The sequence below is a fragment of the Acomys russatus genome, chromosome 8 (genome assembly GCF_903995435.1).
Source record: "Acomys russatus chromosome 8, mAcoRus1.1, whole genome shotgun sequence".
In the NCBI taxonomy this organism is placed as follows: domain Eukaryota; kingdom Metazoa; phylum Chordata; class Mammalia; order Rodentia; family Muridae; genus Acomys; species Acomys russatus.
This window is the reverse complement of record NC_067144.1, coordinates 5,683,799-5,738,641: the sequence shown is the minus strand read 5'-3', so window position 1 is coordinate 5,738,641 and position 54,843 is coordinate 5,683,799. Positions and strand designations below refer to the sequence as shown.

Genomic DNA, 54,843 nt, shown 5'->3' with positions numbered 1-54,843 from the left:
AATTTGAAAGCAAGATTTAGATGGATTAGTTCAACCCTGGACACAGCACATCCTCCTGAAAGGAAGACCCAACCTGACTGGGCAAAAGCGCTCATCTCCAGCCACCAGACCTATTCCCAAGAGGCACAGGAGTAGGAAGGGCAGGAATTCCTAAGCCTGGGGGGGCGGGTGGGGGCAGGAGTCATTCCAAGGGCCTCAGCCTAACTGCTAGGCCAGTGTCCAGTGGGAACCAGGCTATATTGCATGCTAAGGCTGAGGCAAAAAAGGAGGTTGGGGCACAGCATGCTCAGCCGAGGAACTTACCCGATGTCATCTCTGTAGACCCTGGAGATGAGCACTTCCCCCTTGTGATTATAGATGAACAAGCCCCCGATCATGGTGGCAGCTCAGTCACTGCGACCCATCGCTCTGAGAACAGACCTAGGTGGGAAAGGTGGGGAGGGGGACAATCTTCAGAAGCCTTGGCCAAGTCCCCAGTGGGGGCTGTAGGCGCTTAGGTTTCTTCCTGACCCAGTCCTCTAGCAAGTGCCCCTGCGACTCTCCCAAGGAAGCCCCTCCCCCCCCCCCCAGCTAGGCTCCAGTTCCTGTTTATTCCACTCTGGATAGGAGAAAGCAAGTTAAGTGGGGCCCAGGATTAAGGCCATTTCCACCCAACCTCTTCTGAGGGCCGGACAGGAGAGGAACCCCCACCCCTTCCTCACAGTGCTGATCTCAGCAGAGGCTTCTTTCCAACCCCCTGCTGTGCAGACTCTCACTCAGGCTCCTTCCAGTGAGTCACTCAGAGAGAGTCAAGCAGAGATGGCGGTAGGAATTAACTGCAGTTGGCTTGGGCCTGGGACCGCCACCAGGCACAACCTTTAGAGCGAGCACTACCCTTCTGAGAAGGCACCAGAAGAGGAACCTCGACAAGTCGACGCATTCCAGGAAAGGGTGTGCAGGCTGAGGTGGGGGTAGGAGGGGAGGGCCTTAGGAATGTGGCTGAAGCAGGCACGTCTTTCTCCGGCAGTGAGCTAAACAGGCGAAGGAGCCCCAGGCGGGCAACAAAACTCACTCCAATGAGTTGTTGTAATTCTTTTTTGAAAAAAAGATTTTTACCTTCACATATGCACATAGGTGTGTATACTGTGTGTGGGGAAGCTAGAAGGTGTCAGATTACACACACACACACACACACACACACACACACACACACACAGCCGGAATTACAGAGAGTTGTGAGCCAAATGACATGGGTGCTGGGGTCTGAACTCAGCTATTCTGGAAGAGCAGTATGTACTCTTAAACGCTGAGCCCCCTTTACAATTATTTCTGGCCACTGTCCTTTCAAAATGTCAAAGTGCCATAACACTTAAGTAGCATTAATCCTGCCATCTAAATTGTGACTCCGTATCTGCCAAGTAAGTCACTTCTGGCCTGATGTCTATAAGCAATGGGCAGGGATAACAGAATGCCTCAACTGCCCAAATTATTTGGGTCAAAACCAATTTAGATTATTTGAGAAAAGGAGTTAATCCGGTTCTAGGTTTTTCTGGATTAGCCCAGGTATTAATTTCACAGATGTTAGTTTAAAGGACTTTCTGAAACGGGAAAATAAACTCAAGACCAGTGACAAATCTCTTAAGGTAGTGGACATACTCTGCTCTCCCAGTCCCAAAAGAAGCAGAGAGAGAGAAAGTGCAAAATGGACGTTGAGGCCCGAGCAAAGGACCAAGTCCACAGGTATCAAGTGGTAGGTAGTTCAGGGCACTAGAAACGCGGGTGGGGGATGGTATGTGATGTGTCCGTGTCCTGGACAGGAATGGCACATTTAGTTAAGGGAACGGTGAGCTGTAATTGCTAGCAGTATACTAGGGTGACCCCACAGCAGCAAACACAGGCTGTGGGAGTCCCTAAAGTTCTCCTATGGCAAAGGTCATAGGAGCTTTGGGGGGGGGGGGCGGGGAAAGGTGGAAATAGACTGACATAGACTGACAGTAGAAAAAGGGGCCTACTCTGCGGTTCGTGAGGCATGAGGGGCTGGCTGGGGTTTTTCTAAGCGGAGGAAGGAGGCATCCAAAGCCGGGGAGATGGCACCACGGGATGCGGGGGCTGTGACAGGTCTCAGGGAGAAAAGCCGAGGAGGTAAACCAGGAGGAAGGGCTATTGCAAGGTTCGAGACTTGTCTCTGTCCAAGGGAGTGGCACCAAGGGATGTCACTGTCCTAGGGCGGGGGGGATGGGGGAAACGGGAAACCTCAGGGTTGAGCGGCTGTCAGGATTCTAGGGATGGGGCGCCGCGCGGCGTCCCGGCTCTAGGATTCCGGCCGGTGTCTCTCTCCAGAGACGCCCGGCGGGTCACCGGAGGGCGGAGGGCGTCGCTCCCCGCCCTTGCTGCAATCGCGCCCGAGGCACCCCAGGCGGGCCGTCTGCTCCCTCCCGGGTCTGAAAGCCGAGGCCACTCCCAGGTGTGGGCAGTTTTCCACCCAGCTCAGGGCAAGGCAGGGCAGGCGACCACGGCACCCTTGATGCCCGGTAAAGACGCATAATTTCAGCTCCCCAGCTCACCTGGAGTCAGCAGCCCCCACAAGGCCGGCCGGCCGCTCTCGGATCCCAAGATGTCCGCCCGCCCCCTGCTCGCCTGTCCGCTGCCTCGGCTTTCACTGCAGTGCTCCCGCCCCGCCCCGATCTCAGCTGCGCCTGCGCGCTTGCCTCCAGCGGCGACTACAAGTCCCGTCAGTCCCCGCAGCTCTCAAGCTGATAACTCTGAGCGCCCTAGGTTCAGCAAAACTACAACTACCGACATCCTTTGAGAGAGAGCCGACGCCGGCCTTAATGCGTTGCGTGTTACTTGTAATACGTGTCGTGGTTCACTCTATCCATTAATATGCTTCACTGAGTATCACGGGAAGTGTAGTCTTGGCGATCCTCCCTGGTCCTAGTTAGATATATTAAGAGACCAAAGCTGTTTGTCGAAACCAATTGCAAATTTTGAATTACTGAAGTCATTTATTGTCTCCAGATTCCGAAAGCTGTCTATACTCACTTTACAAATACAACTTGGCATAAACCTGTTAGTGCTGAATTTACTGCTTTTTAACACGTTTTGATTCTCCCAAGGTTTTATATATTCATATTCCAGACAGGACTGAGCCCTTTCCCAGGGATAATTAGCCAGAGGAAGGCTGGGGAGGGAGACACTAATTCTTGGCAAAAACAATTAGTGTTTTTCTCAGCTAAACCTGTGACTGCAGCACGCAGATGAAGCAGGCCATTAATTCCAGAGCTTGGGAGACAGAGGCAGGCCCATTTCTATGAATTCGAAGCCAGCCTGGTCTAAATAGGGAAGTTTCAAGACAGCCGGGGAACATAAGAGACCCTGTTTCTCCTCAAGCCCCGTTTAGTTGAGGAATTTTAAAAATCCCATTTCTCCGCTGGGCGGAAGTGACTCAAATCTTTAATCGCGGCACTTAGATGGCAAAGGCAGGCAGATTTCGGGAGTTTGAGGCCAGCCTGGCCTACAGAGTGAGCTCCAAGACAACCAGGGCTATAGGGAGAAACCCTATCTGGAAAAATCAAAATGCAGCGGGGCGGGGGGGGGGGGGAACCCCATTTCTCATGATAACCTAGCTGAGTGAGACAGGGCGAACCCTGGACACAAACAGCCTGCCTGATCCTTGCTAAATCAACGAAATTTAGTTCTTCTCTCTCAGTAGGCAGACACCATGTTGCCTGAGAGGGTCAGAGACTGCTATGGCAGAAACGGGTAGGGATGGGGGCAAATCTGGACACTAACCCTACACTTTCTAGCAACCTCCCTCTGGAAGCCAGGACATAGCAGAATGCAGGCCTGACATTTTCTCAAAAGATCGTCACTTTGTGACATTATTCAGTGACCAAAATCAGAAACTTCTAGCCCTCGACCCACCACCATTCAAGGCATCATGTGTCTCTTTGCAAAAGCTTTCTCTTCCCCACACACCCTAAAAGTTTGGCAGTTTAGAGTAAATTAGTAGTAGTAGTAATAACAATAGCTACCATTTATTGAGCACCTATTCTATTGTGTGCCAGGCACTGTGCTAGGCACTGTTCGTACAATATCTAATTTAAGTCCTCACAACAACCCTGTGAGGTAGGTATTATTATCATTTTACATATGGGAGAACTGAGGCTCCAGAGAGGTTAAATAACTCTATTACACAACCAAACATGAGAGAGCTGGAACTCAAGCCCAAAGTAGCCTGACTCCAAGTCCCGTGCTCTGGAGGTCAGAAGGGAAGAGGGCAGCATGGAAGGGTGCAATGTGGCCAACTGGTACCATGTAGGAAGAAGGCATGTAAACCCACCCATGTTTCTGGCTGGTGGGCCTATGTAGATTGTAATGAAGGTCACCAGGACAGGAAGTCAGGAGGAATAATACTTGGCTAGGGACACATGGACATGCCTGTGGAGATGTCCAGTGGGAAGGAAAAACAGATCTGAGGAGAGGGCGGAGCTGGGGCTGGACATGCAGCTTAGAAGAGGTGGCCAGCATATCAACAGCAACTCGGAAGAGAACGGATGGCACTTTTGTGGGACTGGGGGAGAGAGAGGAGTGAGGCAAAGAGGGGATCACGGAAACACCGGCATCCCCTGCACGAACACCGTGGGGGGTTCTCAAGAGCCTAGGGCAAAGCAGAGTCACCTGAAGACAGGTAAGGGCAACTCACGCTTCTAACATAGCCCTTTGGAAATATTCGTTTAATGAATGAAAGACAAAGTACTCCACTTCAGTTTGCCCCCAAACCAAAGGACATCTGGGCTCAGGGAGGCATTTGCAGGGGACTGAACCCGGGGCTCCCCAGCTGAGACCTTGCCTTGAAACTATGAGTGTGGGTAAGTCAGTAGAGTTTATAGTAGAATTTTAAAGAGAAAGTTGTGATGTAAGGTGGACAACAATTTTAAATAACTGCAACTGTTTGGAGGTCCCTCAGCAGTCCTCTTGTGTAAGTCACGTGGTCTGCCCTGCCTGACTTATTCCCAGGCATCACAGTGACGACGGGACAGAGCAGTGGAGAAGGAGAAGTGGGGGCCAGGGGGAAAGAAAATGACCTCAGTTACCTGGAGAGCCTTCTGCTGAGCCCCAGCTCTTGGGCCTTATCCAAGTACAAAGGTATTGGGAACACGCTAGCGTGAGGGCTAGCAGGACGGGGAGAGCGCAGCCTGGGACCAGCCCCACTGCCTAGGAGATGATGTGGAGAAAGGGTCCAGCCCTCTGGACAGGGACCAGCCCTGAGGCTTATATAAACTTGCATAGGCACACGTGTGTGTGTGTGTGTGTGTGTGTGTGTGTGTGTGTGTGTGTGTCATGCACACACATGCATATGTATCTATGTATGTGTATGTGGGGTGTGAGGTGTGGGGTGTGGGAAGCAAACTTCTCTACTTTTCTCTGGAAAGAACAGAGTCTGTCATGCATGGGAGAGGCTGAGGTCCTTCCCAGAAGCCTAGTGACCTGGCAGTGTGGGTGTGGGGCCTGGACATCCTTGGGAAGCCCCAAGGGGCTGCTGAAGCAGAGTTCCTGGTCTCCTTGGAGGCTGGGCCTCCCTTTCCTGGGGGTTCACAGAAAGTCAAAGAGCCCGAAATTCTTGGCTGCTCCAGGCCCAGGGAAATTGGAAGGAAGAAAAAAAAAAAAAAAGAAAGAAAGAAAGAAAACTGTTTCAGGCCCCGAAGTCAGATGAGCCTGTTGGTTAGTAGCCAGTTAGATATGAGGGAACCAGCACACGGGTCAGGCACGGATGGGGGTCCAGGCCCAGCAGAGATGTCCCCTGGAAGCTACTGGCCCTGGCACCTGAGGCTGGGCTCTCTGGCCTTCTGATTGGGCCTGGGTCCAAGCAGGGACAGACAGCATGGATGCCTACTAGAGGCGGCTGCAGCTGTGGGGGAAGGGCTGAAGCAGCAGGCAGGACAGTGAGGAAGGACAGTCCACTCTTGGTGTCAGTATAGTGGGTACAACGGAGGGCTCTGCATACATGCTTGAGGAGGTGGGCAAAGGGTGCTGAGGGGGAAAAGGTGGGCATAAGATGTGGCATCGCTGGTCAACTCCTAATGTGAGAGTGGCGCCTCAGGAAGACCAGCAGTACAGAGCCAGGGACGTGAACTCTGCTGGGAAGCCCGGATCCGCGTGCAGTGGGGGCTGGTTAGTGAGCAGAGGCAGCAGCTGGGCCAGAGGCAGGTTAAGGGCTGTAGGATGCATGAGTAAAGACCCCTCACCCTTGCTGCTACCAGCAAGCAGTAACAGTTAGTTCCATTTATTTCCCTTTCAGGTACCAAAGGTAAAAAAGAAAAGAAAAAAGGGCAACTGATGGAGAAAGGGATGCAGCCGGCTGGGGGTGGGAGTGGGAGAGGGCCCTGATCACATCACATCCACAAAGAACTCACTGGGGTTTCCCATTGCCATGCGGAAGGACTGTCTGCTGGCCGTCAGTTCCGGGGGCACCGAGGCCAGATCCCGGCCTGGAGGGGCTCCTGGGGGCCCCATGGCTGCAGGTGGCGGGGTCATCATCAACATCGGGGGACCGTAGAGAGGGGGTACTCCGGGAGGGCCATAGCTCGGGTGCGTGTGGTGGCTTCGCAGGCTGCTGGTCAGTGAATGGTGGCTGCGGTGGCTGTGCTCACTGGCCGCCGGACCTGACCGCTCGCTGGGCGCCCGCTCCCGTGGGCCCCGCAGACTGCTGCGTGTAGTGTGGTCTGACTCGCTGCCGCTACCACCTGACTTGGAGTCCCCAGCTTTCGGGTCCTTCTCCTTGCGCCGGTCGCTGCCACTTCGGTTGGAGCCACTGCTCCGACTGCCTGCAGGGAAAAAGCCGGCCCAGGATGGAGGTGCAAAGGTGGCCTGGGCTGCGTGCGGATCCCTTGGCAGGGTCTCTGACTTACCTTCACTGTGCTGACTGCTGGCGCTGCCCCCGCCGTAGCTGTAGCCCAGTTCTGGGAAGCCTGGGTGTGGATTGTAGGGATGTGGAGGAGGTGGGTACTGGTAAGGGAAAGCCATAGGCCAAGGGGCAGCCCCTGGGTGAGGCAAAGGAGCCAGTGTGTCCTGGTCAGAGGCGCCGCTGGAGCCATCATGGTCGTGAAGCGACAGGTTGGCCATGTCTGTGGAAAGAGGCCTCTGGTAAACTGCTCTGTTTTGTGCCCCACACCCACAATCAGGTCTCCAGCTAAAGGTGGACTGCAGGCAACAGCACTAAAGTTTATGCCCTGCAGATCTCCTTGGCCAGTGTCCACATCTGACTCCCAATGCCTTCAAGGTCTCTCCTTGAAGAGAGACCTTGTATTGGGAAGGCAGAAGCGAGACCCCTCTCAAGGGCTGGGATAAAAGGCTTGTGTCACCATGCCCGCCCACCGCCCACCTCTTACTTTGCCATTTTCTCTTTGGTTGAGAGGGTATTGAAGTCGGGGAATGAGAAAGGCTGAAGTACCAGAAGTCTCCAGGCACTGTACTATGATTCATTAAGCAGAACACAACAACCCCCACAAGAGGGAACCATTGCTTCTCTAGGCAAGGAAGCCAAAGTCCAGAGTGAGCAGCCGAGCTAAGCCGAGCTGTAGCCAGAGCAAAAGCTGAGAGCTGCTCGTACTCCTGCCTTTCAGATTAATTAGGAGGGGAATTGTTTGGGAAAACTGAGGTGAACGTTACTCCCCTCCCCTAAACTACTACTACTAACAACAACAATAAAAAGATGATGATGACGACGACGACAACAACAACTTATCTAAAGCCCAGAATGAGGCTAGAGATAGCTCAGCAGTTAAAAGCCCTTGCTGCTCTGGCAGATCTGGGTTTGAGTCCCAGCCCCCATACAGTGCCTCACAACCATCTGTAATTCCAGGTCCAGGGATCCAGTGACAACTTCTGGCTTTTCCAGGCACTGCATGCACATGGTGCACAGACATATATGCAGGCAAAAGACTCATATGCAAAAAAATGTAAATAAATAAACCTTGAAAATAAAAGTTCAGAGCGGGGCGTGGTGGCGCACACCTTTAATCCCAGCACTTGGGAGGCAGAGGCAGGTGGATCACTGTGAGTTCAAGGCCAGCCGGGTCTACAAAGTGAACCCAGGACAGCCAAGGCTACACAGAGAAACCCTGTCTCGAAAACCCGAAAAACCAAAAAAATAAAAAAATAAAAAAGTTCAGAATTAGCTGGTTGTGGTAGCCCATGCCTTTAATCCCAACATTCAGGAGGCAGATCTCTGAGAATTCAAGACTAGCTTGGTCTATGTGGTGAATTCCAGGAAGCCAGAGGTATACAGTGAGACCCTGTTTCAAGAGTTGGAATAGGTCTAGAATGGAGTGGGTATGGAGGTGTGCACCTGTCATTCCAACAGAATTGCGGGGTGGGGTGGGAGGTGTCAACTAACGCAGACTGCACAGCCGTAAGGGAGGGGTACTTCAAAGAGAAGAATGAGGAGGCAAACCCTAAGCGACCCTCCTTATAGAGGCCCTTGCCCTGACCACATATCCCTGTGCTGTTGTGGAAGAGTGGGGATGGGGTAGAAGGGCCAGAAAGGGCAACTCAGACGCATCCTCTATGCCAGGGACCCTGCTCGCAGCCAGACCCGGCGCCAACTCACTATAACAGTAGAGTAGTACATGACTTCCATCTTTGAAGTTGTGCACTTGTTAGAGGTCTGCTGTCCTCACAAGAGCTTGAGTGTCCTTGACAGGAGGAGACAGGGCTCCTGGGGCTGATGGCCTGCTTAGCACTGGCACCCTCTGCTCATGTGCACCTGAATTCTAAGAGAGCGGCCATCTGCACCACTGGATCTTCCTCCAAGCCCCAACGTGATCCAGCCAGCTCCCCAGGAAGAAGCCGGGGTGTGGGACTCTAAAACTGGTCCTAGAGCCGGCAGCCAAGCCGCTAGTGTGGCAGTGTGCAAGTGATAAAGGGAAGCAGTGCCCTGTATTGGCTCCCACTCAAAGAGCTGCTGGTGGCTTTAGCCTGACAGGTGCCATCCTGGGGACCAACAAGATGCTCCAGAGTGAGCACATAGCTCTTCAGAGCTTGCCACCCTCCCAACTCAGCAGACTGTGGCCTCTGGCAGCACACCCTGGCTGAGCCTTGGGTGGCCTACATGGAGGACCTGTCGGGCCCAGGAAATAAACATCTTTTGAGCAGAAATGTCATAGCTGTCTTGGAAGCTTTATATATGCTAAGAGGTCTGGGGTCCTGGGTTGATGTCTACTCACAATAATAACCAATTTCTATGAGTCTACTAAACTATTGATAGACGATATACCCAACTGCAGATAATGAAATGTGAAAATTAAAAACGCATCTTATAATCAATTAAACATATGAAATGGGTGCTGGAGAGATGGCTCAGCAGTTAGGAACACCAACTGTTCTTCCAGAGGATCCATGCTCAACTCCCAGCACCCACGTGGCAGCTCACAACTGTCTATAACTCCAAGATCTGATGCCCTCACACAAACATACATGCAGGCAAAACACCAAGGCAAATAAAATAAAAATAAATAATTTAAATATATAAATATGTATACACATACACACACACACACATATATATAAAATGTACGTATGTATATGAACCATAGGTATTGGAGAGATGACTCAGAGGTTAAGAGCATTGAATGATTTTGTTTTTCAAGACAGGGTTACTCTATGTAGCCTTTGGCTGTCCTGGACTTGCTCTGTAGACCAGGGTGGCCTCAAACTCACAGCGGTCCTCCTGCCTCTGCCTCCTGAGTGCTGAATTGGATTACAAGCATTTGCCACCATGACCAACATGACCACTCTTCCAGAGGACCCAGGTTCAAATACCAGCACCCACATGGCAACTCATAACCACCTGTGTGACTCCAGTTCTACGGAATGACATCCTCACAGACATACATTCAGGCAAAACACTAACGTACACAAAAAGCTTTTAAAAAGCAGTATGAAGCCAGGCATTGTGGGGCATGCCTTTAATCCCAGCGCTCGGGAGGCAGAGGCAGGTGGATCGCTGTGAGTTCGAGGCCAGCCTGGTCTACAAATCGAGTCTAGGACAGCCAAGGCTATACGGAGAAACCCTGTCTCAAAAACCAAAACCAAACAAAAACAAAAACCAGTATCAACCGTAGGCAACTTTTGTGGAGCACTTCTTGTGGGTCACATGCTGTTCTAAGTGGTTTAAATACATTATGCTATGCTCAAGACAGTGCTATGGGATAGGTTCTAGACTTACTTCCACCTTTGACTTAGAAGTTCAGGGCCGGGAATGGTGGCACAGGCCTTTAATCCCAGCACTCTGGAGGCAGAGGCAGATGGATCACTGTGAGTTTGAGTCCAGCCTGGTCTACAAAGCGAGTCCAGGAGAGCTAGGGCTCCACAGAGAAACCTTGTCTCAAACAAACAAACAAACAAACAAACAAAAAAAAAAGAAAAAAAAAGAAGTTGAAGAACTACTAATGGTCACAATATAGGTAGAGCTGAAATTTGAACTCAGAACTGTCAGAATCCAAAATCTTGTCATAACTCTATGAGAGCTGCTGAGGGCCAGGGATCCCTACCCTGCCCTCTACCAAGGTATGGTGTTCTGTAGTACCGGCCACTCTGGTCCCAGAAGCATGCTGAGTTGGCCTCTGGATGTCAGGCAGCCGCCAGCACAGATGTGAAAGAAGCTGGCAGCTGGGGCTAGGGCTTAGCTGCTGGCATGAAGAGCAATGCCTGTGTGAGGTCCTCTGTGGGCTACAGAGAAGGAAGGCTCTCCACAGGGCGTTCTGCTTAATTATGCTCAACAGCTTTGCACCGTCTCAGGATCAGACCTAACCTCCTCTGCGCAGCTCACAAGGGCCTCTGCAACCTGACTGACAGTCTCTCTAGCTCCATTCCACGGTACAGATCACCCCAGGGCTCTTAGAAAGACCAGGACTCCCTGGCCAAGCCATATCCTGACCCAGTAGTACCTGTAGGCTCACTGACTAAGGGCAGGCACTGTTTGGTCTTGCTGAGACGATGTTTTTAGAACATCATGTACCTTGAGCAGCTCAGAGTAGGGGGAAGTAGACTCAGAAAACCTGGAGTCAAAGCCTTTGTTTCTAACTTAGACCCAGGGTAGACTGTTTTACATCAATAAATCCATTTCTTCATTTGATAGTATGGATAGTGCCCAACCCCATCCCTGCCAAGGAAGAAGACGGAGTAGGGTGGTAGGTCGACACTGCAGAGACCACCGGCACCTTGTCAAGCACAGAACAGACACTTAGAGAGCACCAGGCTCAATGGGAAGATGCAGGACTAGTGAACAGACTAAGACTAGAATGCACTACAGGGCCTTCAAGCTCTGAGCCCGACCCCAGCTCAGTTGAGCCCACCTAAGTTTCTTGGCGTCAGCTGTCACTCATGGACCACCTCCGTCCTCCCATCCAGGAGACAAGAAAGCGGGGGATTCTGGGTGTGGTGGTGGCATGCACTTACAATCCCAACACCCAAGAGGCTGAGGCAGGAGGATTGCTCCAAGTTCAAAGTCAAGCTGGCTATACAGTGGGTATGAGGTCAGCATGATCTACATAGCAAGGACCCGTCTCAAAAAAAAAAGGGGGGGGGGGGGTGGGGAGGCACATACTGCCACAGAGGTCACCAAAGATGTAGTAGCATTGCTCAGAGAACGTGATCTTGTTGACGGTATGGCGGATGAAACCGGCTTTCAGCAGGTTGCTGGCGTACTTGCGGGCCTCTCGCCGGTCCGTGAATCCTTCCACGTTGTGGTACAGCCAGTCCACCACATCCGAGCCTGGGGATAAGGCTGCCAGTTGATTTGGGTTCCTCTGGCCTCACAGAAGCTATGAGGCTGGGGCAAGTAAGAACTCAAAGGAGGAGCTAGAGAGATGGCTCAGAGGTTAAGAGGATAGACTGCTCTTCCAGAGGACCAGGGTTCAATTCCCAGCACCCACATGGCAGCTCACAATTGTCTGTAACTCCAGTTCCAGGGGATCTGAAGCCCTCACACAGACACACATGCAGGGAAAACACCAACACATAAAGAACTCAAAGGAATAGCCCAAGTAAGATCTTGAGCACCCCCGCCCCCACCCTGCAGTAAGGGCCTCTCACCGATGAAAGCATTGGGAATGGTAATCTTGAGCCACATGCGGTCTCGAACCTCCAGCCCTGACTCAGGGGAGGCCATGGCTTTTACGATGGCTGCCATGTCGCTGTGGATGGAGAGGTGGAAGTCATCTAGCCCTGGGAGGAGGGGCAGAGTAGTGAGACAAGGAGGCCCTATGGAGTTGGAAAGACAAGAGTGGCACCCTAGTTCTCCCACGCACCAATGACTAGCCCAGTGCTGGCTCCTCGGACAGTTTCCCCTTCTGTAAAAACGAGGGTTTGAATGTCTTCGCAAGGCTATGTGAAAGAGTGAGTCAGTGCCTTCCTGAAGGCAGGCAGCATAGTGAAGATGCACGTGTTATGGCAATAACAGCAAGTGCTTACTTCCCGCCCCACAGGGATAACGTTCTTGCTAAAGCCCACAGGACCCTGATGACATCTGTGCTAGTTGTCCAAGTGCGGGAAAGGAAGCCAAAGCTCTGTGGGCACACACCGTCCATCTGGTAAGAGGCAGACAGGGTCAGCGAGGCTCTGAGTGCCCGCTGGGGCAGGGCTGCAGTGTGAGCAGCTCCCTGGCAAAGGCCCTCCCTGATGTCTCACTGGCCTTGTCTGCTGGCCTCAGACAGGCTGGAGTACTCACGTTCCGTGTCAGGGATGGAGCTGGTGATAGAGGAGCTGGTGGAGGTGATGGTGCTCAAGGAGGGGCTCATGCCGTAGGCGGGGAAGGTGCCCGTCATGGCTGCCGTGTGAGAGACCCAGGCTGCAGGGTCAATGGGCCGGATGGGCTCACCTGCAGGGAGGAGGAGTCACAGGCTGCCCGCTCTGCATGCTATGGCACTTAACAGGTAAGGAAGAGGGAGGAGGAGGAGGAGAGCTATGGCAATACCAATGTTAGGGATGACTCCCTCGTCTACTTACTCCGGGGCAACGTGAAGCAGCCACGTGGACTTGGGTCCCAGCACTTGGCTACAGTCAGAGTGATAGGCCTGAAAACAAGGTTGTCCTAGTAAAGGCAGGATGTATGAAGGCCAGAGCAAGCCTTCCCCATCTTCCCCAGAAGCCCAGTCTGTTCATACCCTGGTTTGTGTACAATCTCCCGAAGCACTCGGACTGCGTCATCGTTACTCATATTCTCAAAGTTGATCTCATTTACCTGAGAAAGAGGGCTAGGAGTGAGAGAACAGGCAGGGCTCAGGAGATGGCCGCAGGGAGCTGGGGTTGAGGGTTTTCCTCCAGACTGCAGGGTGGGCAACGATACCTGTAAAAGCATATCCCCTGGCTCGATGCGTCCGTCAGCCGCCACGGCGCCCCCCTTCATGATGGAGCCAATGTAGATGCCTCCATCACCTCGTTCGTTGCTTTGGCCCACGATGGAGATGCCCAGGAAGTTATACTTTTCTGCAGGGGATAATTTAACACTGTGAGAAGGGCAGGGCGCCTTATTCCTGGGTTAGGAAGGGACAGTAACTGACATCAGTAACTATGTAAACATCACCGCACAGTGCATGCTTAGACGAGGTTTCACTTTTCCTGCTGACTCTGAACTCATTTCAATAGACCAGGCAAGACCTAAGACAACCTTTCTAGCCAGTAAGTGGCAGGAATTAAAATCGGATTTAGGTGCCCAAGTTAAGCTCTTTTTTTTTTCTGTTGTTTCTCGAGACAGGGTTTCTCTGTGTAGCCTTGACTGTTCTGGACTTGCTTTGTAGACCAAGCTGGCCTCGAACTCACAGTGATCCACCTGCCTCTGCCTCTCAAGTGCTGGGATTAAACGTGTGCACCACCACGCCCAGCAAGCTCTTTCTATTATATTTAGCTTCCTTTAATTTTTTTGTATTACAGCCAGGCAATGGTGGTGCATGCCTATGATTCCAGCACTCAGGAGGCAGAGGCAGGCAGATATGAGTTCGAGGCCAGCCTGGTCTACAAAGTGAGTTCAAGGGCAGCCAAGACTACACAGAGAAACCCTGTCTCAAAACAACAACAAAATTTTTTTTTTTATCTATGTGTTTTGTTGTGGAAGGCACATGCCTCTGTGTGTGTGTGTGTGTGTGTGTGTGTGTGTGTAGGTCAGAGGACAACTTGTGGGAGTCAGCTTTCTCCTTCTACCATGTAGGTTCTGGGGACTGAACTCCAGTCAACAGGCTCAGTGACAGGCCCACCTGCAGATAGAATGGAGCCATCTTGGCAGGTACCACCTGTGTTCTAAAGAGTCAGAGTCAGGGTGTGTGGATGCAATGACAAGATGAGCAGGGACAGGGCTCTGAGAAATCAGTCCCCCAGGAGACCTCCTCGGGTGCACCTTCTGCTCCCACGGCTCTCTGTTTATCTGTTATAGCTCTGACAATGGAATACTGGGATGATTATGTTGCATACCAGTCAGTATTTATAAAAGAGCGACGTGAGAATGGGGAACATATCCTTTTCTTCCTATATTGGATAGGGAACCTTGTAACATATCACTGAGACCATACTCCAGAAAATGTATGTTGCGTTTCCCAGAACCCCTTATGCTTGGCCAGCACAGGTGTTTGAAAGCGTTCCCCAGACTCACCCATGTTGAGAGTAACTGTGATGATATTGAGAGACATAGTGGAGTCTGTGATGCTGCTGAAGGATGAGGACTGGAAGAGACAGAGGCTGTGAGCCGGGGGGTGGGCAGGGGGGGAGACAGCAGGGGGGGGACAGCAAAGGTGGGGGGGGCAGCGGAGGTGGGGGGTACAAGGGTGTTTTCCCACCCGGCTCTTCCTCAGCACACCACCCGTACCCACTAAGGTTCCAAACACGGAACCAACCAGAAGGGCTCTGAGGAAGAGAGAGCCTGGTCCTGCCTGGGAAGGACTCACAGCCCGGCCCCCTGCTCCTCCCAACTTCCAAGAGCCCATACCCGCTCAATCCGGGAGACCTTCTGCTTCCGTCGCCGCCGCTTGTGTCTTCTCATTAGGCGCGAAGCGCTGCTCTGTTCTGTGGAACTGCTGAACCTGTGGGGCCCAAAGTCGTTCCCCACCGGGCTGGCCCAGCCTTGCCCCAAAAGAGGCACAGCAGAGCCCTGGTCCCAACACAGAGCCCACATCCTTCCCGGGGTTCAGGCCCCCTAACGGGTCACCTGCCGCCCCCCCCCTCCCGCATCCCCCATCCCTGTACCTATGAAAGTCAAGCCCCACCTGCTGGTGGAGTCATCCTCATCTGAGTCAAAGAAGCTGGTAGTCTCCAGCTCGCTGCTCATAAGCGTAGATGAACTGTCATAGCCACCCGGCTCCCGCCGCCGCTCCCCCTTCGCAGTTCCATTGAGCCGGGCTGCTGCAAGGGACGTAGGCAGCTGGGTCCATGCAAGGCTCGACGCAGGGAAGAAGGATATAAGGCAGGCAGGCCAGAGGCTGAGCAGGGGCCGGGCATATGCACAGCTTAGGACATGGGCAGGGAGTCGGGGGTACACACCATGCTCGGGTCCGTCCCTCCGTCGGGGCCGCTCGCGCTGGGCGGACACCAAGGAGTCCGTCTCTGTGTCATTGTCCAGATTCTCCTGACTGCCTCCACTAGCGTGAGGGCTGAAGAGCAGAAAGGACTTGGTGGAGAAGAGAGAAGCCTGGGAGCTCCCTTACACGGCCCCCCCCGTCCCCCGCTTGAACTGAGGCGCCCCTCCCCCAATGGGCCGTTCCCACCTTCAAGGCACTTACTGAAAAGATGGGGGTCGAGAGTCCCCAATGCCTCCTGTGCGCTCCATTGAAGGTGGTAGCTCTGACGGGTTGTCAGCACAGAAGGGGGCTGGCTCCGGGTGCGAGCCCTCAGCAGATACCAGCTGCCAAAAGAAAATGAGTGGTCAACAGGGGTGCCAGGAAAATGCAAGGCGCTGCTTCCAGCAGGGCACGAAAAAACTATCGGGAACCGGAGAAGACAGGCCATGCAAGAACAGCTAGCCAGGTGCATGAAGGAGAGGGGCTGGCAGGCCTGGACTACTGAGGCAGAGTGAGCGCTGAGCACAAAGGTCAGAGGACGCCAGGTGGCAGCAGGTGACTGAATGGACAGAGATCTCTGAATCTCCACAATGTGTTTCTCTTTCTCCCTTTTCCTCCTTCCACTATTCTCTCACATTTCATTAGAGGCTCAGGGATCTAGGGTAAGAAATTATTAGAAATTTAAAGGCGGATTCCAGAGGTATAAAATCCCTAGCCGCAATATCAGCTAAGTCTTTCCTCCCTCCAGCCAGCACAGGGATACAGCTGGAAGCTGAGGGCTCCTTACCCAGGAGACCACCCGGCCATTGAAGCAGGGAAGCTTGGCGTTGTCGTCCGAGATTTCTTCCTTCACCACCCTGCAGGGAAAGGGAGGTGAGGGTGTCAAGAGAGAATTTTCCGATGCAGGTCGTCATAATCCAAGTTGTCCTTTAGCCTAAGTGTGAGACCAAGCCATCAACACAAGACTGTCCAGAATGTGAGGAGGCACTAGGGACAGCCCCTTAGCGCCTCCAGGAAGTAGGACAAAGAGGAAGGAGCTGTGGGGGGAAGCTGGGAGTAGGGAACACTTGATGCTCTGGGCCATCCCTCTGGCAGGGCCCTATCTGGGCCAACTGCCTTGCTAGAGCACCGGCTCAGCCATCAGGTGACTGGAAATTATAATGGCCTCACGCCACATTGCAGAGCCTCCAGAGTGCTTGGCCTACTCCCAGCTCAAGTTTCCTTTTCCCTCTGACCTTCAAATTGAGCAAAAGAACCACAAGTCTTAACTTAACTGTTCTTCACTTCGCAACTAGGAAACCTGACTTTGTTCTGAGAGCTGTGGGCAAGGAGTTTAAGGGACCAGGAAAGAGGAGAGAAAGGCATTCAGCGAGCATCCACCGTGGTGCACAGCTGTAATCCCAGGCAGCACTTGGGAGGCTGAGGCGGGAGGATTAGGAGATGAGCCTGGGTTATATATGACTTTTTTGTTTTGTTTTGTTTTGTTCTTTGAGATAGGGTCTCTCTGTATAGCCTTGGCTCTCATGGCCTCACTTTGTAGACCAAGCTAGCCTTGAACTCACAGCGATCGGCCTGCCTCTACCTCTGTAGTGCTGTCACAAACCAACAAGAAAAGGAGGAGGCCGTAGGTGCAGCTCAGACACACAAAGCTGTCTGACCTAGCACCACATAAACTGGGTACCTGAAATCTCAGCACTAGCGAGGTAGAGGCCAGAGGATCAGTTCAAGGTCATCCTTAGCTTCAGAGTGGGCTCGAGGCCAGCTTGGGATACAGGAGGACACTCACCCAGTCCCACCCCCCCAAAAGAGAAAGAAAGTTAACAGTGACCATTGCTTGTATTTATTGAACGTGTCTCACTTACAGCGTCACCCACACTCAAAACGCTGTAAGGAAAGGAAGGTGGGAAACAAAGCTGAGGTTCAATGCTCAACCCAAACTCACGCCACTCAGAGGCATTTTTATCTACTATCTCTTCTGTTACTGTAGTTAGAACACATTTAAAAAAAAAAAAAAAAAAAAAAAGCCAGCGGTGGCACGCGCTTTTAATCCCAGCAGTCAGGAGGCAGAGGCAGGTGGATCTCTGAGTTTGAGCCAGCCTGATCTACAGAGTGAGTTCTGGGGCAGCCAGGGCCCTGATTCAAAACCAAACACCATTATTTTTTACTCCAGCCGCATTAGAGAGGCAGCATAATTCTCATTTCATGAATACAGAAATTGACATTTGCTGACTTGTTCATGGTTATAATACTAAGAGACGTTAAGAGCTGGACCTGGACCCCAGCTTGTTCTGACTTCAATTTTCTTGCTCTGTGTCCTATTTGTCCCCTTTGATGACAGATATAATGGGGGTTGGGCAATAATGTGGGGCATGAGGCACCACAGAGCGTAGTCAGGACAGGCAGTTTGGCCTTGGACATATGACAGGGGCCAAAGATGAGAATGGAAACACTACCACTCACCTGAGACACAGAGCTAGACAGTGTGGCCGTGGGCTAGAAGAGGGCACATGCCGAGAGCTGGGAACACAGCTGGCGAGGCTTCGTCCTCCCCCACCCTCATGGCAGCCTCCTTGGGCTTGGCTCCTTGGGATAGACACAGTCTTGAACTTGCAGTGAAGCTGCCAAGCCAAGCCTGCCGCCCTTCCCATCTGCCTCCAGCTCCCTACTGTTCCTAATGCCCAGCAGCCCTAAGGAAGCAGCCCAGACCCACCAGCCAGTCTGGCTATTGGGTCCCCCAAGCTTGTAGGCCTACATGGTAATCTGGGCTCAAGAGAAAAGAGGGTACACATGTGACGCACGGCATGCACTCTGTATCCTCCTGGCAGAATGTGGGGGTCCCTGGCAGGTCTACAAGTGTCGACTCCCAAAGATCAGCTGGTCTTCAGCAGTTTGCGGGGGAACCTTAGACTGTACCCTTCCGTGGTAGAGCTGAGTGGTCAGAGCCCCATAGCAGTCGCACCATTCTTTTCCTCTTCTTTTTACTCAGAGTTGAGTCTGATAAACACAAGCTTGGATCCCAATACTACCACTTAGTGGCTCTCCCACTGTAGAGATTAATTTATCTTAGCCTTTGTCTCGCCCTGGTAAATGGGATTCTTAAGTGGCTTGGATGGCCCCAAAATCTAACAAAAACTAGTTACTGACTCTCTAACTTTTAGTAAGATCTACACTCTCACATTAAATATAAGTCCCTCTTTCTTTTCAAACATTTTATTACGTGTGTGTGTGGGGGGGGTGTGGGTGTGTAGGTCAGAGGACAACTTGCAGAAGCTGGTTCTTTCCTTCCACCATGTGGGCCCTGAGGATAGAACTCATGTCGTCAGGCTTGGTGGCGAGGGTCTTAATGGACTGAGCCATCACCCTGGGCCTCCCAAGCAATCTAAAAGAGCTAAGTCTACTCTAAGTTGAAGACCAGATGGGAGTTGGGGAATCCTTGGGCTTCAATTCTGAACCTCTGAGGCTGAGATGCTGCAGGCTTCCACCTCTGACCCAAGGCTGGCTGAGGTGCCCTGCTAGGTTCCCAGACTGTCAAGGCTTACTATCTTCCTGGAGAGGAAAATCTATAAAATGGTCATTTACATAATGTTCCTCGCTGTTATGAGCGCTTGCGCGCACGCGCTCTCGCTCTCGCTCTCTCTCTCACACACACACACACACATACACACCCCTAAGTGGTGTGATCAAGACTTTAGATTTTGGATTGAGATTCCCCCCATATCTAAACAAACTGTCCCTTTCTAGGTGTAAGACCTAGGGTAAGCCATTTAAGCCTTCTGCATTTTAGTTTCCTTGTTTGCAAAGTGAGGATATTAGTGTCTGTTTCATAGGCTGGTATGAGAACTCAGGGATGAAAAGATGTGAAAAGAATTCTATCACTGTCAGGCAGACTGTGAGCACCTATGATGAGCTTGTAAAATAAAGAAGTGGCGTAGACTCTGAGCAGGGTCTCCCGCTGTCTGTCCTCTGAAACAGGGCAGCGTCCTGAGTCTTCTGCTCATTTATCCTTCGGGATAACCCAGTTCATCACACCCACTTCATTCTCAGCATTGCTCTGAACCCTGCAAGGACAGCCAACTGATAACTCGCAAAGGGCGCCTCCAGGACCACAGATGCATACAAGACAGCTTCAAGATAAATGCTGCTTAGTTCAATAGTCTAAACTTTATTTGTAAGGTAGTTTATAAATAAATAGAGACAGATACTAGGCCTGTAGTTGATATCCCTTTATTACTTTCATCAAGCTAAGAAAAAAAAAAAAAGATGACTTAAAGAAATATATTCCCAAGCAATGAGCGGATGCAATAGGAGCCCTCTTAAAATTGTAGTCAGGGGCTGGAGAGATGGCTCACTGGTTAAGAGCGACCTCTGCTCTTCCAGAGGTCCTGAGTTCAATTCCCAGCAACCACACAGTGGCTCACAAACATCTAGAATTCAATCTGATACCCTCTTCTTCAGATAAAGCACTCACCCAATAAATAAATAAGTAAATCTTTTTTAAAAATTGTAGTCAGAGGCCGGGTGTGGTGGCGCACGCCTTTAATCCCAGCACCTGGGAGGCAGAGGCAGGCGGATCGCTGTGAGGTCGAGGCCAGCCTGGTCTACAAAGTGAGTCCAGGATGGCCAAGGCTACACAGAGAAACCCTGTCTCAAGAAACCAAAAAAAAAAAAAAAAAAAAAATTGTAGTCAGGTCTGCTCCCACAACACCCTTCCTTGGGAAAGCAGGAGGCAGCCCACAGTGGTCTGCTTGGGAGGCAGAGGCAAGTTGGGGGTGGAGATGCAAGACTATTCTAATCCCTCACAGGTATCTGGCCAGCATACCCTGATTACCCCAGTTCTTCCTCCTCTCATGCCCGGTTGAGACACCCACCTCCTATGCCCAACTCTTCCAGATAGGTTCATTTCAGGGTCTTTCAATCAGGTGCACCTATTCCTGACTAAAGCCAGACAATCGTTACCAAGGGAGAGCCCTCCCTCGTTGCAGGAAGCAAGAGCAGAATCAGGGACAGTCAGATCTAATCTCCACTCTACCACACGCGCACACAATTTCAAGAGTTCAAGCGCAGAGCTGGAGGGGGGGGGGTGTCACACAGAAGATGACAAATAAGGCAGGCAGGAGGCAGGAGGCAGAAGGTGCTTGCCTCCTGGGGCTTGGAGGGCGGGCCTCGGGAGAGAAGCCAGTCTAATAAACACCGGGGAGTGAAGAGTGTCTTCTCCCCTCACCCAGCTCTGGGGCCTCAGCTGCAAGCACAGCGCAGGCCTCAGGCAAGAGCATCAGAGGGGCCTTCAGGCCTTGGAGGGCCCAGAAGAGGGGGAGGGAGGGGGAGGTGTGTGTGTGTGTGTGTGTGTGTGTGTGTGTGTGTGTGTGTGTGTCTGTGTATGTGTCTGTCCTTCCCCTCCCTCCGCCCCCCAGGCCAGCTGCTACAGAACCCTCAGACTCCAAACATTCCAACCTCTCTTAAAGGGGCAGTCCCTGTTTCCAAACTGCCCCCTCGAAAGCCCTGCAGCTGGGGAGGGAGATGGAAAACAAGAGAACACCAATAGGCCCCCTCCTGGCCTTCTCACCCGGGCTCTGAAGCCCTATGCAACATCACCCTTGGGACCACCATCTGGGAGAGAAAAGGCCCTAGCACCTGGTTAGTGAGGACTCCTCCCTCCGGGTCAGGCAACACCCCATCAGCCCAGGGGAGGGGGGGGGGAGACAGCTCAGTAAACAGCAGGTCCAGCATCCAGCCTGCCAGAACAGCCCCCAACTGCTCCTTCCCCAGTCCAAAGTCCCACGGCCTTAGATACAGCCCACTCCAAATAAGGCTCGGAGTTGCAGAGGCGGGGAAGGCAGGCCCAGTGTCAATATACCCTAGTCTGTGCTTAAAAGGTGGCACCTGGAAGGAGGACCCGGGACTCTGCCTTTGATTGGAGTGTCTATGGGGGCCGCTGCTCCGTGGGGAGGTGAGGGGACTTGATCGGTAGGAACCGATTGATTAGGGGTGGTCACTGGACTAAGGGGGCAAGGCCTCCAAGAAGAGACTGGGAGTCCCTCAAAGTCAAGGGGGTCCCAAGTGGCCGAGACGATCCCCTCCTGCAAGCGGAGCTAGAAAGCAGTGCAGCGAGGGAAGTCCGCACCGGCCGCGTTGGCCCTCAGCAGCGGAGCGGCCGGGGCTCCCCGGAGGCGGGGCGGGGGCCATCCTCACCCAAAATCGTCGTCCATAGACTTGAAGAAGAACTTATAGCTGGGCCGCTGCAGAACGCCCTTAAAGTCCGCCAAGGTGACGCGCTCGGCGGGCAGGGGCAGCTTCACCAGGTACGGCGTCTCCTGCCCGTCCAGGTGGTAGATGATCTTGGTCTCCCCCATGGCTCCGGCCTCGGCCCCGCGGCGCGCGGCCTGCTTGGGCAGCGGGGCCGGGCCTCTGCGGCGGAGCTGGGCGCTCGGCGTTCGCTAGCTCGCTCGCTCGTTCGCACGGCGCGGCCCGCTGCTCAGCCCCGCTCGGTCGCCGGCCGGGACGCCAGCTCCCTTGTTCTCCGGCCGCTCCCGGGTCCCAGCGCCGCCCGCCACCGCTTCCGCTCCCCGCTCCCGGCGCTCGGCTGGCGACCGCGACTCTTCCGGTGGCCTCGGCCCTCCCGGCTCTGGGCTGAGCCCAGCTCCGCCCCGCCCCGCCCCGCCCCGCCGCCTAGCCGCGCAGGCTCCGCCCCGCCGACTGCCCGCCCACCCGCCGGGCGGCGCTCGGTTCCTGGCGCCCCTGGTTCGGGCAGCTGGAAGTGGAAGTCTCGATCGGGTGGGCCCTAGGGAACGGGTAGTTGGGTTGGCGGGGGAGGGATGGGACATAGGTGCCACCTACTGCGGGATTTGAAGACCTAACTAACCGGATCCCTGGAAGCAGGGTGGCTTCGACACGGATCTTTGGGTTCTGCTGACAGCACAGTTGCTGTTACCGGACCGTACTAAACTGAGCTCCTTGAGGGCTGAGCAAGTTCAAGTTTTTATTCTTATAACCTCAGTGCCTATGCGCAAATAGTTTGAGAAATGGATTGAGTGGGTGTGGTGGCGCACGCCTTTAATCCTAGCACTCATAGGAGAGAGGCAGGTGGAGCTCTATGAATTCAAGCCAGGCCGGCTCCAGGTCAGCAGGACTACACAGGGAACACCCCCTCTCAAAATAGAAGGAAAAAAAATCGCCTTAAGAAAGAGTGCAAGGGGGCCATTCTCAGCTAGGAAGTCCCTGGGAATGGCCCTGACCAAAGTTCATCTCTTGGTTACTATTTAATATTTAATAAAGCTTGCTTTAAATTTGACCATAAATCAATAAATAAAGGAAAAAGGAAGGAAGGAAGGAAGGAAGAAAGAAAGAAAGAAAGAAAGAAAGAAAGAAAGAGGCAGAAGCAGGCAGATCGCTGTGAGTTCGAGGCCAGCCTGGTCTACAAAGTGAGTTAGGACAGCAGTGCTACACAGAGGAGAAACCTTGTCATGAAAAACCAGAAAAACGGGGCTGGAGAGATGGCTCAGTGGTTAAGAGCACTGTCTGCTCTTCCAGAGGTCCTGAGTTCAATTCCCAGCAACCACATGGCGGCTCACAACCATCTATAATGTGATCTGATGATAAAGTACTCATATATAATAAATTAAATTTAAAAAAGAAAGAAAAACAAAAAACAAACAAACAGGAAGAAAGCAATTGCAAACAGCCAGGCTTGATGGCACATGCCTTTAGTACCAATACTTGGGAGGCAGGCAGATCTCTGAATTTGAGGTCAGCCTGTCTACAGAGTGAGTTCCAGTACAGCCAGGGTTACACAGGAAAAACCCTGTCTTGACCCCACACACCGAAGTATGAGAAAAAGAAAGAGAGAAAGAAAGAAAGAAAGAAAGAAAGAAAGAAAAAAGCGGTGCAAGCACGCATGATTGGGACAGTAGGTGTCAAACCAAAACTAGGAATAGTCTGTGGCTGTTTCATCTTCTCAGCTATAACAACATATGTCAGGCATGGCTCCCAAATTCCTGGCAACCCTGCTTCCTCTAGCTTCTGAGTTCTGAGAAATGTCTCCACTTCAGGACCTATTTCAGTCACCTCTTCTCTGCTCAGAAACCTCTTCATATTACCCAGTATGTGTTGTTTTTAAACAAAACCCCAAATGTTCAAATTTATCAATAAAGACTCAAGAGGCAGATGCGAGGGTGAAAGCCTGCTAGCTCAGAGTGACAGAGAAAGCACCCAGCTGACCTTCCTACTCAGCTGACACGCTGAAGGAAAAGGCCGCTTCTCCTCCACATGTCTTAAAAACCCTTCAACCTCAGTGTGCCTCCTTCCTGCTCCTTGTGCTGCGATCCATCCTCTGGACTTCCTATCTATGTTTTTTCCTATTTTTCGCTCCCTGTCAACTGGTTGCTTTTCCACCTCTTGACCCATGTTTGACTTTATTTAATTCTGTTTACGGAAAGCCCTTGGATTCAAGGTGTTTGCTAGGGCTGAGCCACACCACAACTAGAAACAAGTTTTCCAGTTCACAATCTCTGGATTCACAGTGTGATCAAGGATCCTGCAACAAAGATGCCTTTCACATACCCTCAATTTGATACACAAGGCCCTACTTTCTCCCTAGACTTTTTCTCGTTACATCATAACCAAATATTTGACTATATATCAGTAGCAGTTACATACATCTGTTTTCAGCTCATAGCCTTCTTTAATCCTTTTCTCCAAGTAATGTGTATGCATAACTAAACAGTATTAAAACTTTCCAAGACGGGCATGGTGGTGCATGCCTGTAGTCCCAGCACTCAGAGAGGCAGAGGCAGGCAGATCACTGTGAGTTCAAGGCCAGCCTGGCCTACAAAAGGAAATCAAGACAGCCAAGATAACACAGAGAAACCCTGTCTCAAAAAACTAAAACACACACACACACACACACACATACCAAAAACAGAAAACTCTTCAAGATTTATTTTTATATATGTGCATGTGCACACATTATGGGTATCTGAGGTGTTCAGAAGATGGTGTCCATCTCTTGGAATTAGAGTTACAGGCAGCTGTGAGCCACCTGCCAAAGATCTAGGTCTTGGGAGCTGAGCTCAGGTCCTCTGTAAGAGCAAAAAGCCTTCTTAACTGTTGAGCCATTTCTCCAATATTATTATTATTATTATTATTATTATTATTATTATTATTATTATTATTATTATTTTGGTTTTTCGAGACAGGGTTTCTCTGTGTAGCCTTGGCCATCCTGGACTCACTTTGTAGACCAGGCTGGCCTCGACCTCACAGCGATCCGCCTGCCTCTGCCTCCCGAGTGCTGGGATTAAAGGCGTGCGCCACCACGCCTGGCTTCCAACCCCAATATTAAAAAACAAAAAATTGCTGGGCAGTGGTGGCATACGCCTTTAATCCCAGCACTTGGGAGGCAGAGGCAGGTGGATCCCTGTGAGTTAGAGGCCAGCCTGGTCTACAAAGTGAGTCCAGGATGGCCAAGGCTGCACAGAGAAACCCTGTCTTTAAAAGCCAAATAAATAAATAAATAAATAAATAAATATAAAAACAGAAAGTCCAGGGGCTGGAGAGATGGCTCAGCGGTTAGGAGCACTGACTGTTTTTCCAGAGGACCCAGATTAAATTCCCAGCTTCCTCATGGCAGCTCACAACTGTCTGTAACTCCAAGATCTGACACCTTCATATAGATAATACATTCAGGCAAAAACACAAATTCACATTAAAAACAAATAAATTTTTTTTTTTTTTAAAGTCCAGGGGCTGGAGAGATGGCTCAACAGTTAAGAGCACTGTCTGCTCTTCCAGAGGTCCTGAGTTCAATTCCCAGCAACCACATGATAGTTCACAACCATCTAAAATGTGATCTAAGCCGGGCGTGGTGGCACACGCCTTTAATCCCAGCACTTGGGAGGCAGAGGCAGGCGGATCGCTGTGAGTTTGAGGCCAGCCTGGTCTACAAAGTGAGTCCAGGACAGTCAAGGCCACACAGAGAAACCCTGTCTCAAAAAACCATAAAAACAAAACAAAATAAAATGTGATCTAGCTGGGCCTGGTGGTGCATGCCTTTAATCCTGGCACTCAGAAGATAGAGGCAGGTGGATCTTTCTGAGTTCAAGGCCAGCCTGGTCTACAGAGTGAGTCCAGGATAGGCAGGGCTACATAAAGAAACCCTGTCTTGGAAAAAAAAAAAAGATTTAATGCCCTCTTCTGTCGTGCAGGCAGAGTACTGTATACATAATTAATTAATAACCTCCGAGCCATCTTTCCAGCCACAACAGGTCTCTTTGAAAGGAAGAGTAAGCAATGTAATTTTGGTGGATTTTTTTTTTTTTCTGAGACAGGGTTTCTCTGTGTAGCCTTGGCTGTCCTGGACTTGATTTGTAGACCAGGCTGGCCTCGAACTCACAGCCTGCCTCGGCCTCCTAACTGCTGGGACTAAAGGCATGCACCGCCACACCTAGCCTTGGTTTTGTTTTTTCTAAGACAGCCTCTGTGGCTCAGAATACAGGTAGCTCAGGCTGGCCTTAAACTGGAAGTTCTGGGGCTGGAGAGATGGCTCAGAGGTTAAGAGCACTGTCTGCTCTACCAGAGGTCCTGAGTTCAATTCCCAGCAACCACATGGTGGCTCACAAGTATCTATACTGGGATCTGATGCCCTCTTCTGGCCTACAGGTGCACATACAGATAGAGCACTCATACATAAAATACACAAATTCTTAAAAGACAAAACTGGAGGCCCTACCTAGGATCACAGGCTTGTGCCACCACACCCAGAAAGGGTTTTTTTTTTTTTTAAGTGTCTTGTAAATGTAGGTAAGATTCTACCACTAAAACCCAGCTTGCTTTTGAGCTGTACCCGTAAACTATGACTGAGGGTTGGTGCGATGGCTCAGTGTTAAGACACACCTGACGCTCTGAGTGTGCTCCCTGGGACCCACATGGTGGAAAGAGAACTCCTGAAAGGCCCCCATGGGCACAGTGGCACCCTGTGCTCCCTGACACCTCCATAGCAGCACACATGCAAAATAGCTGAAAACAACTGAATTGAAAATAATTTCCCTTCAGAATTTTGAAGTTGTTTGTTTTTTTTTTAGTTCCATTAATAAGTGGTTCTTTGGTGTCGTTTCAAGACACGCCTTACTGTTTATTATTTCTAAAAGCCTTTGGAGAGTTTTTCCTGGACTCTGTGCTGCCCAGGCTGGTTTTTAGTTTCTTGGCTCAAACCATCCTCCTGTGTGAGCATTTTAGTAGCTGGGACTAGACATGCTTAACTGCTTTGCTTAGTGAAGATCTTTTCTCATTTGTTGTTCCAGACACTCCGAAACGCAACAACTCTTGTTTATTTATTTATGCAGACAGGGTTTCTCTGTGTGCCTCCCCAGTGCTGGGAATAAAGGCATATGCTACTATATGACACACAATTTCTTTTTTGTCTTTCGAGACATGGTTTCTCAGTGTAGCCCTGGCTGACCTGGACTCACTTTGAGGATCTAGTTGGCCTCAAACTCAGAGATCCACCTGACTCTTATCTCCTGAATTCTGGAATAAAAGATGTGTGCCACTACGGCTGCCCTAGACTTGTTTTGTAGACCAGGTTGGCCTCGAAATCACAGCAATCTGCCTGCCTCTGCCTCCTGAGTGCTGGGATTAAATGTGTGTGCCACTACACCTAGCCCCAGCACAATTCCTTTCTTTTTCCAAGACAGGGTTTCTCTGTGTTAGCCTTGGCTGTCCTGGACTCACTTTGTAGACCAGGCTGGCCTTGAACCACAGCAATTGCCTGCCTCTGCCTCCCAAGTGCTGGGATTAAAGACATGCACCACCACACTCGGCCCCAGCACAATTTCTTGAATGGATAACATCCTACCTTTTTTCTTGCTCTCTGCTGTTTTTAGATGTTGTACCGTCTAGGTTGGTTTCACCTCTACTATTAATTTCAGTTTTGACAATTTCATCTTATTATGAGATTTCCCATTGTTACCTTTCTAGCCACCTATTTATCCAATATATCAGAATTATCCAAGATACTGTTATTTATGCATGTTCAGAGAGAAAACAAGTATAGCAGGCTTGGGGAGAATGAAATCAAACTGATCTCTCCTGATGAAGACCCAAGCATATGTAAAGCTGAGGATGCAATGCAGCACCCATTCTATTCTATCCAGTCCTCTGTTTCTTAACTCACTTAAGGCAGTGACTCGTATTGCTGCAGAGCCAGGTGTAGGGTGCCTGCCTTAATCCCAGCACTTAGGAGGCAGAGGCCAACCTGGTGTACAAAGTGAGTCAGGACAGCCAAGGCTTCACAGAAAAACTGCCTCAAAACAAGCAAACAACAAAACAAAACCCAAAACTATTACTGCTGGAGTTGCCAAGTACACGGAGGTCAGTCAATTTCCTGCGTCCATCCTTCCATGTGGGTTCTGGGGATCAGCCGTTTTCCCTTGAACTCAGGGCAGCAGGCTTGTGTGGCAAGTACGTTTACCGGCTCAGCCATCTCCCATCCCTCAGATGGTCTAAGAACTCTATTCTCTAACGTTCCCCATTTATATTTTCTTTTCTTTCTTTCTTTTTTTTCTTTTTTGGTTTTTCAAGACAGTCTCTGTGTAGCCTTGGCTATCCTGGGCTCACTTTGTAGACCAGGCTGGCCTCGAACTCACAGTGATCAGCCTGCCTCTGCCTCCTGAGTGCTGAGATTAAAGGCGTGCACCACCACACCCGGCTATGTTTTTTTTATGGACACAGTATTTTCCCTCTTTTGAGTCTTCATAATCCTGTCCTACTTTATTAGGGCTTCCTTGATTTCCTTTGTGTGTTTTGTTGTTTCTGGTGTTGGAGGATTCTTTGAATGTTTGGACCTTGGCTTCTACTGCATGTAAGGCACTAAGACACAGCTTGGAAGAAGGCTTTATGTATAAGGATCACTAATAAGTAAGTGTCACTGTAGGGTGATAAAGGGCCAAGTTTTTCTTTGGGAGAGTCAAAGAAAGGAAAAATGTCAGTGTCCAGAGGCCATTTTTTTTTTCTCCTGTAGTCATTTTGGACTAGCGGGTTTAAGTAACTGCATGGATTTAATGTTATAGCACTAAGGCCATTTCCCTTCTTTACACTCAACTTAACATCCCATCCTCACCATATTTCCAAACGGGTCCAGAGGCTCTGACATTATTATTTTTCCCCCAGAAAGATTACTCTGCGTAGCCTTGGCTGGCCGCAAACTCACAGGGATCCGCTACCAAACCTGGCGGCGGCTCTGACATTGTAAAATCTCTTGGGACTTTCATCAGGCTGGGAACTTGTGACGATTTCTGAGACAGGGTGTTGCATAGCCTGGACTGACCTCAAACTGGCTGACTGAGAGTGACCATGCACTCCGGAAGCCCCGGCTTCACCTCCTCTGTGCTTCCTTCCCACGGTGAGATTAGTAGTGAACCACATCTTGGGCTTACAGACTTGCTGCATGCCTGGTCCTCACTGACCCTCCTGAACATTTTCTTTGTTGGCTTCCCCCCTGCTGTTGCTCCTAGACTCAACTGTCTGTTTCTTGGAGAGGCTGGATCCCTACGTGGCAATGGTATGTGTGCAGGGACTTCCTCATAGGCAAATCTCATTGCACGTCTCTCTTTTCCTTTCTGAGGCCCTAGGCCTTACACTGGCTTCCTTCTTATTAACAACACTCTGTGCCAGCTAGAAGAACCATCTAAGTCACCTTTTACTAGTCCATGAAGAGACTTTTTAGATTTCACGTGGTTGATTATTTTGCTCACACGCATGTCTATGTGTCATGTGCATCCCAGAACTGGAGTTATGCTCAGTGGGTGCTGGGAATCGAACTTGGGTCTTCATAAGAATCAGTGCTCTAAACCACTGAGCCATCTCTCTAGCTCTTCCTCCACTTTTAAATTTTCAGAATGGTGACATGTCCCATTCTCTGCCGTCACACACCCTCCTAGCATTCCTGTTCCATATGCAACTGGCAATCTCTGCTCTGCATGTGCTCTAACCTTTCCTCCCCTCTAAGCCAACTTAGCGTCACAATTGGTGCCACCTTCTGTTACTCACTCTAAGTATCCCTCTTTAAAAGCTGCCACTTCACAGCCCAGCCGTGGTGGCGCACGCTTTTAATCCCAGCACTTGGGAGGCAGAGGAGCTAGCCTGGTCTACAAAGCAAGTCCAGGACAGTTGTCACTTCAAGGCAGAGGCAAGCTGAGTTCAAGTCAGCCTGGTCTACAAAATCAAGTCCAGGACAGCCAGGGCTACACAGGGAAATTCTATCTCAGAAAACAACAACAACAACAAAGTTGTCACTTCTGATCTGTGTCACTATCTGGAACAGATCAGATCTGCTGTGTGCTCCTCAGGTATTAGGCCCTGTACCTGGCCAGGGTCTCCCATATCCCAGGCTAGCCTGAACTCTTGAGCTTCTTACTTTCATTTTCTGAGTGCTAACAAGTGTGTGCCAAGGTTTTTTTATTTTTTTTCGAGACAGGGTTTCTCTGTGTAGCCTTGGCTGTCCTGGAACTCACTCTGTAGACCAGGCTGGCCTCGAACTCAGGGATCCGCCTGCTGCCGCCAAGGTTTGTTGTTTTTCCTTTTCAAAAATGCCTCTGCACCTCAAGTAGAGTTCAGCATGCCTTCTTCAGCGTTCCTTTGCACTCCACTGAAGCAAAGGCACTTGTTTATGGGCACAGTGTCCTTTGTTAGCACCGTGGCCTTCGCTATAGTTCAGTGTCAGAAGAGAAATGTCCTGATTCACTCTGTATGAAGGCAACAAGAGCATCACAAAAGGAGAGAGTTGAGGTTATGGGGGACGCACAGCACAGTGGTGAACTCTAGTTGCAAGGTCAGTAGCAAATTCTGACTCTATGAGTAACTAGTTACAAGGCCTCTCTGGGCTGCAGGCATGCATCAGAAAATGTACTTTACAGAGCTGGCGGCCAAGGTCAGATGAAATAACGCGTAAGTGTCTAGGAGGGCTCCTGCCATGTCAAACTCTCAGCGTGTAAGTGAGAGCACGCTTACACAAGGCCTTCTGTGTTCTCAGTGCACTCCTGGGACAGTTCCCACTTCCCTGAGACACAGGCTTGAAGCACACCAAATTCTGGCCCAGAAGATTAAAGTCCTTATTATACTCCACAAGATTCCGAGTATCTTAGGCGGTTTCCTTACCCCCACCTCGCCAGGGTTTCTCCATGTAGCCTTGGCTGTCCTGGAACTCTAGTAGACCAGGCTGGTCTTCAACTCACAGAGATCTGTTTGCCTCTGCCCCCAGGGTACTGGGATTAACCATCCGAGATGGATTTTTTTTTTTTTTTTTGAGACAGGGTTTCTCTGTGTAGCCTTGGCTGTCCCGGACTCCCTTTGTAGACCAGGCTGGCCTCGAACTCACAGATCCGCCTGCCTCTGCCTCCTGAGTGCTGGGATTAAAGGCGTGTGCCACCACACCCGGCTGGATTTCCTTATCTTTTAAAATGAATGTGGCCTCGCATATCTTACAGAAGCAGGAAAAGGCCAGAGGAGTGGCAGATGGTTTCATTTATGTTTGCACCATTATCCTTGGGTGGAAGAAGGTTCAGATCGGGAAAGGCCACGAAAATAGGTTCTGGCACACCACCCAGGCCCACAGACTCATCTGTGGAGCTTAGGAAGGCACTTTGTCCCTTCATGGCCTATGAGCCAGGGGAATCAGGTAGCAGAGCACCACCTTGTGGGCACCTCCACGTCAGATCACAGACTTTCTTTACTGGCTGAGCAGCGGAGTTGGAGAAGCCCCACACACCTTTCTTTAATATTAACAAACACAAACAGCAGAGAGGGCCAGCTGCTCCTCACTGCTCCCCAAGGGAAAGCTGAGGCACAGGCACTTCCTTTTGCCTGCTCCTAACTGCAGGGTCTGTCTGGATTTTCCCTAGCGTTTTGTTTCAGTTTAAGCTCCCTCATCCTGACTTCAGTCACGGTGAGAAGTGTCATGGTTGCCAGCAGTAGGAAGAATACTATAGCTGCAACTCGCGTTCCGTTCTGTCTCAGTCTGTAGTGGCCATCCATGCTTCTGTAGCTAGCCAGTAACACACCATGGAGCTGGCAGTCACCGTCAGTCATCTTCAGATGACTCCTCTTCTGCCTCTTTTAGCCACTGGATGAACCTCTGCAGCTGGAAAGAAGCAGAGGGGAAAGCTGCGAGGGGAGAAACATGCATTGCCCCTGTTCTTGTTAGTGGACAAATGGTTCTGACCACCAAGTCCCTAGAGTTTAGGGCGGAGGGCTAGGGCACCCAGGGAGCACAGGACAGCCTAATGTACCTGTCGATTCTTGCGCAGCTGCTGGCCTTTGTCAGTTATGTCTCTTTGGCTGAACCAGCTCAAGATTGTTTCCTCAGCCAAAATCTCCAGCTGGTAGAAAGCCATCAGAACCTACAGAGTCAGCAAAGGGGAGTCTCAGGGCCCCGCCTTCTAGCAGGGACACAGCAGTATAAAGGTCTTAGCATCTCTTCCATCATCTGCATCCTTCCACACACCAAATAGCCTCTCCAAAACAGATAAATGAGCAGCCATAGTGGTACCTGCTTGTAATTCCAGCACTTGGGAGATGGAGGCAGGAGGATTGGGAGTCCAAACTGAACTACCCAACAAGTTCAAGGCCAGTTTGGAAAAACACCAAACACCAAATCAGCAGCAGCAGCAGCAGCACCCACCCAAAGAAGAGAGTGAGCCACTCTTTTCAGTACCGAGACCGGCAGGACTTAAGGAGCGCCTGCTGAAAGGCTGGTCAGTGCAGCCTCAGAGAGGAGCAGCTGCCTGGCTCTCACATTGCACCACTCCAGCGGAGAGCATGATACATCCCAGGGACAGATGGTATGGGAACAAACTCAATGCTAGGCTCAAGTTAACCCCAGCTTTGTGCCTGTGGGGTCATGAAGGCCTGTTTCACGGCAAATGCAGGGCAGGAAGCTTGCGATGCCATTCACCTTGGCCATGGAAGTGACAAGAGTCTCATGCTCCACAAAGAAGTCCTCAATGGCTGCCAGGGCTTCCAAATGGTCAGCTGCACGCTTTATGTATTTCCTAAAAACAGGGCTCCAGGCTTTGAGCAGCTATTGGGGGGGGGGGGGAAGACATGTGAAAATGTATATATTCCTTGCCATGCCCGACCTAAACAACAAGAACAATCAATAATGATGACACGGAGGACAGAGGGAGATGAAGAAGGCAGTATGGATCATTTGGGAGGGGAAGAATTGTTTAGACTGTTTGATCTGTGAGATGGGGCTTTGCTGTGTTATCTTGGCTGGTTTCAAAGTCCTGGGCTCCAGTGACTCTTTTCCAGCAGCTTCCTTGCCCTTGAACTACAGACATGTTCCTTAATCGCCAATTGCAGCACTATTTCTGAATGTCCTGTGGGGGGCCTGGAATGCTCTCAATCCTGGAGTCTCAAAGAACATTCAGTATTAAATATCACTGGACTCTGGACTGCTCCTCTAAAAACCAATCACCTTCCAAAACAAGGAGAAGGAACCCAGACACAATCCCGACCTCCCACCCGCCCCGCCCCAGGGCAAGACTCCCACCGACTCCTAAAGCCTTTTAAGACAAGCACTGCAAAGATGTTCAGCTGCCTCCGCACAACCCCTTGCACCTGGCCTCAGTGTTTGCTTACAGGAAGCAGCAGGGCACAGTAGCGGTTTGGGTCAAGCAGAGAATCCATTTGTTGCAGGGGGAACTCCAGGACCACATGGCTCAGGACCTGCATCACTTCCTTTAGGCTGATGTTGTAGGCATACCTGTGGGAGATTAGTGTGTGCTGTGGTTAATACTGATGGGCCAGCTGACAGGGTCTAGAACCACCCTAGTAAATGAATCTCTGTTCATGTGTGAGGTTTCCAAGTGGGCTGAGGTGGGAAAAGCCATCCTAGGTGTGGGTGACACTGTTCTCTGGCTGAAATGGAGGAGGAGGAGGAGCTGTGCACCAGCACTGTCTTCTGCTGTGGCACTGAGGATGCCACGTGACCAGCTGTTCCTGCTCCTGCCACCACCAACTACATCCTCAACTTGTGAGGCAGAGCCAACCACTCCCTCCTGAGATGCTGCTTCAGGGCTCTGCTGCAGCAGAAGCCACCACTGCAGCACAGCTGCAGATCACGGCCTCTCCGCTCCAAGGCTAGGAGGACAGACAGCACCCTGGAGGAGAGGAGAGCTACAGGGGGTAGATACTGGTGTTCTCCTTGCTCCAAATGCTCCTGGCCTTCTAGCTGGTCTCCTATTGTGGGAAGAAATGCTTGGGAAAGAAGATCATCATTCTTGGAGCAGCCCAGAGGAGAAAACGGGCAGATGTTACACTTACTTGAGAGAGTTGATCTCCAGGACTAGATTATCACAAGAAATATTCTCCTCTCTACCTCGCTGAAGTGTTCCCAGGACTTCGTTCTGGAATACTAAAGGAAAGAACAAATTCACCGTCCCAGAATGCTTTGCTTTAAATCTCTCATTCTGACTTTATACCAAAGCCTTTCCGGGAGGAACTGAGGTGTTGGAAAGCTGAAATAAGCCAAAAATAGACTTTCTCACTTTGTTCACAGCCCTGCTCCCAACCACTAACCTTTGATGTCATCCAACTGAGGGGACCCTGCTCGGCTGTCCAGCTCCTCAGAATCCGCACTTCGCTCGCTTTCAGTCTCACTTTCATCTTCCATGTTGATCGTAAGTCCTAAGAACAAACAGAGGAGGAGCCAGTGAGACAGCTTAGTTGGTGGAGGGCTTGACTGGCTGGCTTTGCTCTCTAGCGCACCAGATCAGGTGTTGTATGCATGCCTGGGATATCAGCCCTGAGGCAACAGAGACAGGAGGATCTGGAAGCTCCAGGCTAGCCGAGGTTACTTCAGGGATGGGGAAGGAGGTCGATGAGATAGCTCAGTATGTAAAGGCATCCGCTTGCCTCTACTTCATATCTCTCTCTCTCTCTCTCTCTCTCTCTCTCTCTCTCTCTCTCTCTCTCTCTCTCTCTCTCTCTCACATACACACACACAGTTTAAAAAAGACCAAAGCAGACCCAGGCACTGACAGTTAACAATATGTGTCCTGTCAGTATAAAGTGAGGATCCAACACTAATAGAATTCCAAGGCATTCAAAGTTCTTAAAAATATCCAGGGCTGGAGAGATGGCTCAGAGGTTAAGAGCACTGTCTGTTCTTCCAAAGGTCCTGAGTTCAATTCCCAGCACCCACATGGTAGATTATAACCATCTGTAATGAGATCGGGTGTACAGGCATACACGTGGGCAGAATACTTATATATAATAAATAAACAGATCTTAAAAAAAAAAAATCTGACCTCCAGATGAGGTCAGAGGCAGGCAGGTGTTGGTCTAGCTCACCCCATAGACTCTGCCGTAGCTCCTCCTCTTCCTGCATGTCCCCATCCGCAGCTTTCCAGAGGTATCCCTGGCCTTCAGAGCCAACTTCTGCTGGATTGTAACCTGGAAAAGGCATTGACCTTTGAAGGCCCAGCAGCAGTAGCAATAGCAGCCGCCTCCTGACAGGCTTTTCGATGGGGGAGAGATGCACAGCTGCCCCACACCTGTCGAGCCTCACACCTTTCAGCTTCACTTTCTCCTTTTCTTGGTCAGCCCCAGAGTCATCACTAAACTGGCCATCATCTTCGTCTTCCTCTGCATCTGGAGGGTGTAAAGAGATCACCGAGCCCTCAGGCAGGGTGATATCTGGGCCCACAACCACCTAAGAGGAAAAAAGGACCAGTGGCACAGACTTAGCGCATGAAGAACTATATCTTTCCAATCAGAACAATGCTTTTCGTTTTTTTCTGGTTTTATGCTAAGCTAAGCAGAAGGTCAAAAAAACTTGGGCCTTCATTGCAGGCTTATTTACAGGGGGAGGGAAATATGGTTCCTGTTGACTTGGCACAATCACTATGCAATTCAGGGACTGTACAAGGTCTGGATCAGGCCTTACCTGGGAAGTGAGGACACAGTGTGGGTTCAGTGTAACTCGTTCCTTGACCTCAGCTTTGTCACAGAGCAGAGACTGGTATATTTGTGCTCCAGCAGCCACTCGAACTCCCTGCCACAAGTAGGCCTGGTCCAGCACCACATTATCACCTGGCTCAGAATGAGGAGGACTTCCAGTCACTCAGGGCTCCACATTAAAAACAGAGTCCTTCACAGAGGACAAGGCTGACTGACATGAGCCCCAGCTCCTGCCCAGCTCTGATACTCAATCTGCCAACATTAGAAACAGCCAGTCCCTTCCCAGGTCAGCCAGAGAGAAAACTGACCATCTTCTATGAAGTTTACAATGACTTTAACTCACATACGGCTTAGCGTGAGACCCTTCAGGGTTCCCCAGAATGAGCTATAGACCTTATGACAGTCACGTCCATGTCTGCAAGGAGAATCAAATGGCTCTGCCCTCTGTGGAGCACAGCATGCCAACCCTGCTGTTGTCCTTTTAAAGAGCTGGCACTATTACAAGTCTTCAACCAGTGTGAGTTGTCAGGACCATAGTTATGAGAGAAAGAACATGGAAAGGCCTGAAGAGATGGCTCGGCAGTTAACACCATTGGCTGCTCTTCCAAAGGACCTGGAATCAATTCCCAGCACCCACATGGCTGTTCGTAACTGTAATTCCAGTTCCAGGGAATATGACACCCTCACACAAACATATATACTGGCAGAACACCAATGTACATAAAATAAAAAGTAAGCAATTTAAAAAACTATGGAAAACCCACAACCATAAAGCCCACATTCAGGTCCCAGCACCACCATACACTAGAGGTTACTGGGGCAAGACACCCCAAGAACTAACACATCGCAGAAGCCCTTTGTAAACTGCAATGCTTGCATAGGAGTTATGAGTCCATCTAACTCCAAATGTGAACACAGAGGAGGGTCCAGAATGTGAAGAGCCTCTTAAGAGTCACAGGCCAGCCGGGCATGGTGGCACACTCGGGGAGGCAGAGACAGGAGGATTGCTGTGAGTTCGAGCCAGCCTGGTCTACAGAGCAATTTCCAGGATATCCAGGGCAACACAGAGAAACCCTGTCTCAAAAAAATCAAAGCTGGGAGTGGCGATGCATGCCGATAATCTCAGCAGAGGCAAGTGGATTGCTCTGAGTTCAGAGGAGTCCAGGACAGCCAAGCTGACACAGAGAAACTGTCTCAAAAAACAGAACAAAACAAAACAAAAACAAAAACAGAAAATAAACAAAACACCCAATGCTGGCCTCAAAGCCCCTCTGGCCTTTTTTGTTTAAAATAGGTTTCAAAATATAGTTCCAGGCTGGCCCTAAATTTATAATCCTCCAGTCTCCATTTGTAAGTATGGGCCAACACTGGGTGTGGTGGCTCATGCCTTTAATCGCAGCACTTGGGCCTCTGTAAATTCAAGGCCAGCTGTCTCAAAAAACAATCAAAAAGTCTGTGCCAATAAGCACAAGGACCCCCCCCCCCCAAGATTTAGTCAATTTAATTTTATGTGTGTGTTTTGCCCCCATTATGTATGTGCATGTTTGGTGCCTGAGGAGGTCAGGAGAGGTCACTGGATTCTCCTGCACTTGAGCTGTGAACTACCATATGAATCCTGGGGCCCAAACCTGCATCCTCTGTAAGAGCAACAAGCACTCTTAAGCACTGAGCCACCTCTCCAGGCCCGCTAGTCCTTTGCTAAGGTGTCCTTATTCATAAGGACTGTCCCTGATGTCCTCCCTAGCTTCTGGAGGCTCACTCTAACTCTGTGTCTGTAGGACAGAGGCTGGACTCCCCACCTGTGCTTACCAATGTGGCAGTTAGGCCCAATGACACTGTTGGTGATGGAGCAGTTGCTGCCAATGACAGTGCCAGCTCCTAGAAGCACATTTTCCTCCAGGACGCTGCCATGGCCCAGGCTGACTTCAGGTCCTCGGTAGATATTGTGTCGGGAATGAGTGTAATGCTGTGTGGTGCTGTCAGTAAAGTTGACTTCCGGAGTGAGAGGGTAGACCCATCGGCGGATGACGTCAGCACAGACAGCTGAGTACATGTGTAGGTTGGAGACCCGGGCACCATATTCCCTAGTTGTCACATACAAGTGGATCTGGTTTCCCAGGATCTAAACGAGGAAAGCGAGAGAGAAAGAGAGAGAGAGAGAGAGAGAGAGAGAGAGAGAGAGAGAGAGAGAGAGAATATCACCCAATCAAGCAAGATAGGAAGACAGTCCCTAAGCACAATGCCTTTCTAAGCCTTTCAGTGCCTCTCACTGACATGTCAAATGGCCTGAGTTTTCTTTTTTGATTGTTTTGGTTTTGCAGGACAGGGTTTCTCTGTGTAGCCTTGGCTGTCCTGGACTCACTCTGTAGACCAGGCTGACCTCAAACTCACAGCGATCCGCCTGCCTCTGCCTCCCTGAGTGCTGGGATTACAGGTGTGAGGCACTGCACCCGTCGGCCGGAGTTTTCTTTCTGGATGGTTTCTCGCAGCTTTCTAGCTATCTTCCTCCCTTTCAAGGCTCAGTGGAACAGATAAGGAACCAGTTACCAGAACAAGATAAACCATTTCCTCTAGAGGTTTGGACGCCTTTTCTCACCTCCTCGTTCACTAACAGGCCTCGAACAAAATCATCTCGAGTTTGGTAGTCAAAATTGTCTGTGAAGAGCTGGGCTACCTGTGGGGGAAAGCAGGGTGTAGTAAGGTTAAATACTTTCTCAGGAAACAAAGGTAAGTCCTAGAGGGCTATCAATCGCGTAATAATTGGCTATGGAATAAAACCCCAGGTTTGGTTCCCAATATACTGGGAATGAGATGATAGTCCCTCTTTGCTACACAACAAAAAAAGAAAAGAAAAAAAAAAAAAAAAAAAAAAAAAAAAAAAGGAGAAGACGCTTATGTTGGCTGTGAAGGGGAGCAGCAACAGAGCCTGGAGGAGCTCACCTGAGGAGAGCAGATGCTGATGTGACAGTCCAGTAAATCGTATCGAATCTCCACTCCATCCCGACTGCCCTGGAACAGGTTCTGTGCAGAGAGGGTGCAAAGGCGTAGATTCATCTCTCTTCTAGTCCACCCCCCTCCCACCTGGATACCCAGACACCCACTCACCAGAGGAAAGGAGAAGCGCCGGAGGCCTTGGGTCTTCTGGAAATGCAGCAGCCGGTGTGTGGTTCCATCCACAGCTACCACCACGTTGTCTTCCTGGCAGCGTGTAGGGTGGCTTGGGGACGACTCTTTGAAGATCATTGTCATCACAGACACATTTTTTTCTAGCTTCCGCCTCAGCCTATAAAGAACAGGAGGCACAGGAGTCTTATGACTCTGCTGGTCCCCAAGCCTTGTCCCTGCCATCTTCCCCACCCTGACCTGTGCTCCTCCAGGGCTCGGGTGATATTGATATTTGAAATAATATCTCCATATAGCAGAAGGAAGTCAGAGCGCACCAAGGCCTTGGCGTCCACGTCACGGAGGACATCTCCGAGTGATCGGTACAGCTCTGATGTGATTATTCGAACAGTGTTGGGGGATGCAGGATGGCACCACTTGGATTTCCTGTTGGAAAGGCGACGAGAGGAACGGTAAGTCAAGCCAATGACCACAGACCTGACTTTCAACCTCCCTTCAGCATTCATCTTCTCGGTGGCTTTTCTGGGTCCCTGCCAGCGTCCTTGACTTCAAAGAGGCCTATGAACCATAATGAATGGTTTCAGCTTCCAGGGTCATTAGTTTTATGTGTTTGAGAAATAAGACTATTTCCTTTCTATACCTGGACTCCTGTCTTTAAATGTGAGTTTGAATGAGCAAATCTTACTGAAATCTAGGGCATGAAAGGACTTCTGGGAACACATTTTTCATGTCATCTTTTTTTTCTGTTCTGAAGTCTCTACCGAATTTAAACACAGTGACATGGAAAATGTAATATATTGGTCTGTATTTCCCAAACTCATAAATTTCAGGGCTCATTCTTCCAAAACTTTAACAAATATCTGTTAAGAACTTATTGTGGGCTCGAAACTAAGGTGGGCAGTGGAGAGATAAGAGTGAAGCCCTTGTCCTTGGGGGTCAGAACAGACAATATCTGGGAATTCAGTGGGAAAATTAAGATGTCCTTCCAGGAACATAAACACTGGAGCCATCAAAAAAGTGAAATTCATAGGACCAAACTTTCTAAGACTCAGAAAAACCACATGCCAGCCTTTAATTTTTTTGTCACCAAAAAACCTCAAGGCAGAGGGAGAGCTCTGACAGCTTACTTCAGGAAAAGTGGAGGAAACACCAGACCTCCCATGAGATTTGAACAGACACAGTTCTTTCCTCCCCCCACGTCTTTTCATTGGCATATCCATCCCGAAACAACTGGGAAAAGATGGCAGAAAAGCGGACATTTTGGAGCCTTACAGTAAGTGTTCCTTGATCTGTGCAGCCTTCCAGCAGCAGAAGACAAATGTTTCCTGCACACCCGTGGCAGTCAGGAACTCCAGAGTGTAGTCAATTAGGGCCACATTGGCCAGGGGCAAGAGGACCTATGGGGCAGGGTATGAAAAGGTCTTAGGTTTTCTGCAGCAGCATTACTCCTTCTATCAGTGTTTCCAGACAGACACTACAGCTTTCTTTTATTCTTTTATTCTAAAGTAAACAGGGGCTGGAGAGATGGCTCAGAGGTTAAGAGCACTGGCTACTCTTCCAAAGGTCCTGAGTTCAATTCCCAGCTACCACATGGTGGCTCACAACCATCTGTAATAAGATCTAGTGCCCTCTATACATGCAGATAGAACACTGTATATATAATAAATAAATAAATCTTTAAAAAAAAAAAAAAAGGGCTGGAGAGATGGCTCAGTGGTTTAGAACGCTGTCTGCTCTTCCAGAGGTCCTGAGTTCAATTCCCAGCAACCACATGGTGGCTCACAACCATCTATAATGTGATCTGATGCCCTCTTCTGCAGATAAAGCGCTCATATACAATAAATAAATAATAAATAAATAAATCTTTAAAAAAAAATAAAAATAAAGTAAACAGGCTCCTGCTTGTGATATTCATGGAATGCTCTAAGGTTCAGTCTCGATCCTTGGATTTGGGCTCAGAAGGCACAGTACCAGACACAGATATTATAGTAAGTCAGTCCTGCAAAGGATGAATGTTGGCCCTACATCATAGATCCAGAACTCTCAGCACTAAGGTTTTCTTCCCATAAAAGGTCCTTTTACTGCCATTAGAGTCACCGACAATGAAATACTTGTTGAAAAGGAACAGCCATAAGCCTAAGAATTTTTGTTGTTGTTTTCTTTTGTTTTTCAAGACCGGGCCTCTCTGTGTAGCCTTGGCTGTCCTAGACTCGCTTTGTAAACCAGGCTGGCCCCGAACTCACAGCGATCCACCTGCCACTGCCTCCGGAGTGCTGGGATTAAAGGCCTGCGTGCGCCACCATGGCCGGCTGCCTTAGAATTTTTTTTTTTTTTTTAAGTCAAAGGCAAATCCCTGTTTGAATGGACTATGCGTTGCTGAACGACCAGCGTCTGCAAGCCCAATGGCGATTTCCTATGTCTAGGTAATTCCGAGGCTGATGGCAACCCATTCTGTGCCCCCTTTCAGTAGGTGGAAGTTAACTAGCCTGTACCAGATCCAGCCTTTTCTCTTTTAGACATAATACCATCGCCTTTTCTGAAACAGTTTCTTTAATTGCCCATCTCTCTTCTGCAAGGCTAAAGGCAGCGGAGGGTCCTCTTGCGCTACTAAATCTTCCCTGGGAAGGCTCCTCTCAAACGCTGCTCCTACACGCAGCCCGCTCCATTCCTCCCAAGGCTGGGCGGACAGCCCTGCGGGAACCCAGGTTTGCTAGCCACTCATCCGGTCGGAAAGTCATCGGAGTTTCAGTCAGTCCCTCCACCTTTCCCCTAAGCAGATAAACCCAGAGCACGCTCCAATAACCAGCCGCGGCGCCAACCTGCAGCCCCGCCAACCCTCCAGGCCCGCCGGCTGCTCGCGCGCGGGGCGCTCACCCGAGGCTGATCCTTGGAGATGGGGAAGAAACGGCGGTTGAAGCTATCTGCCACCAGAACAGCCTGCAGGGGCGGTGGAGGTTCTTCCTCCGCACCTTGGGTTCCTCCGCCACCCGGGCCGCCGCCGCCACCCCGTTTATTCGCTCGGCCAGCCGCAGCTCCATGTACCGCCGCAGTGGCTGCCATCTTCCCTCGCAGCCAGCACTTCCGCAGGGAGACTGACACGGCACGCAGTAGGGGACAAAAAGAGACTTAGCAGTCAAAACGCGTAGGCGTGCTCGAAGGAAGGGATGCGCATGCGTGTACCCAACAGGAGCGTGGCTAACCGTACTGGGTCAGTACATACTGGCCATACTGGGTGGTGCCTGCGCTGCGGAGGGGTGGGAGCAAACCGAAGTCAGACACTGCCAGGGAGTGCTGTTGGGATGGGCGAGCTAAGATGGCAGCGACCTGAGGGCGTTTGTGGTCGCCCGCAAGGAATCTGCAGCTTCCCTGCTCTGAGCATAATAAAATCTGTAGTTCTCGGGGGCTGAAGAGATCGCTCGTCGGTTAAGAAGAACACGTACAGGTCTTACAGAGGGTCCAAGTTAGGCGCCCAGCACGCACACAGTGGCAAGCAACTACCCACAACTGCAGTTCTAAGGTGTCTGGCACTCTTTCGACCTCTGAGGGCACTGAATTCCTTTGGTATACATACAAGCTGGCAAAAACACTCATCCACATAAATCTGAAAATACAGTGTAGCTCTCCATTTGTTTTAGAGTGATCTAAGGGGATCTGATGCCTGTGGCAGGGAATCCATGAGCTGCACAAGTAACGGAGGTCGGGGCAAGCGGTAATTTTTTTCTTTTTCTTTTTTGAGACAGGGTTTCTCTGTTATCTTGGCTGTCCCCGATTCGCTTTATAGACCAGGCTGGCCTCGAACTCACAGTGATCCGCCTGCCTCTGCCTCCCAAGTGCTGGGATTTTTTGGGGGGGGGGGGGAGTTTCAAGACAAAGTTTCTCTTTGTAGCCTTGGTTGGCCTGAATTGGCTTTGTAGACTAGTCTGGCCTTGAACTCACGGAGATCCGTGGGCCTCTGCCTCCTGAGTGCTGGAATTATAGGGGTGCACCACCATGCCCGGCACAAGCAGTAAATTTTTACTAAGCGTGCACCATAAGAATATGGGTTATGGCGCACGCCTTTAGTCCCAGCACTTGGGAGACAGAGGCAGGTGGATTACTGAGTTCGAAGCCAGCCTGGTCTACAAAGGGAGTGTAGGACAGCCAAGGCTACACAGAGAAACCTTGTCTCAAAAAACCAAAAAGAAAAGAAAAAAAGAAAAAAGAAAAAAAGAAAAAAGAAAAAAAGAATATGGGTTAAGGCCAGGCGGTGGCGGCACATGCCTTTAATCCCAGCACTCAGGAGGCAGAGGCAGGTGGATCTCTGAGTTCGAGGCCAGCCTGATCTACAAAAAAAAAAAAAAAAAAAAGAAAAGAAAAGAAAAGAAAAAGATTATGGGTTAAATTACACACACACACACACACACACATCACTCCCAGCCCCCACCCCTAGTACTGGAAATACAACCTAAAGCAAGAGGCATTTCTTTTCTTTCTTTGCTGGCCTTGAACTCACAGAGATCCACCAGCCTCTGCCTCCTGAGTGCTGGGATTAAAGGTGTGCGCCACCCCCTACCCCCTTCAACAGGCAGAGCCAGTGAGTGGAAAAGCTGGCGCTGGAAGTCATATGGTTATAGTTCCACAAGTGTTCTGCCATTATCATGGGGATAAAAAAAACCGATTGCTTCACAAGGTCCAGTTAAGCCTATGACAGATAAGGCTGGATCTAAGAAGAGCCGAGAATTGAGCAGGACTTGGGCGTAGTAGCAAGCTTTCCAGGCTGGACGCTGAAGCGGAGCAGCAGGTTTTGTTAATGAAGCTGGGCTCGCCGTTTATAAATCAAGCCTAACGCAGAGGAAGCAATGGCAGTCAGCCTGGGCGTATTTCTGTCAAGCCAAGACTTCCAGAAAGTCGCGCCCATTCATTACCAGAACCCCTGCTAATCCCACAGCCAGCAGCTTTCAGCAACTTCCACCATTGCTTCCTCCCGCCTCCCCCAGTCTGTGCTGCCAGTGTGCCGCTATGCTTAGATTTCTCGTGGAACCCAGAAGCCTGTCATTTCGTTCTTCGCCCAGTTGATGGGGGCCCTATGAGAAGAACATTTGCTTTTGAAAACGTTAGTTAGAGAAGCGCTTGGTAAAAAATTTTCAATGAAATCAGTCACATAAGGCATGCATATGCTTCTAACACCGTTTGGGACAGGAGGATCGCAAATGGAAAGCTAGCATGTACCGTCTGGAGGACTGTTTGGTTGCACTACAGATTTACATACAGAAGAGAAAGAAAAACGTGCGCTGTGGGACTCTGTCTTCTCCTGAACACAGACTCTCGCCCACTCAAGGCTCCATGAACTGAGTCTAGCAGCTAGACGGTGTGGCTCGTGAAGCTGGGCAACACTGCCCTCTAGAGGACAGTGTGATGCGCTGTGCCGTCAGCAGTTCCCACAGACTAAAAAGGTCTTTTTTTTCCCTTTTCTTTTCTTTTTGGTTTTTCGAGACAGGGTTTCTCTGTGTAACCCTGGCTGTCATTTGTAGACCAGCCTGGTCTCGAACTCACAGCTATCCGCCTGCCTCTGCCTCCCAAGTGCTGGGATTAAAGGTGTGTGCCACCACTCCCGGCTTTTTCTTTTCTTTTTTTTACTTTTTTGAGACAGAGTCTTACTACATAGCCCTGATGGCCCTGGTACTCAGTGTAGAGATCAGGCTGGCCTCGAACTCACAGAGACCCAGACCCACCTGATTCTGTCTTTTAAATGCTGGGATTAAAGATGTGTACCACCATGTCTGGCAAGTCATTTTTTATATGTAGATTCCAGGACTGTGGAGTAGGAGCCAGACACATCCATGGTGTATGTGGAGGTCAGATAGTAATGGATTATTATTATTCTTTGTTTGTTTATTTTGGTTTTTGTGGTTTTTTGAGACAGGGTTTCACTGTGTAGCCTTGACTGTCCTGGATTTGCTTTGTAGATCAGGCTGGCCTCGAACTCCTAGTGATCCACCTGCCTCTGCCTCTGCCTCTGCCTCTGCCTCTGCCTCTGCCTCCAGAGTGCTGGGAATAAAGACGTGTGCCACCACAGCCCAGCAAAGGATTATTATTATTATTATTATTATTATTATTATTATTATTATTATTATTATTATTATTATTATTATTATTTGGATTTTCAAGGCAAGGTCTCTCTGTGTTAGCCTTGGCTGTCCTGGACTCACTTTGTAGACCAGGCTGGCCTCGAACTCACAACGATCCGCCTGCCTCTGCCTCCTGAGTGCTGGGATTAAAGGCGTGCGCCACCACAGCCTGGCAAAAGGATTATTTTTATATTCTGAGATTCAGACTCAAAGACACAGAGACAAGGTCCCTGAGACAGCATTGTCCAGCGAAAGAAATAATGACCCATTGAGCCAGCCCAGGGTCTCCCGCCCAGAGAGGCAGGAATTACAGGTAGAGTGTGAAGTTGTGCTTGGCCTGCTAGTTACATCCAACTTCCCCCAAGGAGTGTGTGTCCTCCAGGAGAAGGCTATGATGTGAAGAAACAGGGTCTAGTGCCCTGGCTTGCTCACTACTGTTGCTGTTTTATCTTTGAACATCCTGAGTCCTGGATTGAGGAAATCCTGAGTCCCTGGTACACTGGAGTGTTTGGGTCACCATGTAGGTGGCCACCAGGCGTCAGTAATTTGGGATGGGATCTTCCTCCTACAGACATAATTAGTGGAAATAGCCAGCAATTCCCCATGCCTGCATAAAGACAGTGTGGGTCACAGGAAACAACACTGTGATGCTCACTGCAAAATACCAGTGAAAGAAGAAGAAGAAAAAAAATCTTATCTAAAGGGAACAAAACTTAGGTTGTCTTCACTAAAACGAAGGTGAAAGCCCAAAGGCGATGGGATGGTCACGGTGGCAATAAAAGCCTAATAAGAAAAAGCTCCTTCTAGGCGAGAGGACAGAATCTCTGTCCTGGGCGGAGACCAAACGTTCCAGTTCAAAAACCTGGCCAAGGCTGGGCGTGGTGGTGTACCCCTTCAATCCCAGCACTCGGGAGGCAGAGGCAGGCGGATCGCTGTGAGTTCGAGGCCAGCCTGGTCTACAAAGTGAGTCTAGGACAGCCAAAGCTACACAGAGAAACCCTGTCTCAACAAAACAAAACAAAACAAAAACCTGGCCAAGGGACCACTGCTAGGAAATTTGGGCTCACTTTACTTTGTGCTAAGGAGATAGGTAAAATGGGTAAAAATGTCCCCCTTAATGAGATACTGTGCTTTCTCTCCCCCCGATTTTTGGCCCCAGCTCAGTCTCTACAAGCAAAGCAGTCATGAAGTTGGGACTCAGGATTCAGAAAGGCACACTTTCAGATATGGGCCAACGCCTAAGGATGCTTTCTCTGGTGCTTTGGGCTTCTTTGCCTTCCCCGCCCTCTCTCTCTGGAGCCTTTAATTCACATGGCTGCTTGTCCACCATGGATCTGCTGTCTCAGATGGCATAGCTTTTCCCCTTCCCTCTCCATTCCTCCTGCGGGCAGCCCTGAGTTTGGCAGCTTGCCTGCCTTTAGAGGGATTCCAATCCAGCAACATGGCCACTCTGGCTGGAATACAGACACGCCTTTAGCACACAGCTTTTATCCCAAACTACGAATATAAAGCGAGTTGGTAGAAGGAGGAAGCAGGATTGGAATTCGTCCTTGAGTTTGGTGCAGGTCAACAGAGACAGTTGAACTTAGAGAGTGGCACAGAGAGAAAGAGAGATCTTGTAACCTGATCTTCTGTTAACTCCTGCGTTCCTTTTTAACATAACAGAAGCCATTTTGGGTTTGGTTTTTGGCTTTTTTTTCGAGACAGGGTTTCTCTGTGTAGCATTGGCTGCCCTGCACCAGGCTGGCCATTTTTGTTTTATGTCTCCATTTTGATCATAAGGTGAAATTAAGTTCAAGTTCTTAGATTCTACCTGCCTGGGAGCTTGAGTAGCCTTTTACTTACAATTTAGTACTTGTGGAACATTCTGCTTAAATTAATGATATATGTTCTACTTAAAACCAAAATACTCAGCTATGTTCCTTTCTCCTGGAACAGTGGGGAACTGGAAAGTCCCCAAGCCTACATCCTAGCCAATCAGCTTAAAATGCTTTGTCTAGCCACCAGGACACATTGTGCTCGGAACAAAATCAATTCTCTTTGGGCTTAGCTAGTCAAAATAATGTAATGCTGCTCTCCCCTTGCTTCCCACCTGGTTACCTGGTTGGTACCTGGTTAAGTTTTTCAAAGTCCTGCCTTAGAAGCTGGCCAGCATCACAATTTGGCTCCTGAATCCACTGTGTCCCTCGCCATGCCAGTCTTGGGCTTGGGGTTTTGAGTCTAATAAACCATCAATATCTCACTGAGGTTGGTGCTCGAGTGGTTTTTGTGGCAATTCTTTTTTCTTTTCTTTCTTTTCTATTTATAGTTTTGGAATTGTATAATGCTTGTGAGAAATTATATAATTTCGGAATTAAAGTACCAGACACTGATGCTGGATCAGACCTGACAGGATTCATCCTCCATCACGCTGAGATGCTGACATCCTGCCTGCCTTCCTCATGTTCCATCCACAAGTGCTTCGGTTGCTGTTGTCAACAGAACAGAACATTTCTCAGGACAGCTTTGGAGAAAGCTCCTGATTACAATTGGTCCAGCATATCAGACTGTCCCAAAAAGGCCTTTTTTTTTTTTTTTTGGTTTTTCGAGACAGGGTTTCTCTGTGTAGACCTGCCAAACAGGACTTTTATTAAGCTTGAATTTTCCAACATTTAGAGACTGGACCACAAATGCTATCTCTAGCTTGTTTAACCATTTTCCTAGTTTTGTCTGGGCCCCTGTATAGGTATCATTTGTCCCAAATCAGCCTGAAGAAGCTTTAAAAAGAGAACGCCGTCCCATTTCCCTTAAAGGGGGGTTGGGTAAGGTTTTGGGCTCTGGAGGTTTATCTTCATTGAGAATTGATTGTGTTATTGGCTTTGTTCAGAGAAAGAACGAGGCTGAACTCAGGGATTTTTCTCTGAAAATATAAAAATATATAGGAATGATAGGACAAAAGGTAGATTATTGAATTTACTCTTCAACTTAAGGCCTTAATTGTTACTCACAAGGCTACTTTTAATTCATTGGTATAGAATATTAGATATTGATGTAAAATAGGTTTATTTTTAATTCATTGTACTATTCAATTTTAATCACAAGACTATACATCTTAGGTTTAATAGATAGATAAGGTAAAATATTTAGATTAAGTCTTCAAAAACATCAGAGACCTACAGAATATGGCATTTAAAGAAATTTTATTTGTTTTGAGGACTCTTTGAAAATGAGACAAGTTGACTCCTGGCAACACCCAGCTTGCCTCAAAGAAGGTAATGAGCATTGAGGAACCTCCTTATGGAGATGGCTTCAGATTGGCAAATCAGCCACTGGGCAAAAAATGTCCTTGTTTTCTGCCACAGACAGAATTCTGCCTGAAATGGGCAAACCTGGATGCAGGTGGAGTTGACGGCCTAACTCTGCCAAGACAGGGTAAGCAAGTCCTCAGTAGTCCCTGCTTCACAAACATGTCTGTCAGATAAAGTGGGCCAGAAGGCTGAAGATGATGCTTCAACGTGTTAAAGAGTTTCGAGTGACAATTCAGGTAGCAAAGTGTCTCTGTCATTTTTTTTTTTTTTTTTTTCCATTTTGGAAGCTGCTAACCTGCACTTCCTATTTACTCAGCTAATTAATTTTATTCTTTCTTGAGTCTGATGGCGCTGGAGACAGGGAAACATTATGAGTATAACATAAATATAACAATTGTTTTGTGGTTCTTGTGTATATATGTTGTATATTGGCATAATGATATAAATGTATAGGTAAAGGGGTTTTTAAAAATTAGACTAAAAGGGGGAATTGTGGAGGAATGCTGAGTGAGTGTATCAACCGTCAATAAAGCGCTGTTTAGCCAATCAGCTGGGCAGAAGGACAGGAAGTGGGAGGCGGGACTTCCTAGAGAGAAGGAAAAAGTTTGATGGTTGGGGGAGAGAGAGGAGTTTGCCAGTTGGAGGAGGATGGTGGGGACTTGACAGGAACGGCCCAGGGGTCATAGTGGCAAGAGCCTGGAATATATGTATGCTATAAAGTTTAGAGTAGTGTGTTTAGTTTACGAGTAGATTAGAATCAGTTCAGACTCTGCTCGGTGAAGTGCTGGCAGCTTTAAAGTACGTATCAGTCTCCCTGGGTCACCTATTTGCTTTGTAGGCCAAACGGACACAAAATACAGTAACACTAGACTGCAGGGAGTAATTTTTCATTTGTTCTGGTCACTGTGACCTGTAGCTCTGATTGGTTGGCCCCGGGTGCAAGCTCCTAGGAAAGGTTGCTTGCTATACGTTTGTGGCTCACCCTGGAAATTCCAGAAGAGAGGGGAAGGGGTGTGTGTGTCAGATTCTCAGGCCCTAAACACAAAATGGCATTGGTTTGGTCTCTGCAGTACGTTTACCCACTGCACAATCTTGCTGGCCCAGAAGAGTCAGCCTGGACAAGGCCCAGTTCGCATATTCACCTAGGAAGTAGAAACAGGGTTTCAGTGGCCACCAGTAAGACGCTCAGTACCGGGAGGTCTACACGAGAGGCAAGGCCTGTGCCTGATGGACGACTGCAGAGAGAGCGGAGGAGGACGTAGCGCGTGGATTGATGCTGGAGTGTTCACCTTGGATGCCCAACTCTAATCATTGACACTGTGTGGGGCCAGTCTCTGTAGTCACCCCACATGCATCAAATGTGCCCTTCCACATTCGTACCTCCAATTGTCATCTTATTTTTATTCATTTCCAAGGTGTAGGCCTTTAGAAGCAAATAGTGTTATTGTTTTTTAAATTACATGTATTATCTATAGGCCCGGCTAGCAATTAATCAAGATACAGACACCTGTTATATTTTAAAATAGCCTTAGTTAACCTGGGGCAGGGCAGATATCAATCCTCTAAACTACCTCCCATAGTGGGGCAGGCATGGGATCCCTGTCTCAATCCCATGCCATCTGCTTCCAATAACTTCTATCAAGTTATCTCCCATTTATAACCCCAAATACTTGGTAATATTCTTCATCTGGGCTGGATTCTCCATCCATGCTGGCCATGTGCTTCTCCTCCATCTAACCCATGGCGATCTTCCTCTCTTCCCTTCAGGCCTTTTTCCTCACGGTGGTCTCTCTTCTTCTTCCCAGAATTCCTCTCTCTCCTATCACCTTTGCCCTTCCCAGGTGGGATGGCGTTTTATTAAACAAAAGGTGGGTCACACAGACAACAAACAGTAATTAGCATAAAATATATCAGATCGTCCCTCAACAGTGTTCGTAGGTCTATGAAGCAGTTGGTTGCTCCATTCCAAGCAGCAGTTGTCAGGAGAGTGTCCCCACTGTGCAGCAGGCCGAGCATGGAGGAGCCCAGGGTATTGACTCAGTGAGGCCGGTTGAGAGTGAGAAGGCGTTTCACCCTCCTCAGGCTTCTGTTTATTTCCTGAAGAATCTTAAATCAAAATCACCTGGGACTGGAGATCAACCTTGGGCTCACTGCTATGGTTGACAGTGACTCTTAGAAGCTCCACTGTCCTCAGGTCTGAATGTTAGACACAGGTCTGTGATGCTGTTACTTTGAGACAAGTCTGTGATGCCGTTATTTTGAGGCAGGTCTGTGATGCCATTATTTGAGGCGGGTCTGTGCCCTTGCTCCCATCCAGTTGTGTGCTACCCTCTCTGCAGGAGAGGCCTGTCAGTTCAGCCTGAAAGTGCCTTGCAACTTCCTGTCCACAAAATGTGATTCCTCACCTACCGAGCTTCTTCCACAGGGTTCGATCTTCCTGCCTTTGACAGGGCATTGCTCAGGCATGGGCCACATGACTAGCTGCTTATACATGTGTGCACTGTAACATTGATTTTTGCTGTTGAAAGCAAAAGACTGAGTCAAAGTCATTATGGAAATATTAAATATGACTCAAATACAAATCAAGAACTGTTGGCGTCATTTCAACTTTCCTACTCAAGCATATAGTTGTAGGGTATTGTTTTAATGGAATAAAACTTGAACAAGTCAACATTTTGATAATTACGTGGATTCCTGCTCTGATGATTCATTTATCCACATCTGCCATATGACATAACTTGCTGATTTCAATGTGCTATCACTTCAAATTAAAAGATTTGGGGGCTGGAGAGATGGCTCAGAGGTTAAGAGCACTGACTGCTCTTCCAAAGGTCATGAGTTCAATTCCCAGCAACCACATGTTGGCTCACAACCATCTATAACGAGATTTGTATACATAATAATAAATAAATAAATCATTAAAAAAAAATATTTGGGCTGAAAACTATAGCTGTGTAGCAGCAGGTTGGGACCAGATGGCTGTGTCTTATGCAAGGACCATGCACAGTAGCTAGCAGTCGCTTTTGTTTATCTTTGCTTTTTTTCCTTTTTGTGGAGACAGGGTCTCTCTATGTAGCCCTGGCTGTCCCAGAACTCACTATGCATGCCAGACTGGCTTTTTGTTGTTGTTGCTTTGCTTTTGTTTTGTTGTTCTTGTTTTTTTTTTTTTTCCAGACAGGGTCTCTCTGTGTAGCCTTGGCTGTCCTGGACTCACTTTGTAGACCAGGCTGGCCTTGAACTCACAGCAATCCACCAGCCTCTGCCTCTGAGTGGTTTTTTTTTTTTTTCAAGAGAGGGTTTTTCTGTGTAGCCTTGACTGTCCTGGACTTGCTTTGTAGACCAGGGTAGCCTCGAACTCACAGATATCCGCCTGCCTCTGCCCACCAAGTGCTGGGATTAAAGGCGTGCACCACTACGCCTGTCCAGTTTTTGGTTTTTTCTTTTTTTCCTTATAAAAAGCCTGCCTTTGAAGCAGACCATGGTCCTGATTGGTCAGTTCTTGTTAACAAGGTCACAGTCTGATTTACAAGCTGTGGCCCTGACTGGTCAGTTCTTTTTATTTTGTTTTTAATTTTGGTTTTTTGAGACAGAGTTTCTCTATGTAGCCTTGGGCTTTCCTAGACTCATTTTGTAGACCAGAACTCATAGCAATCCATCTGCCTCTGCCTCCAGAGTGCTAGGATTAAAGCCATGTGCCACCATGGCTGGTGACCGGTCAGTTCTTGTTCAGCTTTCAGATAAACTTGCATCAATCTGAGTCTGGTGTTTGAGTGGTCAGTGTGTGGCTATTCCTGAACCCTAACAAAACCTCTGGGCATTTCCAGATTGGGTTTCGGTGGAAAGACCCCCTCTAGATGTAGGTGGTGCCATGCGGTCAGAAGGACAAAAATGGGAGCATTGCGGATGTTGTCACTGGCCTCAGGTGATCTTGGGTCTTACCACAGGGGGAAAAAATTCATCAGAGCTGGTGTAAAACAGAGTTGGAGTTTATTAACAGCATTCATTTTAAGTATGAATATTAACAAAAACAAGAGGCCCAGCAAAGATGAGATATTACCAAGCACAGGGCATGGGTTTCACAAAGCTGAGGGGCTTTATAAAAGTACTTGCTTATTTTAATTTTATGTGTGAGGGTGTTTTGTCTGATTAAATGTTTGCGCACCACTTGAGTGCAGTGTCTTCACAGGCCAGAAGAGGGCATTAGATTCCCTGGAACTGTTCGTGCAGACAGTTGAGTTGCCAGCACTCTGAACTCAGGTCCTCTTTGACAGCAGCGCAGGCTCTTAACCACTGGGCCACAGCTCTTAGGCATATGTATGATGTTGGTGGCTTTCAAGTTTTATCTCTAAAGAATTAAGAACCCTCCCCTGGACCTTGGCCTGAGGTCCCCACCCTAACTGAGGAGTTATTTGATTTTGATAACAGCTGGGTTAGGACGGGTCAGGTTTCTTCTTCTTCTTCTTCTTCTTCTTCTTCTTCTTTTTTTTTTTTTTTTTTTTTTTTTGGTTTTTCGAGACAGGGTTTCTCTGTGTAGCCTTGGCTATCCTGGACTCACTTTGTAGACCAGGCTGGCCTCGAACTCACAGCGATCCACCTGCCTCTGCCTCCCGAGTGCTGGGATTAAAGGCGTGCGCCACCACGCCCGGCTATTTTTTTTTTTTTTTTATTTTAAGAACAAGCACTTTATTAGAAATATGTTCAGTAAAGAGCACAAATTTAGTTCGAACTGTAAAATGACACTTCATGGAATGTCAGCATAGTTGTCTTCTATTACTGGTGTTTGTCCTGCTAACCCTGAAGTATTTTTGTTTTACACATGCAAAAGTAAGGCCAGGGAGGCTAGCTTAACCTGCGCTAGAAGTCATTCAGTGGCAGAACCCTGACCCACAGTCTTAAGTCCAAGTGTTTGAGTTTTTCACTGAGGACCAAAAGTGACCTCAAAAACAAAGAACCCTGACAGCGTCACTTTATCTGTCCTCTTAATGAAAAGTCAACTGTTCTGCTGCCACTTTCCAGTGCTTTTTGTTTGCTTGTTTGTTTTTTGAGACAGGGTTTCTCTGTGTATCCCTGGCTGTCCTGGACTCACTTTGTAGACCAGACTGGCCTCAAACTCACAGAGATCCATCTGCCTCTGCCTCCCAAGTGCTAGGATTAAAGATGTGTGCCACCATTCCCACTGGTTGTGTTTTTTGCTTTTTTTTTGTTTTGTTTTAATATCAGAATCACAGTAGATAACAGGGGGAAATAATATGTTCTTGATAATTATAAGACAGAGTCAGACTCGGAAGAACCGGGTATGTCCCTGAGAAGTGTGTTTCATTTTGGAATTGATTCAACTGGTTTCAGGGAAAAATCTAGAATTCACTAACAGAATTAGAAATGAACAAGGACAACAACGGGGCTGGAGTTATGGCTCAGTGGTAGAGCTCTTGTCTAGTGTATGTAAGGCCTTGGTTCAATCCCAAATTTAGGCAAAAAACAAAAACAAAAACAAAAAGCAGACATTAGGGCCGGGCGTGGTGGCACACACCTTTAATCCCAGCACTCGGGAGGCAGAGGCAGGCGGATCGCTGTGAGTTCGAGGCCAGCCTGGTCTACAAAGGGAGTCCAGGATGGCCAAGGCTACACAGAGAAACCCTGTCTCGAAAAACCAAAAAAAAAAAAAAAAAAAGCAGACATTAGATGACTGTTGCCCTGAATCCTCCCCTCCCCCCACCTCTTCTCTCTTTTCCTCCGAAACAGGGTTTCTCTGTGTAGCCTTGGCTATCCTGGACTCATTTTGCAGACCAGGCTGGCCTCGAACTCACAGGGATCTGCTTGCCTCCGCCTCGCGAGTGCTAGGATTAAAGGCGTGTGCCACCACACCCAGCCACCCTGAATCTCTTTGAGAATATCATAGGCAACACGACTACTTCTAATTCTTTCCATTTGATAGATAAGACAACTAAATAGTTTCAACCACAAGCCCATTTGGTCATTATGTAGCAATGGAACTAGAAAACAACGTACTATCCAGTTACTGTTATGTTTGGGTTATACTGAATGTAGCTGTAGACCCTGACCAGCAGGGAGTTAGGCAGAAAGCCCTAGGTTCCTTAGCAGTCATCTGTGGATATTCCCATGAAGGGAAAAGGATTGATGTTTTTATAACCATGTCCCTGCTAAGTAAACTAGACACCTGTATGGCCAACTACAGAAGAATCAAAGCACCAAAGCTGAAAGCAGGGCACTCCTGTGTAGACAGCAAGTCTCCCTGTCAGACCTGTCTAGCCCTACTCAGTCCTCCTCCTCCATGCCAGACCCTTGATTCTGCCGAATCCAACCTTCCAATTGCTGTACTCAGGTCATTACTGAGGTCAGCTGTCTGGGTTCTTTAATTCGCTGTATAGGTATTCTACTCTAAGTGATTAATTGAAAAAAAAAATCTCTTCAAGAAGCCTTAACAAACTATCAAATTCAAGACAGGGTTTCTCTGTGTAGCCTTGGCCATCCTGGACTCACTTTGTAGACCAGGCTGGCCTCGAACTCACAGCGATCTGCCTGCCTCTGCCTCTCGAGTGCTGGGATTAAAGGCGTGCCCCATGTGTGAGTCCAGGATGGCCAAGGCTACACAGAGAAACCCTGTCTCGAAAAACCAAAAAAAACCCAAACAAACAAACAAACAAACCAAAAACAAACAAACAAACAAACAAACAAAACAAACTATCAGATTCCCTATTAACAGTGAAAAGGGATGGATGTTAATAATCCAAAGTAGGAAAAAGGGTATCTGTGGCAGGACAGCTCTACACCAGACTCCTGTGCTGAAGGAGTCACTGACAGACGCCAGTTGTAAGAGTGGCAGCCAGC

At 49.2% G+C, this 54,843-nt stretch overlaps 3 protein-coding genes across 4 annotated transcripts in view; all 3 read right to left on the bottom strand.

Annotated features, from left to right (window-relative positions):
* Positions 1-420, bottom strand: part of Ap2m1 (adaptor related protein complex 2 subunit mu 1) — a 6,080-nt gene extending 5,660 nt beyond the window's left edge. The window contains exon 1 of the mRNA XM_051150712.1: positions 304-420. Within this exon, the coding sequence (XP_051006669.1) occupies positions 304-377 (74 nt within the window). The 5' untranslated portion in view covers positions 378-420. The remainder of the gene's footprint in view (positions 1-303) is intronic.
* A 5,090-nt stretch (positions 421-5,510) lies between these two features.
* Positions 5,511-21,957, bottom strand: Dvl3 (dishevelled segment polarity protein 3). 2 transcript variants are annotated; one of them, XM_051150710.1, is made up of 16 exons: positions 21,714-21,956; positions 16,312-16,381; positions 15,747-15,868; positions 15,508-15,617; positions 15,234-15,369; positions 14,957-15,050; positions 14,624-14,693; positions 13,328-13,467; positions 13,146-13,222; positions 12,988-13,055; positions 12,710-12,859; positions 12,076-12,207; positions 11,588-11,755; positions 6,891-7,106; positions 6,396-6,806; positions 5,511-5,606 (listed from the first exon to the last, which is right to left on the bottom strand). In XM_051150710.1, exons 1-16 carry the CDS (start codon positions 21,872-21,874, stop codon positions 5,575-5,577), a joined length of 2,157 nt encoding a protein of 718 aa, XP_051006667.1. In that variant the 5' UTR covers positions 21,875-21,956; the 3' UTR covers positions 5,511-5,574. The 2 variants fall into 2 exon arrangements, with proteins under 2 accessions (XP_051006667.1, XP_051006668.1); XM_051150711.1 differs by lacking the exon at positions 5,511-5,606 and having other exon boundaries at positions 6,308-6,806; positions 15,234-15,366; positions 21,714-21,957.
* A 9,305-nt stretch (positions 21,958-31,262) lies between these two features.
* Eif2b5 (eukaryotic translation initiation factor 2B subunit epsilon) lies at positions 31,263-41,675 on the bottom strand. The gene is made up of 16 exons (XM_051150709.1): positions 41,475-41,675; positions 39,873-39,997; positions 38,841-39,026; positions 38,583-38,760; positions 38,418-38,498; positions 38,074-38,151; positions 37,287-37,599; positions 35,464-35,609; positions 35,088-35,229; positions 34,869-34,970; positions 34,095-34,202; positions 33,840-33,930; positions 33,156-33,279; positions 32,467-32,592; positions 31,802-31,912; positions 31,263-31,653 (listed from the first exon to the last, which is right to left on the bottom strand). The coding sequence occupies exons 1-16, from the start codon at positions 41,658-41,660 to the stop codon at positions 31,594-31,596; spliced, it is 2,157 nt and encodes a 718-aa protein (XP_051006666.1). The 5' UTR covers positions 41,661-41,675; the 3' UTR covers positions 31,263-31,593.
* Between the last annotated feature and the right edge of the window lie 13,168 nt (positions 41,676-54,843).

What these genes read in the sequence shown, in the direction of transcription:
- Eif2b5 (XM_051150709.1), bottom strand. Translation starts at nt 41,660, where the DNA reads ATGGCAGCCACTGCGGCGGTACATGGAGCTGCGGCTGGCCGAGCGAAT. An exon ending in CAGATCAAGGAACACTTACT is followed by an intron (nt 39,027 to 39,872) that starts GTAAGGCTCCAA and finishes CCTTTCCAACAG; the next exon opens with GAAATCCAAGTGGTGCCATC. An exon ending in GCTACGGCAGAGTCTATGGG is followed by an intron (nt 34,203 to 34,868) that starts GTGAGCTAGACC and finishes GTTTGTTCTTAG; the next exon opens with GACTTACGATCAACATGGAA.
- Dvl3 (XM_051150710.1), bottom strand. Translation starts at nt 21,874, where the DNA reads ATGGGGGAGACCAAGATCATCTACCACCTGGACGGGCAGGAGACGCCG. An exon ending in ATGGCCGGGTGGTCTCCTGG is followed by an intron (nt 15,869 to 16,311) that starts GTAAGGAGCCCT and finishes TTCTTTTGGCAG; the next exon opens with CTGGTATCTGCTGAGGGCTC. An exon ending in CATTCCCAATGCTTTCATCG is followed by an intron (nt 11,756 to 12,075) that starts GTGAGAGGCCCT and finishes CCTTATCCCCAG; the next exon opens with GCTCGGATGTGGTGGACTGG.